General features: G+C 46.9%; 3 protein-coding genes across 3 annotated transcripts; 1 reads left to right on the plus strand and 2 right to left on the minus strand.

Moving 5' to 3' along the window:
- Positions 1-9,629: 9,629 nt before the first annotated feature.
- Positions 9,630-10,589, minus strand: Gpr31 (G protein-coupled receptor 31). Its single transcript, XM_036168626.1, has one exon. The coding sequence runs from the start codon at positions 10,587-10,589 to the stop codon at positions 9,630-9,632; it is 960 nt and encodes a 319-aa protein (XP_036024519.1).
- A 10,862-nt stretch (positions 10,590-21,451) lies between these two features.
- On the plus strand, positions 21,452-50,027 carry LOC118570706 (centromere protein J-like). Its single transcript, XM_036169364.1, has 10 exons — positions 21,452-21,622; positions 25,092-25,298; positions 28,666-28,815; positions 29,772-29,871; positions 31,754-31,857; positions 32,600-32,698; positions 34,141-34,281; positions 36,202-36,286; positions 48,408-48,525; positions 49,838-50,027. Exons 1-10 carry the CDS (start codon positions 21,518-21,520, stop codon positions 50,025-50,027), a joined length of 1,299 nt encoding a protein of 432 aa, XP_036025257.1. The 5' UTR covers positions 21,452-21,517.
- Positions 50,028-58,788: 8,761 nt separating this feature from the next.
- On the minus strand, positions 58,789-60,582 carry Ttll2 (tubulin tyrosine ligase like 2). The gene is made up of 2 exons (XM_036168664.1): positions 60,508-60,582; positions 58,789-60,342 (listed from the first exon to the last, which is right to left on the minus strand). Exons 1-2 carry the CDS (start codon positions 60,580-60,582, stop codon positions 58,789-58,791), a joined length of 1,629 nt encoding a protein of 542 aa, XP_036024557.1.
- Between the last annotated feature and the right edge of the window lie 10,571 nt (positions 60,583-71,153).

Below are 71,153 nucleotides of genomic sequence, written 5' to 3' on the forward strand. Positions count from 1 at the left end.
GCCCCAACTGTCCTGGAACTCACCTGGCTAATAATTTTTTTAAAAGAAAAAAGATTAAAGGAAAGAAAAAGAGACAAACAAATGAAAAACAGAAAGCATTAAAACTGAAAAACAGAAAGTCTCCAAATACAGCCATTAAATGCATCCCTAAAATCAAAGAGCAAATAATCAAAAAGTGGGGAGAGGCAGACACCACCACCAGCAGGCACTCCAGGATGGCATGATCCTAGGACAACCAAACCAAACCAAACATTAAAAGTAGTGATAAAAATCCAAACCAGACAGCACAAGTTTTACTCTCCCACTGGAGAGATCCCTGGGGCTCATTGGCCAGCCAGCCTAGCCTACCTGGTGAGCTCCAGGCCAATGAGTGACTCTGCTTCAAATAGAGTGGGCAGTGCATCTGACATGTGGCACCTGGGATTGAGTGCTGGCCTCAAGTGGAACACACATGTGCAGACAACCAACCCCACACTTACACACAGGTACACACCTATACATGTGGTCACATGTAATAGCAAATAAACATGTACATACTTGCACAGACACACCTATACACACTCATACATAAGGACGCACAAGTACACACACAAACTAAGCAACCAAACATAGAGAATCACCCACAACCTCACTAGATACAATAAAGTCTCACAGGGCACCACTCCACAGCTCTTCTCAATTCACCCAAAGAAGTCCAGGCCGGGCCACACCATAACATCTGCTGGCTGGAGCTGTCACAATCACTCCTTGTGAGGTCCTAGTGGGACCTGCACTAGCATGGCTGGGCAGGAAGCAAAGGTTCTTGCTCAGGTGGGCCATGGAGACCAGCATTAGACTTTTAGAAATCAAGGCCTGAAGGATGCTTTGATGACCTTAGGTTTCTGGTTTGAATGACTGTTGTGCCTCCTGCTTTACCGTCCTCACGTCTGTACTCACCATGGCACCTTTTTGGACTCTGACTGATGGGTCCAAGATGATGCTGTAGCTTAACATACTTAAAAAGTTCTGTTTATAAAATATAATACAGCAATTTATTACCAGACATGAGGCTGGTTCTCATAACTTTCCAGAAGGTAATTAGATTCTTATCAAAAACCTGGGATGCCAGAAGGAAATCAATCCATGTATTCAATGTTAAATGAAATAAATGTATACTCTGTCTTAGTGTTCTATTGCTATGAAGAGACACCATGGCCAAGGCAACTCTTACACACACACACACACACACACACACACACACACACACACACACACAGCATTTAATTGGGGGCCGGCTTATAGTTTCAGAGGTTTAGTTCATTGCCATCATGGCAGGCATCATGGCGGCACACGCACGCAGGCAGACATGGTGCTGGAGAAGGAGCTGAGAGTTCTACATCTGGATCCGAAGGCAGCAGGAGGAAAAAGTGACAGTGGGCCTGACTGGAGCTTTTGAAACCTCAAACCTCCCCTTGGTGACTAAGCATTTATATATAGGAACATATGGGGTCATTCTCATTAAACCACCCCAAACTCCTTGTCAAACACGACCCAAGTGTGTTCCATGTGCAAGGCTCATTTTGGTGAGCAAAGGTCCAAAGATGGAACAGCATGTGTGAGGACCAGCTGCTCTGTGCACACTGTGACCAGAAGGAACAGGGCAGCTGTGCTACACAGACGAAATAGACTGTGAACCACAGTCAGGTCACAGGACCTGGGGTGCTGTGTCCTTCCTGAACACCCAGTGCAGCTGGATGCTATCTGTTAAGTACTGACTGGATCAAGCCCTGGAAGAGCCTCTGCTTTTCAGAAGTGCTGTATGCAGTGTAGTGGCTACTGCTCTCCCTCTGAGGACTCTTTTCTGGGGTTTGAGTTGCTCTGTAGAGGAGCTACCTGTCTGCAGACACTAAACCTGGTAGGAAAGAGACTCATTCTTGGGGTTCATTGCCAGGTCTGAGAGCAGAAAAGCAAAGAAACAAAAGCCTGCCACCCCTGGCCATTGTGGCTCAGCCTCTGACTTTGCAGCTGAGCTCCAAGTGCCCTGGAGCCCACACCAGCCTGAGTTGGTGATCTCAAGTTCAAGGCCCTGTTTCCTGGTTTGTAGCATCAATCACAGGACAGTTTCAGGCCAGGGGAGTTGTGTACACCATCTAGGTCTTGCTGTCACCATTTGAAGGGGACAGTTGAGCCTCAGAGAAAGGAAGGGCTGCAAGGTCATGGACAGTAGTGACAAGCAGTGGAAGTCACCTCTCCTCAGATCTGCAGGGGACATGCAGCCTTAACCAACTCCCCTGATTCTCTGATCCTTCTATCCTTGCAGGTTCTGCAACATGTCCCTACCTCACCTCAGACAATTGCATCACTGAAAGTGAAGATAAAATGCATCTCATCAGCTCTTCAAAAGATGCCCTTTGAGATGCAAAGTAACATTGCAGAGTCTAGAACAGGAAGAGACCGACCTTCACAATCCTGGGATTCAGTCCATTCTCAGTCCCCAGTGTAGCTGCCTTTTACTTATTTCTGAGACAAGACTCACTGAGTGTTGAGAAAGTCCTGTGATGGGCTCTCTGGGCAGTGTGTGAGGGTAGGGGGTTAGGGGGTGGGGAGATTGCAGGTGTTGGGAGCTAGACCACCCAAAGCTTTCTTAGAGGCTCTGCTGAAAGGACAAAGGGAACACAGTTCTGTGTCCTTGCCCAGAGGCAGACTTGGCAAGGCCATTCTGGGGCTGGAGCTAGGGCCTCAAAGGAGATAAGGTTCCTGGGAACTTGGCTTTTCTCCCTGAGGAGACTGGAGTTAGCAGCCCCAAGGCGGGTGTGTGCTCAGTCTCTGACACCTTGAGATAGCTTGTGTTCCCTTTGTACAACATTGCTTGGTTAGCTTCCTGCTGATGGCTCCTCATTATGTGGTGGCTCTCCACCAACACTGTTCCCTTTATCCCCAGGAAACAGTATGTAAGATGCTGTACTTCTCAATAAGCCTGCTGGGCATAAAATAAGCTTATGCAAGATGTCAGGATTCCAAACTTTTCCAACTTATCTTCTAATCTCCTAGTCCTTCCACTTAGGACCCTATCACTGAAGAAGGACCTGCTGGTCCAGGTCATGCAAGGACAGGAAAATTCCCAAAGCTGTGTGTAATGCAAAATCATTGAACCTCTAAGGAAAGCTGTGAGGATCTATGTACTGACAATGGTAAGCAGGGCAGTGGCTGGGCACCTCCCTTTCACAGGGTTTGCTCTACCATTGCTATACTACACGGTCCCTTGGTCTGTGGTGTATACTGTTCACCCTACACTCCATTATTCTACTGGGGGAGGGAGATCTCAGTCTCAGAATCATGATGAGTCAAACAGGGTCCAATGTGTCATCTTCTGGGTGTCTTTGTTCTCTTCTGGGTGTTCTTGCTTGGTGGCACCTCAGACAGTGGAGAGTGGGGTCCAAGACAATTGCTCAGTGAGCTCACCCAAGGTCCCTGAGGACAAACCCTGACAACTATCATTGATTTCACGTGTAAGGGCTACAAAATCACTTTAAAAAGTTGTGGACAAAGGGTTTGTGGTATTGGGAACCATATCTAGAACCTGGCACATCCTAGGCCAGCACTTCCTTACTGAGCCATTCCCCAGCCCTCCTAGTGCTCTTGAGGACAGTGTGCACTCTCTCTAGGGAAGCCAAAGTGGAAGGCTGGCCTTTGGGTGCAGTTCAGAATACAGATTCCCAAGGACACATTGCTTCGGACCTTTAAGCCTCCTCAGTGGCTCTCAAAGGCTCACACAAAGATGTGGAACCTCAAAATATCCAGGAAGGATGTTTTCTACGGACTAAAAGGAAATGAAAAAAAAAAAAAAGAAAAAAGATCCACACTGGTAACAGACCAACCCACCAGCACTACACTAGATCCTCAGGTAGAGATGGCTGAACTCCTCCCTACCCCATCCCCTGGCCAGGCAGGTCCTGACTGAGAGAGGAGACTGTGAGAAATAAAGGAGAGGACAAGTCCTTTGGGTCCTAGCGGCTTGCTAGAATTTGCTATCATGCCTTAACACTGGTCGTAAAGGGCCTGTGAGTCCTAGCGGACCATCGAGTCCAGAATCACTCCTATCATAGAGCTAAATAGGACCCAAGCCACAGATACCCACGGTCTGTCCTCAAATGTCACCCTATGGGACGTTAGGGTGAGACCCAGATGGTGGTTGTAAATGGAGCCTCTAGTACTGTGAGAAAGGAGAGCATATAAGGAAGGAACCTGTTAACCAGCCCCAAGAGTTAAATGAGATCAGCGCCTGCTCTAGTTTTACTTCTAATGCTATGGAAAACACTCTGACAAAAAAGCTAGTTCAGGAAGAAAGGTTTGATTTGACTGACAAGTCCAGGTCATGACCCAGTTCAGTGGGGAAGTCGAGGCAGTGATTTAAAGCATTACCTCCACCGTCAAAAGCAAAGTATGCTGTGGGATGTCTTTCTGTATGCTGTGAATATGTGTTGTTCTGATTGGTTGATAAATAAAGCGGCATTGGCCTATGGCAGGGTAGGATGGAGCCAGGTGGGAAATCCAAGAGAGAGAGTGGGAGGAGAAAGGAGAGGAGGGAGACTCTGAGAGCCGCCACCAGGGGAAGCCAGATGTGAAAATACTGGTAAGCCATGGTTATAGATTAATGGAAATTGGTTCATTTGAGATACAAGAGCTAGCTAGCAAGAAGCTTGAGCCATAGGCCATCCGGTTTGTAAGTGATAGAAGCCTCTGTGTGTTTACTTGGGCCTGAGTGGATGCAGGACCGAGTGGGACACAGGAAAACTTCCAGCTACAAAAGTGAGAATAAATTCATGGATCTCACTTCCTTGCTAGCTCTCAGCTAGCTTTCTTTATTTTTATACCATTCAGGCCCTCCTGCCTAGGGAATGGTGCCGCCCACAGTGGGCTGGGCCTTCTTAACATCAATTAACTATCAAGATAATCCCCACAGGCATGTCCACAGGCCAACCTGATCCAGATAATTTTTTATTAAAAGTTTCTTCCCAGGTGATTCTAACTTGTATCAAGCTGGAAGTTAAAACTAACCAGGGCAATGTGTAACCAGACATTTCCTGTCCTGACTGCTTGTTCCCAAATACCTGACAGCCGCTTCCCAAACAATTGACTCAGAGACTTAATATTACTTATAAATGCTTGGCAGATAGCTCAGGCTTGTTACTAGCTAACTCTTACACTTAAATTAACCATATTTCTATTTATGCTTTGCCATGTGGCTCACGGCTTGTTGCCTCATTTCCTATATGTCCTGCTTGTCTGGCGGCTAGCTTATGTCTCTCCTGACTGTGCCCTTCTTCCGATCATTCCCCTAGTTTGGTTGTCCCGCCTATAATTCCTGCCTGCTACTGGCCAATCAGCATGTTATTAAACCAATTCAAGTGACAAATCTTTACAGTGTACAAGAGGATTATTCCACAGCAATAATACCCTTATACTCAAGGCTCATGGATGCTCCCAGGCTCCTCCAGCCACAAGAAAACACCGCTTCAAGTTGCCATCTCTAGAGCAGAGAGCAGCCTTCAGCAACCCTGGTCTGCCAGTGTCTCAATCTGGGTTTTCTCCAGAACTGAGCAATCAGGCTCTGCTTTGCTCTATCAGCCCAGACTGACTAAGACAACAGGAAGGGAACCCAAGTTAATGAGAAATTCACTGTTAACCATTAGTGCCAACAGCTGGCTCTGAGAGTTTCTGCTAAGACTTCATAGGAAGTATTTTCAGACTCCCAGGAAGAAAGCCCACCTCCTGTCTTCTACAACTGCTCTGAAATGGCTGGTGAGGGGGTGAGGAGTTGGAATCCCCTGTACAGCTTTGCTGGGAATGTAAAAGTGACACAGCTCCTGGGGCAACAGAACAGAGTCCTTGAGACATTCAAAAAGGAATCACCATGGGACACAGAAATCCCACTCCTATCTGTAAGCAGGGTGTACAAGGGCAGCTGCACACCTATGTTCATACAAAAATGCTCACAACAGCCAAAAGGGAGGAGGGGCCCAAGAGTCAATCAGTGGGTGCAGGAACAGACATGCAAAACATTATTTATTTTTGAAAAGGAAACTGATATATGCCACCTCACAGGTGAGCTCTGTGGATACCACACCAAGTAAAATGTTCCCTTCATGACACACTGTAGTTCTCCATTTGTGGGAAGCACCTAGAGAGCTGGATGAGGACACAGAGAGGAGAATGTGGTTTGGGGACCAGTAAGGAACAGTAGTCATGTGTGTTTACAGAGCATGAGTTTCTGTTTACAAGAGGAAAAGGCTCAGGGGAAGAAAGATGATGCTGTGCTCTACATTGACACAGTCATGGTGAAAATGTCATGTGATGACAGGAGCTTTAACAGATGAAGCCTCTGAGGGCCACATAATGTATCCACTGTCCTCATCCAAGCTCAAAGGCTCTACCATCCCTACATTTTGGTTCCTTAGTCTGCTCTGCACTGCTCATCATCATTTGGCTTTGAAATAAATTGACTCAACACTTTCAGCCCCCTTCCTAGGGGATAATGCTGCCCACAGTGGGCTGGATCTTCGACATCAATTATCAAGACAGTCCTCACAGACACACCTATAGGTCAGTGTTAATGAGATTACCGGCACAAATGAGCACGTGTGTTCAGAGGGAAGCTTTCTGCTAACAGCATTACGTCATTTTCATTTCTATGAACATCTTCCTAAAGGTGATCAGAGATCATTTTCAGTTTGCCTCTGGAGTCAGACTTTCAAGATATAATTGAAAACAAACAAAACCTAGTCTGCTAAGTAATTGAACTTCTTTGTTATAGGGCTAATCTGTTCACTGCTGCTTCTTTTTTCCTGTTCATGAAGTGGCCTCTGTGTGCTCTTAGCATTAGGGGTGAAGAATGAGTCAGATGCTCTGGCTGCAAGGGAAACATGTTGGGTAAGAGCAGAGTTGATGTGGGGGGTGGGACCCTACTGCACCCGTTAGTAGATGGAAATGTTGTCCAGGTGACTTTCCACAAAGGGAATGTCCCTGACTGAGGCCAGAGGATGGCAGGAACTGGGAATATTCTAAGAAGATGTCAAAATGTACAGGTCTGGCTGAAGTCCAGGGAATCAGAGACATGGCAAGATCAACAGAAGCCATACATAGCTCTGGTGCTAGCACTGTGCTCTTTCCCAGAAATTCAAGAATCCAGCAGAGTGGCGAGCTGCTCGCTCAAGGAGTGACTGTGGTCCTGCCCCTGAGACCAAAAGCAGGCACCGCCACTGTCACCAGCCACAGCTAAGGCCCTGAGACCTGTTGTTTATGACTGGCCCTGCTTTCCTCTTGGGTCATTCCTCACTCAGAAAGTTTGCAGGAAGGCTAGTCTGGAAGGTGCTAGCCTACCATAACAAACGCATCTGTGATCCAGCAGGATGTCCTCAGAGACAGCTGTCCCAACCCTGGACAGGATCATTATAGAGTATGATTATCTAGACAAAGGGACTGGAGATCCTTTGGTTTGAATGAACTTTATAAGGCTCCCATTACTGAATACCAATGCTGGATGAGGACACACAATTGAAAAACAACACACCCAAGGTCCACAAACTGGATGGGAAGTCATCAAGAAAAACAGAAGTAAGTGAAGATCAAATTCATGTCTGCAGAATGATTACGACATGACTAGCTCTGTATAATGAATTTTGAGTGTTGTTTAATCCCTGCAAGGACTCCTTGTAGATGCTATTTCCCTTATTTTGAAGATGGAGACGGACAAAAGCAGTTAGATATCTTGTCCCAGGCCACAGAGCTAAGAGATGGGGCAAGACAATGTCTCCAAGATCTCCCTGAGCTATCAAACCAGCCATTCTCAGCCTGGGCTACACGTGAATAGATTTAAGGCTTGCCAATGTTGGGCCCTGCCCCATCTGGTCCAGCTGAGCTGGAATGTCCTTAGTTGGGCTAAGGCACCATGTTTTCCTCCTATGTGGCTGCTGTGGGGGCAGAAAGTAGGACCCTGAGGGCAGGGATGCTGTATTGAGGATGTCCCAAAGACAGCCTAGCTTACTGATGGGCAAACCAGGCAGATGCAGTACCACTGGGGTGAGAGCAGAGCCCAAGACAGGAAGCTGGAAGTCTTGGGCTTCCAGGACTGGGAGGGCTAGGGTCCCGGACCTCCCCACAGCTGACCAGCAAAGCTGTGGGGATGGTCTGTTTTACGGCCCCTGCCACTGTGGATAACAGTAGTAACTGTTCAGAGGATGCCATCACATTTGGTGTGCCTGTCATAAGTGCAGGCACAGACGTGAAAGTCCAAGAGCAGGAGAGGACTGGGACTCTCTTACGCCAGCAATAACGACATTTCAAAGAAAATGCTTGTGTTAAATGGAGGGTTTTCAAAACATCCTTTAAACTGCTGATGCATGATGAGGGTGGGGAGGAGAGAGCTGGAGGTGCTTTCCTCCGTTGAGAGGGAGGAAAGTGGGCACAGCACCATATGTACCCATCCAGCAGACTTCAGCCTCATCCTGGTCAAGCCACGGTTCTGTCTCAGGCCTGTGACAGTCTGCATTCTTAGGAGGAAATGAATCCTGGAAAACAGAAGACTGCTGCACCGTCCTCATTCCCCAGGAACACTGAGTCTGGTAGGCCACCCTGGTCTTTTTTACCCTTTTGCACAATGTCTCAGGTGGGTCCTGACAAGGAATCTGCCAAGCAGGGAAAGAAACGTATGAGTGGACATGGTGTTGCCAATGCCACCAGCGCTGGCATCAAGGAGGGTACACTGTGGGACGCCTGTGTGAAGAGCCATGGCCGTTGCAAGAATATCCCAGGTAGGTGGCAGGTGCCCCCACAAGCATTGTGGGTATTCCTTTTTCTTAGCTGCCTTTCTAGATATGAGCATGGAAACAGAGATGAATCCTCCTGCTCACCAGCTGGCCCTGGCCTGTGTGTTCTAGGACTGAGGTGACACCAGCCCCATGCCATGGTCTGCCAGCCCTTAGGTTCCCCCCCTGGTGGGGGGGGGACTTCCTTCAAGCACCATTTTGAAAGCAAGCGCCTCTCCCCAGGACTAAGATAAATGCAGACATTTCAAGTTAAGCTAGCACTTCCAGGTCAGTGTTGAGGCAATTACCAGGTGTCTCCTGCAGTGAAGGAGCTGGCTTGCCGAGCTGTCTCCGATACTCAGCACAACCTATAAAAACAAAGGAGAATTTTATAAAAATGTAACGTGACCTGCAACCTCTTCAGAACCGCAGGGGTGGCTGGCTTCCAGTGTTCTGGGCTCCACACTGAGTGAGAAGAAAGCAGTTTTTCATACTGGAGAACAGAAGCATGGAAAGGGAGTATGACCCAAGAGACCAGATGGTGCTGAGTCTCCTCGAACCTGTTGGAATCTTGCCGTGTGGATGTGCAGAAGTGCTCCACCTCTCGGCTTGGCAACTCCATCAGGATGGTCACTGTGCAGAGGAGGCAGGATCTGTCTGGGTGATCTGCCACTCCGCAGTGTGACAGAAGCAGGGGGAAATCTGGGTGAACCAAGCGTGTCATGGCGTGGACTGTGTCTGAATCCTTGTAGCGCAGTTTCTGTCTTCTGACCCCGAGGTTATCAGGTTATTGTTCAGATTCAAGGCGATTCCAGAACAAAGGGGAGCTGAGGATTTCAGTAGTCATCAGGAATAGGAGTCCCTGAGGTTGGAGCTAGCCGGCTCTGCTGCCTTCCTCCAGCCTCGAAGGCTTCTGAGCACCTTCCGGTACGAGTGGGTGAAGGCCTGGTTGGAGAAGCAGTAAACGGCTGGGCTCAATGCACTGTGCAGGCAGGTGAGGCTGCCGGCGACATCGGAGGCTTGCACTACGGCTTGCTGGATGCTGCAGCTCTCAGATTCCTGAAAGACATGCACCAGGACTCTGGCCAGGACACTAGGCAGGAAGCACAGTCCAAACAACAACAGCACCATAGCAACCAGTGCCCTGGCCCTCCGGAGCCTGGGCTGCTTGTCAGACTCCCGGAGTCTCTCCTGGAGGGTCCTGATGAGCCTAGTGTTGCAGAAGAAGATGAGGCCGAAGGGAAGCAGGAGCTGTAGGAAGAAGAGGACCTCCTGCCAGATGGCGCCGGCCTCAGTTTCTCCTATGGGGTAGAAGCTGGGACACTTGGTGGAATTCTGGATAGCCTGGTGAATGAGCATGTTTTGGGGAGTGAGGGCAACCATGAGAAGCCACACTAGGCTAGAGATGCCCCAGGCTGCCCTTGGAGATAGCAAGTTGACTCGGAGCCGAGGATGGACCACACGCAGATATCGGTCCAGAGCCACTGTTGTCAGGAAGGCCACCCCCACACCACGGCTGAAGGCCAGCAGGAAGAGCAGGATTTGGCAGGGTACATGGCCGAGTCCCCAGGTCTTGCCCTTCAGATAGAAGACAGCGAGGAATGGCAGACAGGTGACCAATAGCAGGTCAGACACCACCAGGTTGAACAGGTAGACCGCATAAGGCTTCCACACTTTGAGACGGTAAAAGAAGGTCCAGAGGGCAACAGCATTGCCTGTAAGGCCCAGAGCACACTCCAGAGTCAGCATGGTGCCCACAGCTGTCTCCACCACAGTGCCGGCAGCTGAGCAGTTGAGGCGCGCCATGGACAGAGGCCACACTGAGCTGAAGCAGCTCAGGAAAAGAAATTCAAGGAGGCCTCCCTACGCTCTTTCCTCTGAGAGAAAGAGAAAATACCCTTTCTTGCCAGAAAGCAAACAATTTCTGCATTCGGCGAGAAAACAATACTGAAACAGTACCAGGATCTGGCCCAAGGAGACGCAAAATTTGTTTGGGGAAAGAGGATGGACAGAGACAGGGAAAACCCCCAAGTTTTGCCCTGTTTTGTTTGTTCCTGAGAAAGGGGAAATTGTGTTTCATTTCATGTCAGTGGCTCCAAAGACAGGGCTACAGTGTTCTGGGAACGTTGGTGAGCAGAGCTAGCGACCTAGTTCTGAAGAAGGAAGTAGCAACCATACATAACACAAAGACCTCTGTGCCTTTGGGCATTTAAAACAATGATTGAAACAGGCAGATGGTTCTGTAGTGTGACTGTTTTAAAAGGGAGGTTTATGGCTCTCTGTCTTAAATAATGACATTGGTAAAAAACCCCCTGAGTATGGCTAGATTTTATAGATGAGGTCAGATCTGGTTGCCACACTCATTTGAAAGTGTCTTTCAGATTTCCTGGCTATTGAAGTTTTTCGTTTATTCTTCCAATCAGTCTAAACTAAGTGTGTGTGTGTGTGTGTGTGTGTGTGTGTGTGTGTTGTGGGGAGTAACGAGTTTTCTGCTAAGACTCTTCCTTGACACTCACACTACCTGGGGGGCACCTAGAACCCTGGGGTTGGGCCTGCAAGTAAGGTAAAAGCCTCCCGTCCATTCAGTTTTCATTCTGTCCCTGGGCACAGCACTTGCTGAAGCCACGTTCCTTGGTCTGGAGCCGCGTGCTGGGGGTGGCCAGAGCTCATGAGCTGTGTGGATGCACCATGGTCAAGAGTGTTGGAGAGAGGAGGAGAGAGAGTGACAGAGAATGCCAGTCTGAACAGCTGGGCCACCGAGGGCTCTGGATGGGGGCAATTGTGGATATTTGAAGGATGCAAGACAGTATGGAGAGAGGGAGGTCTGTTGAGAGATGAAAGTAGACGACATGGGCTTCTCTGGGATTATGAGATTCCTCTATTTATTCTTTGGGGAGGATGAACAGCAGCATTTTTAAACATGATACACCAGTGTGAAAACTCCTGTCTAGAGGCCTGGTTTTAGAGGTCCTCATTACCACCATCCGGGAAGGACAATGACCATCCTCCCTCCCTCCTTTACTCTCAGGGACCTATGGGCCATCCAGGAAATTAGTGCCCTTTCAAATTCCCAAATGAACCCCGAGAGTCCCTGTTGTCACGTATGGTAACATTGTGGGAGCCGTTGTATTTCCTACCACGTTGGCATCTCCAAACACCATCTCTTTGTGATGTGAGAGCAGGAAAACCTTGACGTCTCATGGAACTTAGATCCTTTGTCTCCCAGAGGGCTGCTGCTGAGTGGAACGGATCAGGGGTCACCGGCAGAGCCGAGTCTGTGCTTTGGCTCTGTCTCGCACAGCTCATCAAAGAGAAGTATTATTCTGGATGCTGAAACTCACCATCTAGCTTTAGTATTTATTGTTACTTTTTTATTATGACACCAATATGCTCATTTACAGGAAATATGGAATGAAGTAAAGTGACAGGAAATTTCGTGTGTGTAGTCTATCTGGGAGTGCTGCTTGCTCAGTCTGGCTGTTTCTTCCCATGGTTTCATTACAACAAACACATGGGCGTTGCTGTACACGGTTTGCTCTACAGCTTTTTTCTCATTTGACCTGTAACCCCACAGATTTCTCATCATTGCGGTTTTATTAAGTACTGAGAGTACTGAAAAGCAGCATTCCCAGCACGTTGCAGTGAGTGTCCAGCAGGCTCGCTCTGTCTGTGATGATGCAGCAGGAAGAACTGCAGAAACTGCACATGTGTCAAAGGCTCTGGGGGCTTTGCCCACGTGTGCACAGAGTTAATGTTTGTTTTTATAGGCCTTATCTTTAAATAAGTGTAAAGTTGACAAAGATAACCATATATATATATTTTTTTCTTGGCAGGCTTACTAATCCAGGGAATTGAAGGAAACAAGAATTTGTCAAGGAACACATTAATGTGGATTCTTAGATCACTAGGCACTGGCCTTTCATCCGACCTTTCTGTGTGCCCCAGTCCAGGGAGTACTCAGGTTCCGATAAGGTGTGTCCACCACTTTGTTAGCGGCCTTGAGAGTTGAGACATGGCAGGGGTGTCTTTACGTCATTAATTTACCCTGTAGGAAGCCAGTCTCTCTCATACTCTGCCCACATGCTCTCCACCTCAAGGCCCTTATGTCAAGGGGCTCAGGGATCACTCCCATTTTCCTGCCTCTCGGGCTCGTGACCATGCATGCCCTGTGGGTACCCTGAGCTGCACTTCTGGGTAGTCAGTCCCATGTGGCTGAGGAGCCTGTTCCCGTGGCAGATAGGAGGAAATCAGGGGCTGGAGAAAGAGGGCAGTTTCCAGAGGGAACTGCATTTTATCAGCACAATATTAATCTCAATTTAATCCCTTTTAATCATGTGGAGACTGAAGCCAATCTAATTTAAGTCGTGTGTTTGGAGCCAGGAAGAGAGACACTCTGAGTGATGCTCAGGAGGGAGACGAGCCCACATTTCTCAATGTCTTCTGCACTTGGCATCTGTTCAAAAGCTGTAGAACCAGTGTGTCTGAGAGGGTAATCACCATCATCCTTGGTGTCTCCCATTCTCAGCACCCACCATTAGTAAGGCGTTCTTCTGTTCCATCTAGCTGGAATGTGACAGTCATCAGCCCATGGCTCCTTCACTGTCAGACACAGCTACCTCAGGACAAGGAGGAACACCCTCCTGTCTCTAGCTCTTCCTCCAGGCACACTGTAGTGGGTAGCCATCCCAGCCTTGGCCTGGAAGTTCCAACCCCCATTGAGGCTTTGGTAATGGTCACGCCCACAAGGCGGGGCTGAGGGAGGAAGCTGAAGACCCAGGGTCGAGAGGAGAGGCCTCTCTTGGTTATGGGACCCTGGACGATGGAGGTAGACCAAGCAGAGTTCTCCAGAGAATATCGCCAGACTGCGCCATACCTTTGCCAGACCCTACAACCTATCCCTTCATTTGTAAGTTACCCCACAAAATAAACCTCCCTTTTAACTACATGGAGTGGCCTTAATAATTTCACCAACATCTGGTGCTCACGTGGGGCAAATTCCAAAGGCCTGGGTGGCTCCCTCCTTCAGCCTCCTCCCTCGGCCCCGCCTTGTGGGCGTGGCCATTACTGAAGCCTCAATGGGGGTTGGAACTTCCAGGCCAAGGCTGGGATGGCTACCCACTACAGCACACTTTCCTGAAGTGCTGTCTGGTGCCAAGACTGCATATCTCAGAGTACTCATGAAAACCCTCAGTCTCCATCCAGAACCGTAAGGACTGGAAAGGCAGACTCAGAAAGCTCCTGCCACTGGACTCAGCGCTACTCTAGAGGAAGAGCCGGGAGGGTCCGGAATTCAAGGCCAGCCTTTGCAACAAACATAATGAGTTTGAGGCCAGCCTGAGCTCCGTGAATCCATTTCATCAAAGCAGAACAGAAAACAAAAGGAAAGGGAATGGGGAGAGGAGAAGGAGGGAACTGAGGAGGGAGGAAGGAGGGGAAAACGAGGAGGAAAAACAAGTTGCTATAATACAGGGGTTCCGGACAGCACACCCCTGCTCTGTAGGTCAGAGTGTGCCATGAGTGATACCTGCTGAGCCTGTGGGTCAGCAGGGCCCTTGTGCTTCTGAAGCCTCAGGGGCAAATCGCTCCTTTCCCTTCTCTAGAAGACACTTCTGTTCCTTGCATTGCGGTCCCTCCCCACTGTCCAGCAAGCGTGCTTGTTGGCTCCTTGTTCCCATCATTCCATCTTCTCTCTGACCCGAGCACACCAGTGACTGTTGGCTTTAATCTAAGCCTCCTCCATCATAAGATCCAGGGCTTGCCTGCACGGAAAGTCCTCTTTTCAAGGCTATATAGGTCAGGGATCAGGGGGTGGGCATCTCAGGAGACTACTATTCTTCCTACCACAAATGCTACTCATACACTACATAAAAACAGTGGCATGGAGCCAAGCACGGTGGGTGACCTGGGTAATGTTTGGGAGGTTGGAGCAGGAAAACAGCCACAAGTTTCAGTTGTGTGGTGAGTGTCAGGCCAGCCCAGAGTACAGTGTCCCTTTTATCTAAACAAAGAAGTACAAAACAGGCAAGAAAACCAACAGATGGTATCTGATACCTTCTTCTCCCATGACAGGCTGCTGACCTAATGGCCAGGCTTCCCGCCTTCCTCTTTCGTTGATTCAGACGCTTCTTCCAGAATCATCTTTCACAATCCACTGGTTTCATGATTATGAAATTGCGACAGGTCCCATTGCTTCCTCTGTCCAGTCTAAGATCAAGGATCTAAATGTAACAGGAGCTAGCATTTAAGGTCACTGTTGTGTGTGGTCTGGAGAATGAGCTACAACAGCTGAGCTTTTGAATGAGTTTGTTAAGTGTATATCAAGCAGGAGTAAAATAATAAATAGTGAGTAGCAGATAGAGAAAAGAGGTAGTAAAACATCATCAAAGCAGGTTGCTCACAACACCCAGCAAAAATGACTGGAGTAGCCTAACAGATAGAGCAATCGGAAGCTACCATCATCAAATTGGGTCTCACGACACCTGTCAGAAACCAAGTTAGGAAGTCGAAGGAGTCAGAAGTTTCTGATGGACTCCGTCTGAGCTGCCCATGGCTGAACTTCTGGCTTTCCCACTGCAGGCGTTTCATATCATGGGATAAACAACAGCAGCCACTGTTGGAAGTGGTTGCCTTCATCAGTGTTTCCAGGAACATTGTTCCCTTTCTACCCTGCTGTAGAGTTGACAGAAGCTGTCTCACCCCCAGACAAGAAGGTTTGGAGGACCCTTTAAGACAAAGATGCTCGGGTCTGAAATGGGGGTGGAGTGTGCAATCTCCATCCCAGGGTCCACTTTTAACAAGCCTATTCACATGCCATCAGATCAAATTGTCATCACACGATTTACCAATAAAGCCTGCATTATAACACCCTACAGTTTAGTCTTAGAATTCCTCTTCCTCAAGGGTGATATGCTAGGACAGCTGTTGATTACCCCCTGGTCTTTTTGCCTCTCTGTACGCCCTCAGTTCTCTGATATTGCAGATGCTTTCTTGCCCCAAGCCCTCCATGCTGATACATGCTTCTTTGCTTGAGTGTCTAGGCCTGAGCTCAGTGCAGCTCAGACTCTGCCCCTCTGGCGGCACCTCATGTTCCCTGAGGCCAGAACTGAGTCTCCCATGAAATTTTCTCCCACTGTGAGCTAAGCCAGTGACCAGTTTCTATTTCAAGAATTTTTTTTTTAAATGTCAAAAAGCAGAACAAAAGCCCACACCACCAAGTTCTTTCCATCCCAATGACTCATGGGACCATAATTTTGTGGAGTTTTGGGACTAATGTCAAAAACCTCATCTTTGAGTCTGTTTCTCACACAGAATAAGAACAGAGTTCACCTGCAGTTGGCTCATCATTGACCCTTTCTTTACATAAGTTTAAACCTACAGTGCTCTATGTCTGATATTTTGCATTAAGGAAAGAGACCAAATCTATTGCCAAGTGTTCAGGCCCATCACCCTTTGTGTATAACGTTCCCTTAGCCGCATCCTGGCCTTCAGCACATCCTGCTCCTCTCTGGCTCCTGGTTACGCTCCCCCTCCAGGCAATCTTGGTGCTATTGTGTGGTCGTTCTGCTCAGTGGACGCCTTCATCCTACATTGCTCACATGACCATGGGGATCTGAGGAAATACACTTTGGGAGATTTACCAACTTTCAGGTTTGATTAAATGGGTTATTTGTCAAATAACAACGTGCTTTTCGAACAGCCAGAGAAGCCAGGCAAAATGAAAATGTGTGCCAATCACTTGGCGCTGGAGTCCAGGGAACACGTCTACAGAAGAGCTGGAAGGGAACAGAGCCCCCATGTCTACGGTGTCACTCTGCTGTCAAGATCAAGTACGTTCACCTTGGTGTTTAGACTCTCGTCAGGAAGCTGTACACATCCGAGAGCCGACACTGTCTGGTATCTGGAGCCTTTCGCCGTTTGCCCTCTGTGGCCTTCCCAGCATTGAGGCCTGAGGTCAAGGTTGATTTGAAGTAACTCTCTGGGTCATATGGGAAAGAAATTGCCTATTGCCAAGTCTATGTAAGTCTGTGTCTCCTCTCTAGGACCCAACCCTATCCCCAAGTCACTTGGATCCTCTTGCAAAAACAAGCAGAGAATGATTCACCATGCCATCAGCTCTGGACAGCTCTCTGCTCAGAGAATAGTCACCATGAAAAGTTACCATGCACTCCCACCACTCAGCAGCCAGGGGCTTACCAGAGAAGGAGCAGACACAGAGCTGCAAACTGGTAGCTTCTCTAGTCCAGTGGCTCTCGACCTTCCTAACGCTTCAACCCTATAATATACTTCCTCATGTCATGGAGACCCCCAACCATAAGATTGCTTTTGTCTCTGGCACTTCATAACTGTAATTTTGCTACTGGTATGAGTCATAATGTGAAATCTGATCAGACGACCCCTGGAGGGGTCTCGACCCACAGGTTAAGGACTGCTGTTCTAAGCTGCCTTACCACTGAACTTAAGGACAAGGTTAAAACCTTTACACAGTTATAAGGATTCTGTGTTTAAAGCATGTATCATGATAATGATAGTCATACTCAAATGGAAAATCACAAAGACATAGGGAGAATTGTGTGAACTGAAATGTCCGCCCTCAGCCTCACAGTCACAGGGGTAGGAGGGACCCTGCGATGATTGATGGTTAGAGCCAGGGGTAGCCAGCTGCTTTTTTCCCAGGTGGATAGCAGAGGCTCTGGCCAAAAGCAGACGTGAGATTCCTGAGCAGTTGAGTGTAGGCTGAAAACTCCAGAAAACTGTTGTGTTATGCCCTTCTGACCCAAGAGTGCCTGCTTCCCTACAACAACTATGTCTGAAAAAAAAAAATGGTGCCACCAGCTTGGTTGGGAACCCTTTCAAGGGGTTTGTGCTTGCTGGGTTAACAGGCTTCCCCCTGATTGGTTCTTAGTCTTCACCTCATTAGCACATGCCCAGTCAATCAGCGTCTGCCTGGGTCTATATAACTAGGTGCATGGCCTCTGTATGGTTGTATTCATTAGACAACTCCTTGGGGAAGGAAACCAGACAACAACTCCTGCCTTTGAGACTCCCTAGACTCCTGCAGCTCCTGGCAGGGGAGCTCACTCCTGCCTCAGACTCTCAGGCCTCTTTCCTTCTACCACTCTCTTTGATGGTGTGTCTTCTGTGACGGCCATTCTTGTCAACTTGACTACATCTGGAACTAACAAAAATCCAAATGGCTGGGCACATCGGCGAGGGACTGTTCTTAATTCAATCTTTTGAAGTGGGAAGACCCGCTTCTAATCCTGATCTTTGAGGTGGGAAGCCCCACCTTTAATCTGGGCTGTACCTTCTGCTGGCAGCCTACATAAAGGACATGGAAGAAGGAAGCTTGCTCTCTCCTCTCCTTCTTGCCCTCACTCTTGCTAGCAAGTCCATTCCTTCACTGGCATTAGAGCCTACTTCTTCAGGACTTTAGTGTACACTAAAGACCAGCTGAGCCATCCAGCCTCATGGTCTGAAGAACTACTGGATTCTTGGAACTTCCATTGGTAGACAGCCATTGTTGAACTAGGTAGACCATAGCCTATAAGCCATTCTAATGAATCCCCTTCATAGTTCTGTCCCTCTAGAGAACCCTGGCTAACACACCTTCTGAAGACTTCTTCTTCAGAGGACTGCCCTCTTGACATCCTGAGAGCAGAGTTGTGACACTTCCCAGCAGCCTTTTGGTTGGAGCCCTAGTTCCAAGGTTCTCTTGGCCTGCTCAACTTGCTCCCACATGATGACCTTCTGTTTTCCCATTTGAATTATTAATACCATCTGAATAAAGCCCTCTTCGTTTCTTCAGCCTTAGCCATCTACCCACTTCATTCTCAGAGTGGGCAAGACAATTATTCAACAGAATTCATGAGGATTGACTGTCTCAACATGACAGATCATAAAGAGGAGGAGATTGGAACAGGCAAACACACTTATCTCGTGTGTTATCATCGGGAAGTGCATTTATTAAGAAGGTTTTGACCTCTGGGTCTGAGTTTTATTTAGGGCTTGTGTTCTTTCTTAGCCATAGATCACAGTTTTGCCCCAATTATTCTATGGTGGACTATCAGGACACCTGAGTCAGTCCCTGGAGTCTACTGTTATCTGAATTCACAGAGGAGTGTGAGTGTCAGAGTATATGCCTTAATATAAATCTCAAAGACACACAGTTAAGTATTCATACTCAGATGTCGTATATGGGCTGGACTACTAGGAGGTAAAAATCCCAAATCACCTTGCCAGTCTGCAAGGAATCACATGTAGAGACCTTTCAGTCTTTAGGACCTTCCTTCATATATTTCCTAGAGACTGTGTCTGCTGCCCCCTAACAGTCGAGTCTGGACTTCTGCTCTCAGGCAAACAAGAGCTAAGCCGTCACCTCCTCTGTGCATGTTAGGACACAATCACCCAGAGGATGAGTCTGGAATTCAGCACAGACCCTCACAGTGTTTCCTCACTCAAGATGTCTTTTCTACCATCCAACTGAACAGTGTCCCCCGGATGTTTGCCTGTCAGCATGGACAGAGGGCAATGCAGTGTGGCCCTTTCCACAGGTGTACTTGTGGACACCCTCCACCCAGCCTGCTCCCAAGTAAGGAGCAGCAGCAGCTGTGCGGCACCTGCTGGAAGTAGCTCTCCTCGGGGCTCTGAAGCTCTACTCTCTCTCCAGCTGAGGGGCCCGAGGGTTCTGCAGACACACTCACGAGGATCCATGTTAGGTTTTCCTTACCAGGCAGGAGCACCTCTGACCAGAGCCAGGCAGTGGACGTCTTACCATCCAATGGATACAACCAAAGTCCGGAGCACTTGGCCTCTCCTGCCTATCAAGGACTGGTCCTTGATCGTGGAAAGAGAAAGAGAAGCAATCTCTTCTTCTAAGGTCTCCCAGGAGTAGGACTGTCAACCCAACACAGTTAGAACTCTGTATGTCTCCAGGATCAGTGTGACTAAGGGTCCCCAGATAGGAAAGGACACATTCTTATAAAAAAAAAAATTGTTCCTTCTATTTGCCTTTAAATATTTAACCACTCCAAATACTGTGCTGTGGATAAGAAGCGAGGGCCAGGGCTTGAGGCTGTACATCAACTCTTTCACTGTTTCTCATCCTCGCCCTTAACCACAAAACCCAGAGGGACAAGAAGCATTGTGTGGAATGAGGAAATTTTGCCTTGTGTCTCCTGTTTAGCCTTGTAGAGATCATATTCTCTTTGTGAACATCTCTAAGCAGTTTGTTTTTATGTTAAAGAAGTTTTATCATTTTTCAAGAATGTGCACTGAGAGAGTTGAGTTTTTAACTCTGTTGTGTGTGGAAAACTTGCTATCCTCATTGTCAGGTGTAGACAATCTGGCTCCCATCATTTCTCTATGTGGATAAATATGAGCTTACTCAAGCCGAATCATGGGTATGCTGGTGGTTATTGTTTAACCTTATAAAATCCCAGGGCGTGGCCCTTTAAGACAGAGAGTCAGTTTAGAATGGACAGGTTTCCTGGAATTCTAAAGCTAGCTGTGTGGAGGACACAGAGAGCTGTTGGGATATGGCCTAGATGAGCAATGTCCTGGCAGAAGCCACCATCTTAGGCTAGGTGAAGTGACCCAGGATGCCCGGGGTGGGGAGGCACAGAGGGAGAGTACTCCCAGGAGAGAGGGGCTTAGGAGCCCATGTTGGGGAGTTTAGAGTCCCCCTTCTGAGAAGTCATGGATGCCAGTCCTCTGCAGAAAACCATGGGGCCTGGGGCAGCCAGGGCAAGGTGGGCTGTGACTAGTCCTGGTGTAGATGCCTTTGTCTGCCTCTCACTAGGAAACACCTTGTCTCCAGCCAGGTTCCCTGTCACTATGGCTCAGCTTCTCATTCTTGTTTATATACAGCCTATGTTTATAAACACAAGTATTTATGTGTAGAAACAGGAAATACGTGGTTATATTTGTGATTTTGGATCAAGACATTCCCAAAGGCTCTGCCTTGAGAAGCCTTGCCACTCACCAGTCCTCAATTTCTTTCTGAAACCTGCCAGTGGCCACCGTTCCCTACACCAGAAAGGGGGTGGGAATTAGCTATAATGGGACTTCGTGGCAGGGTGAGAGGGGAGTTGATTTGGTTGCTGGTGCCTGTGTTAGGGCCTCTGCTATCCTATGAAAGGCTGCTCCTTGCTTTTCCTCTCCAGTCAGCTGTCTCCTGCTGGACTCTTCCCCCAAGGCTCCAAGTCTTAGGTTCCATAAACCCCTGCTTCTCTGTCATCGTTTTAGGTTATGGAGCTGGAGGTTGGGGACAAGGGATTTGTCCTGAAGAGAGGCAGTCAAAGGCATTCCCAGCAGAGGTCTGATGAAGGACTAAGATGTCCCAGGTCCCCTCTCAAGGTCCTGCTCACCTCCAGGCAATGCTGGCAATGATCACTCAGGTGATCAGGCACCATGCTGACTCCCTGAATCCAAGCATTTTCTACCCACCTTTGGGGACACACCACTTGTAAGTGGCCAGGTCCTTTCCACTCTGTGGTTTCCAGACATGGAAATTTTTTCCTGGTCAGCTCCAGGTGGAGACTCTCCAGCAGTAGGGTGGGGAATTCAGTAAAGCATGGCTGGGCATTCTCTGTTCTAAGTGGGAGGATTGGAAGACTATCAGCTGATAATTGGAGGGGCAGAGGTGGGATGCATCAAGAAGCCCCCATGACCCTTCTCCTTTACAACTAGAATGCTTACTGGTCATCTCGAGGCTAAGGAGTCAGTGGAGGCAAACCATGTTGGAGGACCCGAGTCAAGGAGCAGGGGCCAACCGTAAGAAGAATATGGAGGCTACAGCCCTGGTCCTTGGAGAGGACAGCAGCAAGCCTGACGATATCATGGTAAGCCAGGCCAAGAAGCAGTGTGTCCTTTGAATGGGGAATGGACTGGGGAGAACTCTACCTCTTGTCTTGAGATCTGCCATTTCATTCTACAACTCTGGTTGCCCATTGGGGCCATCTCAGTGTGCGCTTGCTCTGAGCTGGTGTGCTACGGTATCTTGTGACAAACTCCAGCTCAGTCTCTATGATGACTCTGAGCAGCAGGTGCAGAGCTTCTCAGATTGTAGAGCATGTTGGCTCCCTTCTACTCCAGAAGACTCCAGGTTTTTGAAAAGGCGTCAAACTTTTCAGGACATTCACATTCCTTAAATCATGCCAGCAAACTCACTGATCCTTACAAACACACACACACACACACACACACACACACACACACACACAGAGAGAGAGAGAGAGAGAGAGAGAGAGAGAGAGAGAGAGAGAGAGAGAGAGAGAGAGGCTGTAGCCTCCCTTAGGATCTGACCCCCTTTATTCTGAGAACAAGGCTGCAGCTTCCCCTGGGTCAACTGAAGAGGTCCACAGAAAACTTGGAATGTGAAGTTTGAACCTCTCTGGCTTCCAGTACCTGTTAGAGAACTAGGAATACACACATCACAGTGTGTCCGAGGGTTCACTGTGGATATTGACAGTGTTTATTTGGCACTAGGTCCTTGCCTAAACAAGGTTTTATGCAAGTGGGGTGTTCTTAGGTTCCTTACTTTATAGAGGGTGGCCTGCTAATGTCACAGAGCCTATACTTAGTGGCTACAGCAGGAAATGTGGGGCCTTTTGACTGAATATGTGAGGATCCCCTTGCAGTAAGGGGGTCAGAGACCATATGGGAAGTCACCAAGTAGCCAACAGCAGCCCGAGCATGCAGAGGTGGGGGCATGGTGCACGGCCCTCACGGAGCACATGATTCTTCAATGCTTCTTTTCATAGGAGATTAATGTTCTAGCTCTCTTCTCAGAAAGAAAAGATGTGGAGGGGTTCAAGGATGGAGTTGGGGTTTACATCCACAAGCATAAGAGGCTGAAGTGTATAGAGGTGGCCTGGGGGCTCCTCGGGAACAGCATCCCACTACTGGATGCCTCACACTGTGTTAGGTTTCTAATGTATGAGGAGGACAGGATGTGAGCCCCTGGTCACAGAGATCACATAGCAGCACTGCTGAGGAGAGGCAGAGGGATATGGGCATCACAAGGACAAAGTATCCCTGAGAGGACACCACAGGGCCACAGGGCTGCTATGTTGTGTCATGAGGAAATGTTAAGAAAATGGTGTTTTTTACCACATGGAAGGAGAAACGGGAGTCCCGAGTTTTCAGGCATCCCTGAATCTTGTTTTTCTAAGGAATTTGACCCCTAGTCACTGACATGCTGTCCATCCTTCTTCCAGGGTGGATGGCTTGTTGGTGCCAGGGTTTACTAGGTTCTGAGGACTACTGTGAGTTGGAGTCAGTTTGCATCTCAGATGTTCCCTCCAAAGATCACATGTGTAACACTGATGTCCACCTGGTGCTGCCATTGGTAGGTGGTGGAGACTAAGGTGAAGACAAGTTAGGTCTCTAGATATATGCCTTTGAAGGAGCTAGTGAAGTCCCAGGCCCTCTGCATTCTCTCTCTCTCTCTCTCTCTCTCTCTCTCTCTCCCTCCCTCTTCCCCTCCCCTTTTCCCCTTCCCTCTCTGCTTCCTGGTTGTCATAAAGTGAGCAGTTTTACCATAGGCCCAAAGTGTTGGAGCCCAGCAATGGTGAACAGAAAGCTTTGAAACCAGAAACCTAAACAAACTTTCTTCCTTCTAAGTCGGGTCTCTTGGGTATTTTCTGACAGGAACAGGGAGCTGACTACCACAGTTGATCCCCTGCTAAGAGTTTCTTACAGTACATACATTCTGGATCTGGAAGCTTAACACTGTCCTCCACTGGAGAGTCAAGTGCCCCCCTTGGAAGCCCCGCCTCCTCCAGGAAAATCTGAGTTGTAGGTTGCATTTGTGACGCTTTGTGTGCTGGAGGAATATCACCGTAACCCCTCATCAAAATGTGCGACTAACATACGCTAATAAAAACCAACACATTTGAAGAACTATCCTATGTGGGAAAAGTGTCCAGGGATTTGGTTGGCAGAGATGCGCTTCTGGCTCCTGGGTGCATTGCCACCGTAGTTCCCTGCACCAAATCCTCCAAATTTTGTCTTAGTAGCAAAGTTTCTAGAAAGGGAGAAGAATGTTAAAGCTCAAATGCAATCACTTCCCCCATCGTCTCCAGAGCTGGGAGAACCAAGTGTCAGAAATGTCTTCTCTAACGTCTTCCATTCTCTCTTTAACATTCGGTCTTACTCTTAGAAATAATCCCTCTGGAAGGAAGGAGAAGTCTGCCCCTCACCATTAGAGGAGAAAAATAACAGGCCTCTGAACACAGCTGTCACACACACACACACACACACACACACACACACACACACACACACGCACACACGCACACATGCTCACCCCTCAGGGCCAATGTTTCCCACAAAGTTGGACAGAGCTGTGCTGGGATACCGTCTTCAACACCAAGCAAGAGATTCCTGGCAAAGTGACAGGACAAAGGCCAAGCCTTAGAGGGTCCAGGGCCGCGACTGATGGGAAAGCAATGGCTGTGGAGCAGGTGTTCCTAGGCCAGGCCTTGTCCGCCCCAGTAGCATCTCCCGGGGTTGTTCTGTGATGGAGGCAGGTGCCTCTGCCTCCCTGGGTCTGACCTCTGGGCAAAGAGAGGCAGAAGAGTGCTTCCCTCCCCCTCCTCTTCTCATCGGCCCATTTGCCATCAGCTCCTCAATCCTCCAACCCAGAAGCATGGTGTCTCACGGCACCTACTGGGTCTGTCCATTAATATGAACAGATACATGACATGAAAATTGGCATCATGTAATCAAGTACCCACCCCCTCACAAGTCAGCAGACACAGCACCTAGTGTCATTTTCTAAGCAAAGCCCTCCAGGCTAGACAGTTTCCCCTCTTAGATAATAATCCAAGGCCATTTGGTTTCAACTCTCCTGTGAGGGAAGAAGCAGGCCCGGAGAGATTAGATGGCCTCTCTCTGAGGTCGCCCAGCAAGGAATTAGTGAAGCAGGAGTAGAGGCTGGGTCTCAATCATTCTCGGACGCATGGTGGCAGCTCCTTTCCAACAGCCTCCAAGGAGAAGGCTGCAGAAGAGACGTGAATGTCTTTCACAGCAATGTTCTGGCAATGACTAACCCTCACCAGCCGTTAGATCTAGTTGGAGTGTGTGGACTAAATCCCAGTGAAAACACTTGGTAATGACGGCTGTGGACATCTGACTTCCTCTTTGGAGGTGAAAGACATCCCAGAACTCCACAATCTCTTTTCGGCAGGACTCTGGTTTTTTGTTTGTTTGTTTGTTTGTTTGTTTGTTTGTTTGGGGGGGGAGGGGGCGGAGTTGGTAATTCCCCAGAGTGCCTGAGAAGTGCCTGTCATTCTCTTTCCACCTCAGGGACTGCAGAAGCAGATCTGTGAACTTGCCTCAGAGCTCACAAGACAGGCATCTTGGTGGTGTGCAGCTCACAAAGACCTCCAAAACCAGATCAATGTTCTGATGAAGGAGAACCAGGAGCTCCGGAAGGAACTGAAGGCTTTGAAGCGGCAGGGTGTGGAGGCCGCAATAGCCTCACCACCCCTGGCAAGAGCGACCAACACTATGGTACAACAGATTTCCTGCATTACATACACGTGAAGGCATGTCCCCTCCCTTGCAGCCCTGCTGTCTCCACTGGGCACTCTGTGAGGGTCTACTGCCTTTCCCTCACTCATAAATCACTCAGAGGGGACAGCAGGTCCCAGCCATGCCTTCCTGGGAGTTCTGGGAACAGAGCCTGTCCTTACTCTGTCTCCAGGATTCTCACAGGCTCTCCTGGAACAGCTGGACGCCAGGCCATGACACCTTAGGATTCCAGGTTCCTACTTTACCTTAAGTGATGTACTGGATCCTGTCATTAAGTCCACCAAGGCACAGGGGGAGGTAGGACTTAGCTATAGCTCTGTAATTTAGTGACTGAGAGCTGACTGCTGTCACTGCTAGAAGCTGAGAGGGATCCTATGGGAGATTTTTGGGGTATTTGGTTGGTTGGTTGGTTGGTTTGGTTTGGTTTGGTTTTGGTTTCTCTGTGTAGACATGGCAGTCCTGGAACTTGCTCTATAGACCAGGTTGGCCTCGAATTCACAGAGATCCACCTGGCTCTGTCTCCCGAGTGCTGGGATTACAGGTGTGTGCCACCACTGCCTGGCCCTATGGGAGATTTTATATAGCCTTTGCTACCATGTTGCCTCATTACCCCTTGCTCATGATGTGTGGGTAAGAAGTATCCATGAGTCAGCAGGGTATCACTCCATCTGCATCAGATGCCAGTCTCTCCTCACTATGAGATAGCTCTCAAATGGTCACTGACTGTGTACAATTCTGCTCCTCATGTGACTGTGGAGAAGAATAGCATCTGCCCCGCAAACACTCACCTTTGAACAACAACAAAGAACAAGGCTGTGAATGCCACACTTTTAAATTTGCCCAGGGATATCTGTTTTCAAACACAATTCTAGGGATGACGTCAAAAGGTCTGCCACATGTACACACGTATGTGAAGTGCACAGCTGTAAGTTAGCACTGGAGAGATGGTGTTGAAGGTTCACACTGCCCCTTCTTCCTCAGAGGAGGGTGTGCAACTTAAAATACCAAGCCCACACTTGTAGACAGCCTTCAGAGAAGGAAGACCTGTATCTCAGGTCTCTGGCCAGCTATGTGAGTATTGTGTAACTAAAGACCTTCTGAAAAGTCATATGGGATCCCATTGCTGCAGAAGCTTCCAATATACATATACATATACATATACATATACATATACATATATATACATATACACACATAACACATACACATATACGTGTGTGTGTGTGTGTGTGTGTGTGTGTGTGTGTGTGTGTGTGAAAGGAATTTAAATGGAGTCAACATATAATAGGGAAGACAATACCCCAACTAGACATCTTATCCCACCAAATAAATCCTCCAGTGCCAGGAATGGATTACATCTTGTTGAGTCATTGGCCAAAGGGGTCCCATGGAACTCCCCAAGCATAATAGGCCATTGCTAAGGCTGTTGGTTGTTTTCCACAAACTGGTTGTGTGGCTCTATTGCTGAAGACACAACTTGCTCACTGAAATGGAGAAATCAAGCTGGTACCCAGCTAGAAGCTTCACCCCTACTGACTAGTTAGTATTCATGGTTGTAAGGTACTCTGCATGCTGCCAGAGGAGAAAGGTAATCATCACTGTCACCCACTACAAACATGTTACCTAAACCAGAGACCTGCCTGCAAGATACTTAGTGCAATCATGGCACAAATGTTATGGGAGAAACCAGCCACTTCTTTATTGAATTTAAGGCCCAACCCATGAGATGGAACCCATACCTGGCACAGCTAAACTGGCCAAGGAACTGAGACTGGGTAGATCATAGACCTAGTAAAAAACCAAATACAATTATTCTGCTAAAGGGACAGATCAATAAAACGAGTCCTGATAACACATTGCTATACCCATAGATCACTGCCTAGCTTAACGATCACCAGAGACATTTCTTCTTGCAGTAGATGGTACTTAACACAGACAAGCCACAAATGGACAATGTGCAGAGAGAGACTTTGGGGCACTTGGACCTAAATGGGCTGTCTCCATCAAAACTGTCCCCTCTTGGCCCAGGGATCTATGTGGAAGAGGAGGCGGGAAGATTGTAAAAGCCAGAGGTGATGGATGATGCCACAGAAGGAGCATCATCCAGACAGAAAAGGACTGATGCACTATGAACTCAGAGACTGTGACAGCACACTGAGACCTGCACAGGCTTAAACCATTCAAAATCCCAGCACTCAGAGGGGGAAGGGGACATAAGGTCCCACCCTTGACCAAGAAGCTATTTAAAAATGATACCTGCTGGGAAAGGGAAAATTAGTGTTCTCCAATGGAGTGTATATCAACCACATCCCAAGGCAGGCCTATGCCCAGGAGTAACTGGCCAACACAACACAGAGTCTGTGGTTTTGGTTGTGGTGTGTGCTTGGTTGTTTTTGTGTGTCTGTATTTTGTTTCTTACTGTCCTACTGGGTTTTTTCCTAGTTTGTTTTGATTTCATTTGTTCATTTGGGGTTTTTGTTAGAGAGAGACAAAGAGACAGAACATGAACTTGGCTAGGTAAGGAGGTGAGAAGGATCTAGGAAGAGTTGAGGCAGAAAATATTGTTAATACTTGTTTATAAATAGTGTTACATATTTCCTACTTCCCTACACGCTCAGCAGAAGTTACATAATGCAAGGGTTGGAGTTGTTTAGTCTTTGGACCCCAACCCTTGTTGGTTTGGAGCTGGTGTCAGCAAGAAGCAGGTCACAGGTTTCGCTGAGTAGCAGTCTGGTCTCTCCAACATGTGGGGAATTCAGTCCAAGTCTCCTGGCCCAAACCATTATTAAGACATTCGATATCAGTGAGCCGATTCGAATGTGCTTTGCCCCCACTGTGCCTTGGGTGGCCTTGCCTGTCTGTGGTGGTTTGCAGTGGCTGCTTTTCTGTGTGAGGCTCCTGAGTGCAGCCATTTTGCTGCTAATTTGGAGCCACAGCAGAAGAGATGAAGTGTAATCAGTTATCTGAATGTAGTAAGACTTCTTAGCAGACGTGTGTGTGAAGGGAAGCAATAACTGGGCGAACAGCTAAGCCACACTTCAAAACCATTGATTTCTAAAATAACACAAAGGCTAGAAGCTCATTTTAGATTAAACTTGTTAAATTTGGATTTATGCACATCATTCACCGCGACATCAAACCCTTTCTAGACTATGGAGTGTGGTGGTTCTGGACTAAGACTGTGGAGGAAGGTGTGCAGAGAGCAGCCCCCCTGCTGGTCCCCTGGGGAACTGAAAACACAGGGTTGTCAGAGTCCAGGCTGTGGGGTCACAAATACCTTGCATTGATTGGTACTTTGGGACAGTATTGTTTGATGCTGATACGAACACTCCTCATTTGTGTCTAGCCAGTGTACATAAAGATAGAGGGAATGGATTCAGAGAAAACGACGTCAGACGACACTGCTTCCAGGAGTCCTCAAAACGGAAGTACGATGGCCACTGGAAGAACAGATTCCTTAGACGAAAAACTGTCTTACATGTCTCTTGATGAAAAGGTGACCTTGGGGACGTGTACCGCTCGTGTACAGTCTCTCCCTCCCTCCCTCTCCCCTCTCCTTTCCTCCCTCTCATTCCTCTCTCTCTCCTCTCTCCCCCTCCTCTGTTTGTGATTGTGTGTTGTCTTCCTGCATCTGCCTCCACATCATTTTTTAAAATGATTTTTACATGCGGGTGCACATGTGCCATCTGTGTGCCCATGGAAGCCAGAAGAGGGTGTGCTAGATCCCTTGAGGCAGAGTTGTAGGTGACTGTGAGCCAAACAGCGGGAATGCTGGGAGCCAAACTGGGGTCCTCTGGAATAGCAGCAAAGCTCTCAACCGTTGGGCCATCCTCAGGCCCTCCACCTCATTTTGTGAGACGTGTTCTCTAACTGAGCCAGGACTACACTGGTTGACTCCACTCTCTGGCTAGCACGCTTCAGGGACCCTTGGGTCTCTGCTTTCTGGGTGCTGGGATTAGAGGCATGCGGCCTTACCAGGCCTTTTGTGGGTTCTCCCTAGAACTTCGGCCTCATGCGTGAACAGAATGCACTTTGCCAAGCTTCCTTCTCCCTACCTCCTCACCTCCTCACCTTCCCACCTCCTCACCTCCTCAACCCCAGGAGCACATCCTGCTTCATCCCAGTCACATGAAGTCCAACAAGAGCACTCACTTTGTTACTCAAAATGGACTCAGGAATTTGTGAAACATAACTATGCTTCTATAAATCAGAAAGTTGAGTGTCTTCATACACACCTTCAGTACTAAAACAAGAAGCTAAACAGAACTGAAGTGATTGTATGGGAGGGAATTTTCTATATCAGGTCAATTGCCTGAGTTCAGGGAACAGGGCTGGATGCTCTTGGTAGAGTCTGAAAAGTGTCGGAGGCATCTGAAAGCTGACCCAGCTGTGCACAGCATCCGGTCACTGGCCTGCTGGCATCGCTGTTTTTGTGACTCTCTCTGTACCCAGGTTATGCACCTGTCTTCCAAGTTTATGCAAAGACACTTTGGCAGGGCGTCACCAGAACCCCTGTCGGACACAACATTCCTGGACACAGAGTCGGCACCCGGTGAGAGAACAAGGTGGCAGGGGACAAGTCCCTGCAGAATGCTGGGGGAGGGATGTGGCGTGCGGGTAAGGTCCCTAGAGCTCCCAGGGTTCTGGCCACGTTCTGATTCCTCCTTGAGCTCCTTTGTCTATCTTGGTAACCTCTCCCAACACTGTTGCAGAGCCCCGGGGCCAGCTTTCCCAGGCCATCCTTACCCCTTCCCTTTCTGTTTGCTGGCTGCTGATACCACCTGCCTGTTATATCTGTTCCTGCACAACACTTGCTTGACCTCACTCTGAGTTCAAGCTGTCCATCCAGGTACACAGCCTCTCCTGTCCCTGCAGGTCCCACCTGCAGGTTCCCACGAGGGCAGGAAGAATGCCCTGTTCCAGCTGCTGTTAGTGGTGACCTTCACACTCTGTAGGCCCCTTGGGCTTGCCTGCGGGTATGCAGGAGTTCTGCTGTGGAGCCTCTGCACAGTGCCGCAGCTGCCAGGCTCAGTTGCATCCCTGGTGGGCAGAGAGAGGACTCTCATCCACCTGCAGCCTGGCTCTTAACCACCCTCTTTGCTGTCCATGGGAGTTCCCTTTGACATATCGAACCCTGGACCCTTGTGCCTGGGTAAGCAGAGCACTGTCTCTCCCTGAGTCCAAGGGACATTTCTGGACCTCTGTGTCTCAGCTACTTTTCTGTTGCTATGGTAAAAGCACCAAGACCACGGCAGCTTCTAGAAGGAAGAATCTATTTGGGCTTACGGTTCAAAAGGGCTAGTTCATAATGGCAGGTACTGTAAGCACAAAACAGAGCAAACTGAAAATGGGCCCAAGTACCGTACTTCCTCTATCAAGGTCATACCAATCAAACCTCCTTCAACAGCTCCACCAAATGGAGACCAAGGGTTCCAATGTCCAAGCCTACCATATTCTGTGTGCTGGTTAGTTTTGACTGTCAACTTGACACAAGCTAGAATTGCCTTGGCAGAGAGTCATAATGAGGAATTACTTAGATGGGGTTGGCCTGTGGGCATGTCTGTGAAGCACTGTCTTGATTGTGAATTGATATAGGAAGACTCAGCCCCTTGTAGGCCACATTATTCCCTAGTTAAGGGATCCTGAATGATACGAGAAAGCTAGGGGAGAGCAAGCAAGCAAGTATCCACACATCATTCTCTCTGCTCTTGGCTGTGGGTAAGCTGTTCTCAGTTCCTCAGTGGTGGTGGTGGCCTTTCAACCTGCTCCCACCTGCCCTGAATGCACAGTGCTCCTTCCCCGCTACCTCTGTTTCCCTCCACAGGTCTAGTGGGCAGCGGTCACTGGGTTTGTAATTTTTCTCTTCCTATGTCTGCCCCCTCCTGGGGCAAAGGCAGCTTCAGGACAGACACCACCCTCTGCTAGCTTAGTCTTCTGTACAACAACATATAGTGGCCACACAATCAGTAGACAAGGTGTTGGGAAAAGAGGAAGTTAAGAGATTCTGTCTCGTATCAGAAGAGCCGCCTGGTGTGGGGCAGAAGAACACCAATAAAAAGGGACCAGCATTGTCAAGATACTACTCCTTCCCTGCTACCTGTTTTGCCTCCATCCAAAACCACGAGGTAGTGAAGAGAGTGAGGGTGAGCATGGGTGCATCCCAGGTCTCAAGGGTCCCCCAGTGGCCACACCCCAGGGGCATATACCTCAAGGTCACAGGCAGGTGTGACAGCTACCTCCCTAGGGGTGGTGTTTCAGGGCATGGCTCAACACTTCAGGATTTGCACACAGTCAGTCCATGGCATTTGCACAGTGACCTCAGGAAAGGAGAGAATGTGCTGGAAAGGTAACTTGGACTTAGAACTCACCCTGGGTATACAGCACTCTCACTATATGTACGAAGTCTCTTGGAAAGCACTTCTCTGCTGTTTCAGATATGTGGTCCTCCAATCCAGAGAGTTCTGAAGGTGAGCTTCTCATTCATGCTCAGGAAAACAGGCACCACCCTAGTTTTCTCCAGAATGCACAGTGGATGCAGGTAGGTAGCGTTTCACCTGGTAGGGAGGCTGGGTAGGAAGACCTGGAGGTGGCAGCAGAAACTGCTCTTCCATCCCCTTTTCACAAGCACAGAAAGCTATGATGGCTGCAGATACCCCCCAGTCTCGGAGCACATTCAGCCTTTCAAATCAGAGAAACATGGCATTCCTTCAGTCATCGGAGGGCGGTATTAGACCAGTGGCCAAAGGCAGGTCAAGCTTCTGTGACCTTATGGATATAGAAACCAAAGTTTTACTCTGTTCTTTTTGTTTGCAGTTCTTAGTGGAAATGAATGGAATAGAAAAAAAAAAACAAATGTAGCAGAAATACCCTAGCTCCGTAGCCAGGGTCACTTCATAGTCACACAATGTCTGATAAAAATGGCAACAGAATTAAGCCATTTTCTCCACAGGAGGGAATGTGGGCTGTAAAGTTTTTCACCATGTAAAGGTGGGCATTGGGGGGGGGGGTTGTTCCCCTAAAAGCAGTCAGTAACCCTTCCCAACATTATCAGTAATGTGAGCTGGGTTTAGTTATCTATTAAACTCCTGCTATTGATTTATCTCAAGGCCTCAGTGATGTGCACTCAGAATCAGAACTTGGTGACTGTCACCCAGCTCACCCTGGTATGGGTCGAGTATGCTAAGAGAGGGGAACAAACACAAACTTGGTCCCAAACTACAGGATGGCCCCGTAGTTCTCATAGGGGGCCATAGGAGGCAATGGTTATAATCTCTCTACAGGAACTTCTGGCAGAGTCGGGACCTCCTAGAGAAGAACCGCCCCCCATGGACACCGAGAAGGACAATGAGACGCAGGAAAAGCGACACCCGAATGGCAAGGTAGGTGTCTGCAGTACACAGTCTTTCTCTGCCACGTTCCCTGTGCTGCATTAAGTGATTTCACCATTGTGTGACCATTGTAGCAACTCACACAAACCTAGATATCCTCAGTCACTCAACATAGCCTTTTGATACAAGCAAGAGACATGGGAAGTGTGATGAGCAAGGCTGCATTGGCTTAGCAGTACACACTACTGTGTAGGACGTTCTTCACACAGTGAGGAAGGCACTGAAATAAGATAAAATGTCTGGAAGAGTAAATGCACAAAGCCACTGTCACAGTTGTCTATCGTCAGTTTCTGATGTAGACTGGACAGTGGTATGCTGCATACCACACGCGGGTGCACTGACCCAGCATCACCACAAATGGTTAGGGATGCTCAGTGCTACATGGCGTGAGGTGACAGGAAGCTAGCGGCTCCATTACTGCCTTCCTTCTATAAAGGCCATTGTCTATGCAGTGGTTATCTGCTGGAGCACCACTCTGGAATTGGTACATGTAACTGTGGTTGACTTTATGACTTCCCGGTGTGCAGCATTTTAAGAACACGTGTGCTGTGTTGTTTTGAGAGCCAGCTGATCATTGAAGCCTCTTTGGAGCTTTTCTGGCTGGCTCAGGACACTAACTCATCTTCTGGTTCTGACCTGCACACAACTTGTGCATTCACCTGGTGGATTTGTGAGCAAGGGCGTGAGTGTGTAGACTTCGTTCAAACCTCTTTTTATGCTGGCTGTCAGCTGGGTTTGGTTGGCTAGCTCTCTGATTCCTTCAGAAGTATTAGTTTTTGACTCTGACGAGTCAGCTCCTACATTTCCAGCTATATTAACAGTAGTTATAGTATGTGGTATAATTAGTAAATGCTACATGGAGTTTTTAAAATACACGTATATTAACTCCCCAAGTTAAGGTTATTTCTGCCAATGTCTTCTTTACACTAATCTTCACAGGGTAATGTCTCTTACCGAGAGCCTAGCAGTATACATTTGAAGACACTCGTTTGCCGTTTGCTGCTTATTAATCAAAGCCATTAATGTAGTGTCTGAGTCGAAAGGATAAGATAGGAAAGACAAAAAGTGCACAAAAGTTAATTTTTACCTAGCAATCATGCAATTTCATCTGTCCGAGGATTCCAGGTTTATCAGTCCTATGACCGCAGATCACACAGACCTAACAGCAAATGCAAAGCATCAACACAAAGGAAGGCAGATGTCGAGGAACAAATCTTAACACTGTTGATAACCAAATGCAGGGTGGGGATTGGGAGCTCATCAGTGTAGGGCGTGCATGTGCGTGTGCGTGTCTGTGTCTGTGTCTGCAGCAGTTAGTATCCACCATGCCAGGCAGACAGTGGGCAGTGATTTTGAGCACAAGGGAAAACAGTGGAGCAGTGGTAATCATGCTTGTCACAGCTCTTCACGGGGGCTTTCGTGTGTCCATCAAGGTGGAGCAGGTACTCAGTGATGGACGAACTATCATCACCTTCCCCAACGGAACCAGGAAGGAGATCAGTGCGGACAAGAAGACGACCCTCATCAAGTTCTTCAATGGTGACATGAAGAAGGTCAAGCCTGATCAGAGAGTGGTGCGTGCAATGGGCATACTTGTATTATTTTAGACTCGGAGCCACACAGGCGCTAGCAAACCCTTCACAGATGCGTGTCCTTTTGTTCTCCTGGTGTCAGGAGATGGGAGAAGGCGGAAGGTCAGAACCTTCCTGTTAATGAAGATTTTTGTCCTTGACATATGATGCAAGATTCTTCATGGTCTCAGCCCACAGATTTGCACAATGGTGTCCCACCAGCACCCCACCCTCCACAATGCTCTTCCACTGGCCTGAGCTAACCTCCATGCCCAGGAGAATGGACCAGGAAACCCTGGGAGACCTATTTAAATGGTGACTTTGAGGAAGTTGCAGCAGGGCGGGGTAAAGAGATGTGTTGCCTCATCTTGGGGGTCACAAACATGTTTCTTAGGCAGACACGGTAGGAAGGGTGGACAGACGCAGAGAGTGACAGATGGTAAGCAACAAAGGGGAGTTAGGAGAGAGAACAGGGCTCAGTGCAGGCTGGGAGGGAGATTTTCCTGCTTTGACTTTGACTCAGTGCTAATGAGAGCAAGACACACACACAGAGGCAGGTGAGCACACCCCTCTCCAGGGCTCTGTCCAGGAGCTGCTGTCTTCTTCCTGTGTCTCCTGATCTGCTGAGGGGAAACATGGTATTTACGTGATGATGGAGACAGGAGCACTCCCTACATCCACCTGGCTTTGGGACACGTTGCTAATATAAAGAGGATGCTTTAAAACCACAGAGCACAGAGCTCTCTTTCCTTGTTGACTTTCTATTGCCGTAATAAACACCATGACCAAAAACATGGGGAGGAAAGGGTTTATTTGGCTTACATGTCCCCATCACAATCACTCACTGAGGGAAGTCACCACAGGAAACTGAAAGCAGGAATTTAAGCGACCATGGAGGAACACTAATTACTGGCTTGCTTCCTGTGGCTTGCTCAGCTCAATCTAGAACTACCTGCTTAGGTGTGGCATCACCTACACAGTGGTTTAGATCCTTCCACATTAATTGCTAATCAAGAAAATGCCCCCACAGACTTGCCTACAGGGCAATCTGATGGAGGAATCTTTTCAACTGATGTTCCCTCTTCCAAATGACTCTAACATATGCCAAGTTGACAAGAAGCTACCCAAAACACATCCCAATCTCAGAGTCATAGACTTCCCAATAATATGACTCCAATGAAAGACAGACAGTCCCCTTCTTCTTTGGTGGATGGAGATACATGACTCCATCTCAGGGGACTCACGTGGTGTGACCAGCCAGGAGTTTGAATTAGGAGGAGAGCAGTGTCTTCCTTATGCATTCTTACTTTTCAAACAAGTACCCCGTCCAATCCCGTTCTGCCTGTAGCCGTGGTTTTTAAATGTGACTGGGCCTCAGTATCAGGAGCACCTGTCCCCAAACCCACTACCTTCCCCCTTTGTAAATGTTCGCACTCCCTCTCTCTTCCTCCTTGGAAACCAAGGGAGACATGAGTATTAGAAACGCCCAAGTCAATGGCAACTCATGAGACAGATGTCCAAGGCATCTGTGAGATCTACTCTCTCAAGCTGCACCTGACCATTAGTCTGAAAACTGTGGGGTTCAGGGGACACGGGGGCTCATGGCCCATGTCCACCTCTCAGACCTCACCAGCTGCAGGCCCCATGAGGCATGAAGGCCCAGAAAGTCATACATTAGAGGATGCTCAGGAACAAAACTGAGGACTAAGCTGCATCCCACAATTTCCCAATAACCAAGTCTGTCATTTCTGGGGTGTCAGCAACTAGTTCCACTTCTGTGTTTCTCAATGGTGGAAGTTCCCATGGAATTCACCTGCTGAGCCCATACCTTTAGCCACCTGTGGGAAGTAGCTAATCAGATTCAACTGAGGCTAATGTAACAACATTGCCTGCCTCCCAACATGGGTTCCCTGGTCTTCACAGATTTATTATTATGCAGATGCTCAGACTACACACACAACCTACCCGGATGGTGTTGAAGTCGTGCAGTTTCCGAACAAGTGGACTGGTGAGTGGCGTCACCCTGTACCTGCTGGCTCAGTGCCTTGTGTACCTGTGTTGGGGATGGTGGGGTGTATGAGCATCATGGGAAGGGGCTACAGATATCCAGACTTTAGATTCACCAAAGGAAACAGCATACCCAGCTAGACTTTAATGTTTTTTTTATTATTATTATTAGAAATCATTCCATGAAGGACATTGGGTAAAATTATACCCAAAGAGTCACTTTTAGTTTTCCTGAAATTCATTGAACTGGGTGTGTAGTGGGTAGCCATTCCAGCCTTGTCCTGGAAGTTCCAAGCCCCATTGAGGCTTCGGTAATGGTCACGCCTACAAGGCGGGGCTGAGAGAGGATGCTGAAGACCCAGGATCAAGAGGAGAGGCCTCTCTTGGTTCCAGGGTCTTCAGCGTCCTCTCTCAGCCCCGCCTTGTAGGCGTGACCATTACCAAAGCCTCAATGGGGCTTGGAACTTCCAGGACAAGGCTGGAATGGCTACCCACTACATCTCCCCCTTTTGTCTAAATAAGAAGGTTCTAACCTAATACAGGACTATATACAAAGAAATTGTTATCAAATATTGTCCAGGAGTAATGAGGGATAATGACCTAGATAAGTTGGAATTACAAGCAATGCAAACAATATCAAGCAAAAAACACATACTAAAATCCAGGGAAGTCTAGAGCATGGGTAGGTGGCATGTTATAAAGATCATTCCAAAAGGTGTCCTATCCTAAAGAACCTGAGTCTAATACTTAATATATTCTAAGATTATATATATATATAGTTGTAACTATAACTGCTAGTCTTCAACCTCATCAAAGACCTGAGAAGGAATATAATAATACCTGAGAAATGGGAGAAGGACACAAGCAACTTTTGGGAGTCTTGCAAGAGTAGTCAGAGACAGCTGGCAGCCTGGACAGTCACTTAATGTTTTTCAGCATCATTGGTGCATTCAAATTGGCTACAGGCCTAGAGTATCTGACAGACCATTTTCAGAAGCAGGAATTCTGAAAGACCATCTTACCCTGTCTTGGCAAAGTACAGTGGTTGCTTTCCTTGTGTCCCGCTTGTCCAGAAAGAACAGCATTTGTACTGTCAGCAGTTGAGGCAAAGGCAGTTCTTTGCCCAGTAGGCCATTTTGTGCCAAGAAGATAAACTTCCAAATGGAAATGTCTTAGAAGCCCAACATTCTCTCAAGATCAAATTGGTGCTGCCAGGAGCAATTGTGTCTCACGTCAACAGAATTCTAAGTTATTTAAATGCCATATTCTCTAGGTCCATGAAGTGTTTGAAGATTACCTGTCCATCCGACCTATGTATTGATAAATCTGGATAACCTAACATAATTACAGAGATGACAAGCATAGATGACATCATACTACACTTCTTGCCAGAATTTCAGACAATCTTACCCATTACTCTGAGAGTAAACATCCTAAGGACTAAGGCTTCATGTAAACAAGGCAAACAGTCTGTAAGCAAATGTACAGTAAAAGGACAATGACTTTAAAATTGTGACAACACACAAAATATCTTTAACAGAGGAAGGAATATATAGTGCAATGCAATATGATAATAATCCTAAATATATATCAGTATACAGAATATCCTAAACAGAAGGAGAACATACATACAGTATGACAGATATAAATTTACATTTGTATCAATATACAAATATTTCAAATAAGAGTAAAAATATGTGTACATTATAACAAACATAGTTCTGTATTTGTATCAATATACAAATTGTCTTAAATAGGAATATAAAAAGTTTATATTTGTATCAACATATACGAATTCATAACAGTGCAAATTATCTAAGGCTGCTATTTTACTAAATTTGTTTACTAATGTATATGATAGTCTACCATAACATCTTATACCTATCCATTCCATTTCTTCTTTTCCCTTTTTTTGAGACATATTTTCTTTCCTTAAGGAGAGTACTGAGTTTAACAGTTTCTTCCAGCCCCAACCCTAGAACCATCATCCATAACCCTGAGAAATATGAAACCTTAGGGAGAAGGGGCGTCGTTTTCTTAGAATTGCTTCCTGCTGTTTAGGTGGTGATGGTATCTCTGTTGAGTATTGTGAGAAAGCTCAGATAGTTAAATCTCAGTTAGACTAACTGTAGATTCTGCAGCAACTCTCAGAGTAATGGGTAAGATTATCTAAAATTCTGGCAAGAAGTGTAGTATGATGATGCTTACCATGGCATCATTCTGGATTAGGTAGAGTTGTTGTTGGGGCCCCATCTTCCTTCTGGAGACTTCAGAGATTGCTATAGGAAAAACTTATTTTTCATCAGAATGGAAGGTTTGGATTTAAAGATGACATGACATGTAAGAAAGGATTCCGAGAAATCAAGAGTGAGCATGGAGAGAATTAGAATCTTGAAGACAATGGTCCCTTATAATTGGTTTCCTTCTGTCTCACATCAGAGGGCTCTTTTGATATGGGACTGAAGAATCTCTCAACCTTTTCTTTTATCAGTATGCTTGGGTTTAGAGAAGGAGTGAGCCTATTCCATCTCCAAAGCCAGCTTGGTTTATAATTGAATTAGAACCACAACTATTCTAGATTGATAGAGATATAGATGTTAGACAGTGATATTTTACCCTGTGTAGATTGGTACCAATAAATTCTTTCTTTCTGCTGTAAACATCCATATATCCAAGGCCTTATGATTTCTGGAAGATGGGTATTTCCATTATCCTAGAAAGACAAAAACAGAACCCTACCCCAACCTTTGATTGTTAAATTTTTCTTACAACTTGAAGAGATGTCACATTGGTAGATGATCTTTTACTTCTCATCAAGGGGTTTCTCCTGTTCAAATCAAATTTTTATTAATTTTGTTGGTATCCATAGCTTTTCTTCCCCTGTGGAAACAAAAGCAAACACCCTTCCCCAATGTAGGACATATCCAGGTTTCCATTCTGAAGTCAACACATCTTTGAAATAAACCGGTTGGTTTAGCTCAGGACTTTTGTCTGTCAGCCAATGTCTCTCCGCAGCTGTTGTTCCTTTCTCATCAGCATTGAGAAAATTCAATGTTAATAAAGCACTATGCAACCTATTTCTAGGAGTCATTGTTACCTGTTGCTGTTTATTTAGCATATCCTTTAAAGTTCGATTGGATCTTTCTATGACTGCTTGGCCTGTGGGATTGTGTGGTATACCTGTAACATGCTTTATATTGTAATAAGCAAAGAACTGTCTCATTTTATTGAAGACATATGCTGGGGCATTGTCTGTCTTAATTTGTACAGGTATTCCCATGATGGCCATAACTTCTAATAGGTATGTAATTACAGAATCAGCCTTTTCAGAACTCATAGGAGTTGCCCACTGAAATCTTGAATAGGTGTCAATGGTATGATATACATACTTTAATCTTCCAAATTCTGCAAAATGAAACACATCCATCTGCCAAATTTCATTTCTTTGTATACCTTCTGGATTGCTCCCTGAAGGTGGAGTTTGGTTATAGAAAGAACAAGTAGGTCATTTTTTCACAGTATGTAGTTGGAATCTTAAAGATTCTTATTAATGAAATCAAATCTGAGGCCAGTTATTGGGGTGAATGCTGGAAGATCAGACACACAGAACAAGCCACAGCTATCTCATCTTGCTAGTTCCTCAGGTGATCCTGTTTCCTCAGGCTGGAAGCTTCTGAGTCCTCCTCCACATGAATCTAAGCTGAACTGTGCTGCTCCAAAGCTTGGATGCTAAACCAGCCAAATGCTTAACTAACTAAATGCTTAACTAACCTTGGTGCCTGGTTTTCACACCTTATATATCTTTCTACTTTCTGCATCACTCCCTGGGATTAAAGGCTGGGTTTGGGGGATTAAAGGCATGTGTCACCATGCCTAGCTGTTTCTAAAGTGGCCTTGAACTCAGAGATCCAGCTATCTCTGCCTCCCAAATGCTGGGATTAAAGGCATGCACCACCACCGCCCAACTTCTGTTATGGCTTGCTCTGACCCATTTTCTAGCCACCATTTTTTGGCTTTGTTCTAGTGGCTGTCTGCTCTCTGACCCCAGATAAATTTATTAGGGTGCACAATATTGTGGGGAACACAATACCACAACAATATTCTTAGCTTGTTGCCAAGTAATGGAGAAATGCTTCTTCAAACCTTTGCTATTTACATGGTGTTTCTTATAAAATTCTGAGGCTTCTAGCACATTACCTATTATTAACTGGTCAATCTCATCATTACCTTGTGCTAGAGGTCCTGGCAGACCTGTATGGGATCTGATATGTATTATATATATAGGATGTTCCCTTTTTGTGATGATTTTCTGCAATTGTATGGATAATGAAGTTAATTCTGTATTATCAGGAATAAATTCAGCAGTTTCAATGTGTAAAACAACTCTCTCTGCATATTGAGAGTCAGTGACTATATTGAGGGGTTCTGTGAAGTCCATCAGTACCATAAGAATGACATACAGTTCTGCCTTTTGTACAGAGCTGTATAGACTTTGTACCACTTTATTTAAGTCTCCTGATTTATATCCTGCTTTCCCTGATTTATTTGCATCAGTATAGAATGTGAGGACTCCAGAACTTGGCTTGTGTCATACAATGTGAGGAAGGACCCATTCAGTGTTCTTTATGAATTTTATCCTCTTGCTTTTGGGATAATGGTTGTTAATCTCTCCCAAAATGTTACTGCATGCTCTCTGCCAGTATTCATTATCTTTCCATAGTGATGAAATTTCCTCATTGGTTAAAGATACTACAATTTCTGCTGGGTACATTCCTGTCAACTGACGAAGTCTTAACTTACCTTTTTGAATCAAATCAGAGATCTTTTCTATATAAGTCTTTAATTTCTTATTTGGTTTACGTGGTAGGAATATCCATTCCATTATAATATCTTCCCTCTGCATCAAAATACCTGTGGGGGAATGTCTGGAAGGGAATATGACAAGAATGCATTTAAGTTCTGGATCCACATGATCCACATGTGCTTCTCGAATTGTCTTTTCTACAGAGCCAATTCCTTCTCAGCTTTGGCTGATAATTCTCTTGGACTATTTAATTCTTTGTCCCCTTCTAGAATATTAGCCAAATTTTGTAGTCCTTCTTTGGGTATTCCCATGATACCCAATAAGTTGGAAATGCTTCCTAAGAACTTTTGAAAATCATTAAGAGTCTTCAATCAATCTCTCCTCAGTTGTACCTTTTGGGGTCTAATTTTTTGTAACTCTATCTTATATCCTAAGTAATTAATAGAATCTCCTCTTTGTATTTTTTCAGGAGCAATTTGCAGTCCCCAGCTAGGCAAAACTTTTTTTACTTCTTCAAACATGCTTTCTAATGTGTCTAACTTTGGATCAGCTAATAGGATATCATCCATATAGTGATTAAATTATGGATTGTGGAAACTTTACACGAATTATCTCCAATGGTTTTTGCACAAAGTATTGGCATAAGGTAGGGCTGTTTAACATTCCCTGTGGGAGGACCTTCCATTGATATCTCTTGACTGGCTGAGAATTGTTATAATTAGGAACTGTGAAGGCAAATTTATCTCTATCATTTTCTTGTAAGAGTATGGTAAAGAAACAGTCTTTTAAGTCAATTAATATTTTAGGCCATTCTTTGGGTAGCAGAGAGGGCAAGGGCATCCCAGTCTGTAGGGAGCCCATTGGCTGAATTACTTGATTAATAGCTCTCAGATCTGTCAGCATTCTCCAATTACCAGACTTTTTTAAATAACAAATACAGGAGAATTCCAAGGTCTGATAGATTCTTCAATGTTTTGAGCATTTAACTGCTCTTGAACCAGCTGTTCTAAAGCTTGTAGCTTCTCTTTTGTCAAAGGCCACTGTCCAACCCAGACAGGTTTATTAGTTAGCCATTTTAAAGGTAAGGCAGTTGGTACTTCTGAGAGTTCAACAGCAGTTGTGCTCTGTTTGTGTACAGCCTGAATGGTTGGTGACTGGTTTTTTTTTTTTTATTTTTATATAGCATATTATGATATTATTCCTAGAAACATGCATTGGCCTGTATTCCTTTTCTGAGAGTTAGGATTTTTAATCTGGGTGTTCCACTGTTGTAACAGATCTCGGCCCCATAGATTTACTGCTACATTTGCTACATATGGCTTCAGCCTTCCTCTCTGTCCTTCTGGCCCTTTGCATTCAACCCATCTCAAACTCTGTTTTATCTGAAATAGGGTACCAATTCCTAAAAGTTGGACATCTACCTCTTGAAGAGGCCAATTCAGATGCTGTGATTTTGGTGTAATTATAGTCACAGCCTCATCTGTGTCTACCTGGCCCTCCAGAACCAAGCCATTAATTCGAATTCTAAGCTTTGGTCTTTGTTCATTTATGGAAGTCTGCCAAAATATTTGTTTTATTGTGTTCTTTGTAAACTGTGACTCATCTATTAGAGCTATGTTATCATCCATTGCAGTATTGGTTTTTACATTAGGCATTGGTTTATTCAGTTGTCCTGGAGAGGAATTTCTTCCACAGTGGCTGGGGCCTGCAAGAGGCCCTCTGAGGTGTTTCCCACCAGCAAAGGGTTGCCTCGTATATCTATTTTTGATCTGTACTCACTGGTCCAATGTCGGCCTTTGCCATATCTTCTACATAATCCAGGAGGTGGTTGGGGTCTCCTGTTTAGGCTATTCCTAGAAGGAGTGTTACTTCTAGGATTACCCCATGTACAGTTTTTACTTATATGACCTGGTGTACCACATTTAAAACATTTGGTACCACGGGGCCTTCTTTCACCTCTGGGATTTGTCTCTCCTATCCAAGCCTCATTACTGTAGTTAAGAGATTCAACACCATTAGTATACTGAATCCATTCTTCCAAAGGAGCTGATCTCATCTTTAATGGTGTAAGTATTCTTTTGCATTCTGCATTAGCATTGTTGAACACCAAGGACCCAGTTAATACTTTTCTTAATTCTTTATCTGATACAGCTTTTGTTATAGCTGTGTTCAGCCTTCGTAAAAAATCAGTGAAGGCTTCATGTGGTCCCTGAAATATCTTTGTGTATATCTCAGTTGGTTTTCCAGGTTCTGGAATCTTTTCCCAAGCATTTAGAGCTGCTGTACGGCATAGGGATATTGTATGCTCATCATAAGTGGCTTGTACATTCCTGTCAGCAAAACATCCTTCACCAAGTATTTGATCTTGGGAGATCACAAAACCTGTGAGTTTACCTTGTTGTTCTAAATTTCTTTCCTCTTCTCTCAACCAGCTTTTCCATTGTAACTGCTGGCTATATTCTAGAATAGCTGAAATTAACTGATGCCAGTCATCTGGAATGATTCTATGTGAGGTAGACCACGAACTTAACATCTGTTTTACATATGTGGAGTGTATCCCATATGTAACTACTGCTTCCTTTATATTTTTAAAGTCCCTTGTTGAAATTGGTTGTAATGTATATGTCGTATATGGCTTGGGGTATGTGTCATCTGTTGGCTTCTCATGGATGATAACAGGATAAGCCATTGTATGAGAGCCATTTGGAGATGTTACAACCTGTATGGTCTTGCCCTTCTGCTTATTAGGTCCCTTGCCCTGTTTATTGAGAGTTTCCTCCAGGGCTTGTAAAGGAGCACCTAGGGTCTGTTCCAGGGAGTAAACCTCCTCTCTTGTAAGGGATTCCAGATTTCTCATGGAATCATGGAAGTTTTTATGTTCTTCTGAAACACATTGAAATCCATGGACCTTATCTTATTAATTAATGATAATTTTTCTACCTTATATAGTGTCTGAGTAGCTACAACTTCACTCTGGAGAGCTGGTGTTCTATCCATTAAATATTCATATTTATTATCAATAAAATCAAGTTTGGGTACAAGCCTATTTTGTAAATTCTGGTTAGCAGATTCCAGAGAGAGAATATTTTTATGTAAGTCCTGGTCAGCAGATTCCAGAGACAGAATCTTTTTCTGTAAGCCTTCATTGCTATCTTTTAAAGCCTGTAAATCCTGGTTAGCAGATTCCAGAAAGAGAATCTTTTTCTGTAAGCCTTCATTGCTATCTTTTAAAGCCTGTATCAGTCCCAATAATGACTCATCTTTGTTCTTATTATTAAACCAGTGTTTGAACACTGAATTATTACAATGAATGCCAAAATGGTACAGGCCAGATATGCCTTAGGGAGGTCGTATATTTCCAGGAAAATGTCATTCATCATACAGGCAAAAAGGTTTTCAAATTTTTGTGAGGTAATGTCAGCCATATTACAAGAATTACTCAAAATCTGTTAGTCAGTTTTAAGGTATAAAATTATCAAGTATTTTTACTTGAAATAAGCTTACCTTTCTGTGGTTTTGGGGGGTGTAGTAGCACTTTTCAGCCAGCAGGAGGCGTTGGTATAGCTCCAAAGCAGGGCCTGCTGGTGACCTTGACTGGTGGCAGCTGAAGGAGCCAAGATGGTGGGGAACCGGCACTCGGAGGAGTGGGAAGGCCTCACTTACAGTGGGTTTTTGCTGGTCTAGGGGCTAAGCTAACTTTGCAGGTGGGATTAGGTACCCGCCAGCCAGGAGGAGGCTGAGGGAGGGAGCCGCCTGGGCCTTTGGAATTTGCCCTACGTGAGCACCAGATATTGGTGAAATTATTAAAGCCACTCCACGTAGTTAAAAGGGCGGCTTATTTTGTGGGGTAACTTACAAATGACGGGATAGGTTGCAGGGTTTGGGAAAGGTATGGAGCAATCTGGCCGTGTTCTCTGGAGAACTCTGCTCAGTCTACCTCCAGCGTCCAGGGTCCCTGAACCAAGAGAAGCCTCTCCTCTTGATCCTGGGTCTTCAGCTTCCTCCCTCAGCCCCGCCTTGTGGGCGTGACCATTACTGAAGCCTCAGTGGGAGTTGGAACTTCCAGGCCAAGGCTGGAATGGCTACCCACTACAGGGTGTCCTGGATTTTGTCTGGCACTTTTGTATTATTAAATTCAAAGATGTCCTCACTTATTTCTGCAAACATTGCCTGACTTCCATCCCTTGTCTTCCTAACCCTCCAATCACAGGCATAACATGCCACCAATGGCCCTCTTATCTCTGAACATGTTGTGTTTCCTTTTATACTCATTACATTCAGATAAATTTGTGGTGGTATTGTGTTCCCTGAAATATTGTGCACCCTAATAAACTTATCTGGGGTCAGAGACAGAACAGCCACAATATTAAACATAGAGGATAGGCAGTGGTAGCACATGCCTTTAATCCTAGAATTCCAGAAGCAGAAATCCATCTGTTTAAAGATACAGCCAAGAACAGTGACTCACACCTTTAATCCCAGAAAGCAAGCCTTTAATCCCAGGGAGTGATGGCAGAATGCAGAAAGATATATAAGGCGTGAGGACCAGAACCTAGAAGCTTTTGGCTGGTTAAGCTTTCAAGCTGTTAGCAGCAGCTCAGCTGAGATCCATTCTGGATGAGGACTCAGAGGCTTCCAGTCTGAGGAAACAGGATCAGCTGAAGAACTGGCAAGGTGAGGTAGCTGTGGCTTGTTCTGCTTCTCTGATCTTCCAGCATTCACCCCAATACCTGGCCTCTGGTTTGGTTTTATTAACAAGACTCTTTAAGATTCATGCTACATAAATTCTTTAGAACTGCCCTCTTGTTCACCATTTTCCTCTTTAACTAAATCTCACGTGTTCTTTATTGTCCTTCTTTGTTTGATGATGCTCTTCATGTCCTTCTGGTCCTTCTCAGGTCTATCTAGTGTGCAGGCTAATACCACCCTTCTCTCATTTTCTTCTCCTTCCCCCTGAATTCTCAAGTTACTTTACATACATTTGCCTCACCATCTTGTTCTGGTGACAGCCTGACCCAGACATGGAACTCAGTGTGGGGCTAGTCATGGCTAAGCCCTAGTGGTGCTATGTCCCCTCGCTTTTCCAGTTTGTCCTGTGGGGACAGATTTGGTGGCATTCCCAGGGAGCCCATGCTGGAGCTGCCCTTCCAGAAAGTCTGCTCATTTCTGCCAGGTGCCCAGGCACCACAGCCTGAGATCACTTCATGGCAGTTTCTTAGACAGAGTATCCCAGATGCGGCAGGTAGCTGGACTACACATGCTGCGCCTACTTCAGGGCTGTAGCTGCCCTTCTCTCGAGGGAACTCAGAGAAGGTAGGAACGTTCCTTGGTGATCAGCACTTGACACCAGGTAGCTTGCTTTTGTTGTTGTTTGGGGGTTTTGTTTTTTGTTTCTGGTTCAGTCTTCTTTGAGATTGTCACTTTGAACCTAGACTTGGGCCCAATTTCTTTACACAGACTTTGTGTGCTGTATCAATATAGCTACAAAGCCAAGCCTCTGGGGCACAATGATCAACAAACACCAGAGCATCAGAAGCATCCGTTCTGATCTGGTGTTCAGTGACTTCTGAGATCTGGGTCCCTTCCCATGCTACTGGGTATTGATCTGAAACAGGTTTTTTGTTATCTTAGTTTTGCATTAGTGGGAAGGTTCATAAACCATGATTTAGGACAATGCCAGGACAGAGTGAATCCATTGTTGATATGGCTGCTGTCACAGCTGTGTGGAGCCTGGGCCTGCCACGGTACCACTGAGTCTGGCTGACACGTCTTTCTTTGTCTTAATATTTCAGCCAATGCTATTGTAGTCTTGGCACCATCACTGAGGTGTTTACAGGCTGGTGGGCACAGAAGTGGGCAGGAGAGCAATACACTTAGCATTGAAAAATCACACTTGCTTGTACACAAATGCTCTATGGGGTGGTTGGTGGATGTTAGCCAGGTCTGGTGAAAAAAAAAAAAGGATTTGATAGACATATCTGTTCTTTGAATCTTGGCTGCTCTGTATGGAATGTCTCTAACATATCACATAACTGTATAGCAGGGGTTCTGAGTTCCGTCACTGCCCTTACCTATGGTTCCTGTCTCTAGAACATCCTCCTGTGACAATTCAAAAACAAGGTGAAATGAACACCACAGTCTCCCCTCTTGCCATTTTTCAGGTGAACCCATGTGTCTATGTGTTTGAGGAAGTTCAGCAAAGACCATTTTGCACTGATTCTGCACCAGCCAGCCAGGGGATTCTGAGATTCTCAAGCTATTGAGTCAAAGAGAATCCCTCCTTCCCCCGGGCATTGTACCAGCACTTCACTTAGCGTGTTCGATTTTTATGCTAACAAGTATTTGCTGCACTGAGTTCTTTGGGTGTCAGATTCCACACCACAGTCTTTTTCCTAAGTATACTTCATGTCCCCTTTTCATCTGCCAGCAACTGCCAGCCATTGACCAACACATGTGCCTGAAGCACAGGGACATGAGAAGAACACATGGAAACCAATCAATGACATTTTCACTTGTGAGCTTTTCTGTTTTCCACAAACGCACACGGAAAAGCACAACTCTACACCGTGCTCAGGCACGGTTGCCAGCCCCGGCTTGTGTACCAGCTCAGGTGCAGTAGCACTCCAGCATGCTGCACAGTGGGGAACGGTCTCTGCATGAGGCTGACGTCATTGTGATTGCTGATGGTCTAGTTGCCTTTGGAAGTCGGTATGGGACAGCAAAAGCATTTCTAAGAGTGTCTTGGCTACTATTTCACTGCTGCAGCCAGATAGCTGACCAAAAGCAACGAGGGGCAGGGAGAACTTATTTTGGTTCATAGTTCAGAGAAATAGAGTCTAATGTATTGGGAAAGGTGTGACGGTAGAGTGTGAGGTGGCTGGTCACCTTACAGCCTGGAAGAGAAATGTGCTTCTAGAACCTCCTTTTTCCCTTTTTAATTCTGTCTGGGACTGCAGTGCATGGTGCTGCCTGGCACCAACCAGTGAAGGATTTCACCACAAATTCACAGCCAGAAAAATTTCAGACTTTGAAACTTGAATTCAATTTCTATCAAAGGTGAATACTTTTTCATCATGACCAAGTCAGAAAATCCACCAACTGTTATGCACTAAAGACTGTCTACACGATGGCCAAACCTTCCTTACCTAAAATTGGATCAACAGGGCCATCAGGTGCTATGTCTGCCAATCCTGACCACAAACTCCTCTGATGAGAAAATGATCTTTCTCGTTAGTATTTTAATATAGATCACTTAGAAACAACACAGTTTCCAAATGCATTCAGTATAACCCATCCTTTAAACAAATGTATTCTGCAGAAAAGTTCTACCCAGATGGCTCCAAGGAAACCGTGTTTCCTGATGGGACCGTGAAGCAGCTTAAGGATGGATGTGAGCAAACTGTGTTTCCTGATGGGACATACGTGACAGTGAAAAGGTCAGTACCCCACCACACTGTGTGAACAAGACTCCAGCCCTGGGCTTTGTGTTCTGTCATGTATCTGTAGTCATTTACATGTTTGCAAAAGTTCAAGCATTCATTGAAATGTAACAACAGTGGCCTGATAGATGGCTCAGTTAAGACCTGGCTGCTCTTGGAAAGGACATAGGGTCAGTTCCCAGCACCCACATGACAGCTCACAGATACCTGTAACTCCAGTTCCAGGGGACCTGATGGCCTCCCATGACTCCCATAGGCACTAGGTACTCATGTAGTTTGCAGATATACATTCAGACAAACACTTATACGTATACAAATAAATACTTAAAAAAAAAACAAAACTATGACATCAGAAAATATTGTCATTGGGCCTACAAGAAATTTTGTGCACTCAGAATCTCTTTATAGAAAATATGAGCTTAGACATAGAATTTTGGGGGCAGTCTTGTGTCCCCAAATTATGCTTAGTGATTGCCTTCAGGCACAAAGGTGGCCCCACAGTTTACGTCATCAACTAATGTCATAGTTACCTAGGTTGGCGTCACAATAATCTCTCTCTGTACTTCTCTGGATGTGCCACTGCTGCTAGCTAACACATGTCTCAGGATGTCTCACTGCTGTTAGGTGACACATGTCGATGTTCAGGTGACTGAAGCTGGCCCACCTTGAGTGTAGTCTTTAGCCTCCTCCTCTTGAAAGCCATGTTGTGTCGAAGTGTGAATCTATCGCAGCATGTGTAAGCATCTCTGATGCAACAAGAATGTGCCACGTCACTGTCTCAGGGCTGGTGTGTGCAGACAGTGAGGTCCACAGGGGTCACATCTGTCCAACAAGAGTTCAATAAACTCACCTTAGACGTGACTGACTATGGTATGGCCTTGGCATGTTTCCTCCGTGACCTCAACCTCCTCGGGTCCTCCAGTGTGCCCCAGTCTTCCCCTATCTAGAGCTTCTAGGACTCTCCTGGTGGTGTCAGCACAGGGCGTAGCACCCAGAATGCTTTCTCTTGCATTCGTCATGGCGTGAGTGTCCTGCTGCCTCCACTCACCACAGCTCAGATTGTGAGCTCGGGTCTCTGGGTCCATATCTTCTACTCCCACTCCCTCACCCTCCACCTTCCCGAGCTCAGGCAGCCCAGGCCTCCTCTGTCTCTTAAACCTCAAACGCCTTCTCTCCTCTTTCCTCGGGAAGCCTCGACTCCCTCCCCTCAGGACAGACCGGGCCAGGGGCGGGCATGGATATCTAGGTGGTGTTGTGGTATCCCTCATTCCCAGTTCCTGCACACGCATATCGTGTTTCTGTTCTACAGGAATGGAGACAAAATCATCATGTTCAGCAATGGACAGAAAGAGATCCACACAGCCAGGTTCAAGCGGAGGGAGTTCCCGGACGGCAGCACGAAGACTGTGTACTGCAATGGCTGCCAGGAGACCAAGTATGCCTCAGGGAGGGTCAGGGTCAAAGACGAGATGGGAACTGTCATCCTGGACTGGAAGTAGAGCATCCACCAGACTCAGTGTCGGGCACTAGGCTCCAGTGACAGTTCTGAGCAAAACAGACAAAGCAACTCACAATGGTAGAGCCCCCGACAGTCCTAGAGATCGCCCATCCACCCATCAGGAGAAGAGAGGCACCTAAAAATTATAATGAAGGAGACCATCTAGCCACCATCTGGGGAAAGAGGTCAGAGAAGCAGTAGCCAGGAACGAGGCTTCCAGACTGTGTCTTCTGACAGCCTGGGCCTGGAGCAGAAGATAAAAGGGAAGCAGTCTGCGTACTGCCTTCTAACTCCTAAGAGCAGCCATTAACAACAGCCAGCCAATGGCTACCTGCTGTCTACTTCTAGCCCTCTTCAGACTCCTCATAAGTGGGATCCTGGGGGGTGTATTTTCACTGGCGCTTGGTGTATTAATAGACATGATTTAACCACCTTAAAGTGTCTAGACAGAGCCTCATGTAGCATTCTATCCCATAAATCTGAATAATTATGATCTGTCAATCAACAAGGACATGAGTAAAAACACAGAAACATACCTGGACCACGCCTCCTCCTTGTTCCTATGAGTCTGCCTGCTGTCCCCTCATTTTGTGGGAGCACTCTGCTGTGCCCTAGGCAAGAGGGGTTTCTCCCTAGCTGGTAGGTGGCTACTGAGTCTCAATAGACCACCCCTTCCAACCCTTGCACGGGTCTGGGCTTGAGGCTGCATACCCACTGTAGAGGGCCTTCTCTTCTGATGAGGGGTTCTAAGAATGTGGGTTTTTTCTGTGTCTGCGACATTGCTGCAGGGTGAGTAAATGAAGAAAGCACTTGCTGCACACTAGCAGACTGTGCCCCGTGGGTGTCTTGGGAAGCAGGGAGAGGAATGACCGGCAGCAGCACTTCCATCCCCCCACCCCCACCCCCGCTTGCCCTAGCTTACCTTTTGAAGTCAACGATAAGAAGGTCCAAAGGGCAGGTGCACTTGCCTTCTTGGTGGCAGAGAATCTGCAAGGTAGAAGAAAGATCTCTTCATACAGCCATCCCACAGTTGTACCAGGCTTTGGAATAGACAATAAGACACAATTGTTTCCTTCAATGTCCTGTGCACTAGCGTCTTACATGCCTTGTTCAGGGTCTTTGCAGCTAGGGTCCGCCTCACCACAGTGAGCTGTTAAATCCTCATTGCCTGTATAAGCCCGGATGCTCTGTAATGTCTCGTCCTGTTGGCCTCTGCATAGGATTCAGTTAGTAAGCAGCTGATGATACCCCTTAAATTCTTTTGAAGATTGATAAGGCATGCAAGAAACAGAGCTCAGAGAAGCATGACTTCCACAGCCCTGTCCAGACTGTGTCTTCTGCTTTCACAAAGCTGCATGTGCCTATAGCAAGAGGCCACAGTGTGAGTCAGGCTGCCGGAACTTTCATGCTCAGCTTGGGTCAAGTCTAGGCAAAATAAGGGAATGGAGCTGCAGAGGACAGAACAGAAATTTAGAGTTCTGGACATGTGGGCTGAAGTTTCAGGTGATTTGATTTACCTCCTCTCCAGGTACCCTCCCATTGACCCCTTGTGAACTTGACACACAGACATCATTCTTTAAGCCATAACCTTTCCTTTCTGGTCCATCCCCCAAGACCACACATGAACATCAACATCACAATATAAAAACTTTATTAATCTTAAAAGTTCCAAATTGAGGGGCTGGAGAGATGGCTCAGAGGTTAAGAGCGCTGGCTGCTCTTCCCGAGGTCCTGAGTTCAATTCCCAGCAACCACATGGTGGCTCACAACCATCTGTAATAAGATCTGGTGCCCTCTTCTGGTCATACATGCTGTATACATAATAAATACATAAATCTTTTTAAAAAAGTCCCAAATTGAAACACTTTAAAATTCAATCTCTTTTAAAAATTCAAAGATTTGTAAGTATTTTAAACCCTAAAATCTTTTTTAAAACCAGCCTCTCAACTGTGAGATCTTGTAAAAATCAAAAATAAGTTAAGTATTCCCTAACTTCAAGAGGGAAGAGCCAAGGCACAGTCACAATCTGAACTAAACAAAACCAAACTCGAACAGTGTAAATAACTAGCTCAATGTCCAATGTGTAGGATCCACTCACAATCTTCTGGGCTCCTCCAAAGGGCTTGGGTCACTTCTCTGGCCCTGCCTCCTGCAGCACACACATCTGTCTTCTAGGCTCCAGCTGGCTCCACTCCACTGCTGCTGCTGTTCTTGGTGGTCACCCCATGGTACTGGCATCTCCAAAACGCTGGGGTCTCTGATGCAACTGGGATGTGCTTTCACCAATAACCTCCCAAAGGCTCTCTTCATGGTGCCACACCTCAACTCTTTTCCATGACCCCTTCACGCCTTCAAAACCAAGTACCACCTGGGCGACTCTTACATTACAAAGTTCAGATGCCAGCTCAAGGTACAACCTCGGCCACTTCTGGAACAGAGCCTTGTGTGCTGACTCTCAGGAAAAAGTTCCCAGAATATTTTACCTCGCTGATGCTGGTCTATTCTCAATCACTGCTAATTTTTCAGCTTTAGATGACCAGCGTCAAGTATCCCAGCAAAGCAAAAGCTTCCTTTTAGTAGTTCTGGTATCTTGTTAACAGCTGACTGTAGTTCTGGTCCAGAACTACAGAACCTTAATTCAAAATAACAAACGGCCCTGAGAGAGTCTTTAAACTCCCTCTGAAACTTCACCAGCCAGGCCTCCGTTGCATTGCTCTCCATTCTTACCTCCCAAGGTCCTACAGAGCAGCTCACCAAGCTCTCAGTGCTGAATGGCGTTTCTAGTCCAAAGTTCCAAACTCATTCCACACTCTTCTCCAAAACACGATCAGGTCTGTCACAGCAATACCTCCTGGTGCCAACTTGTCTTAGTCAGGATTCTATGGCTGTGATGAAACACCATGACCAAAAAGCAAGTTGGGAGGAAAGAGTTTATTTGGCTTATACTTCTGCATCTGTTCATCATCAAAGGAAGTCAGGACAGGAACTCAAACAAGGCAGGAACCTGGAGGCAGGAGCTGATGCAGAGGCCATGGAGGGGTGCTGGCTTGCTCCCCAGGGTTTGCTCAGCCTGCTTTCTTACAGAACCCAGGACCACAAGCCCAGGGATGCCCTCACCCACAATGGGCTGGGCCTTCCCCATCAATCACTAATCAAGAAAATGCCTTACAGACAGATCTTACGGAGGTATTTCCTCAGTTGACGTCTCCTCCTTCCAGATAACTCTAGCTTGCGTCAAGTTGACATCAAACTCTCCAGGACACCAGCTTAGTGCCCTGTCGGGGCAGTAGGCAGGCCTTGGAGCCAGGGTCTTGGATATTGATTCAGAGAGCCTGTAGCTAGGAGGAGATAGCTGTGGGGGCCACCACTCAGAGTGCATTGGTAGCACACCTGGATGTGCACTGTTTCAGCCATGGGAGAGCATCTTGTTTCCAAGGCTACAACTGGAGGGTGGACCAGTGTGCTGTCTGCCAGCGTGTGTGCTGTCAGCTAGTTGGGACTTGCCCCCACTCCACCAGTTATTGACAGGATGAGGAGAGAACACTGGCTGACAAAGAGTTGAAGAACATTCTGGAGAAAAAAATACTTAAGAGATACTGGAGACTTCTCAAGCTGCTTGCTACCTTGTCCCCCAACCCCACGGTACCTGGACCCAAATACAGCTCTTAGAACAATGTCTGAATCCCCACCCCTGGGAACTGCCAATTTACCATCCTGCCTTGATCTCACCATGCAGTCAGTATTCAGGGCCCAGGAATATAGAACTATTTCTAATGTCAGTGTGGCCATGCTTTATGGACAGTATCTCCTGAACTCAAGTTTTTCATTTGGGCCAAAGTGTAGTTCCATCGTAGCCACCTTAATCTACCAGCAATGCCTGCTAACTGCCACCACCTCTCTTCAAGCCCGAAACCTGGAGACAGCTGGGACTGTAAAAGAGCCTGAGCCCAGAATGGGTTCAGGACAGAAGCCACAGAAAGTAAAAAGGTTCCCCTGCTGGGTAAATGGAGAGAGAGAAAGAGAGGGGGGTAATAAAAGAAAGAAGGAAAGAAAGAGAGAGAGAGAGAGAGAGAGAGAGAGAGAGAGAGAGAGAGAGAGAGAGAAAGAAAGAAAAGATAATTGTGGCATGGCTTTGGCTGTTTTAATCCCTCAGTTCCTAAATTCATGGATAAGAACTGAGTGGTTGCCATGCCAGCTTTTCAGTACTAGAGTAGTCTGAATCTGAGCAAATGTTACCTTCATATACTATGTTAGTGTTTAGTATTCTTTCTACTCAAAGTGCTCCCCTGCCGTCTCCTCTGCCACATCTAGCTGTGTTAAAGCCCTCAGCTTTCCCTTGCCTGGAATGTTCATTTCCCCTTCTGAAGGATGGCTTTGCTGAGGACAGAAATCTTGCTGCATTGATCTTTTAGCTCTTTGAACATGGCTCTTCCCAGTCTTCTAAGCATCCTACTGGGAGCACCCTGGGAGCTCCCCTATCTGCAATACGTGCTTTCTTGCTGCTTTTACGACTCTGTCTTTTTATTTCTACCATTTGATTATCTTGTATCTCGGAGCATTCTCCCATTATTGATATTGTGGGCCACAGCAAATCCTCCCTCCCTTCCACTGCTTCTGTGACACGTAAGTCAAGCATGGGGTGCCCCACCCCCAAAGCTAATGCATTCCCACACAGGCATCGCTTCTCTTTTTGGTGCTACTGTAAGCCAAACATTCCTGTTTGATGATGTCACAGGGATCCCCGCTTCGCCCACTGCTTCTCAGTCTTTTTTCATTTTATTTCTCTAACTGGAAATTCCAGTGGCCCTATCTTAGGACTTACTGGTCTTTCTCCTGCATAATCATATATACTACTGAATTTTCATGTAGATGCATTCCTTGGCTTCAGGACTTATGTCTGGTTCTTTGCAATGGTTCATATTATAATATTTAACTTCTAATTTATCTACTACTTTCTTAATCCCATCTGTTGACTATGGTTTCTTGTTATCTGCTATAGCTCGTTAGACTATTGAGTTTGAAGGAGTTAACTTCTCCCTTCAGTTCTCACACACTGGTGTTAGGCATTTGGTCTCAGGTTAAATCTAGGTAGATGGAATTGTTTCCAGGTGCAGGGTTATGTGCATATGGTTAGGTCTGGGTCACATGGCTGCTGTTGGGTCTATAGTAGAGACTGCTGTTTGCAGACTTGTTATGAAGAGCTCTGGTGACTCTGAGTTCTGTTTGGCCACAGGATAGATTGAACTATCTTTGGGACCATGGTCTATGGGGCTGTCACTAAAATAAGGACCATTCTATGACACCAAGATGGTGAGTGACGGACAGGCAAACGTTCAAGTGGCTCCTGGGCTGACATGCCTGCTTTCAGCTAGTTGAGAAGGGCTGAAGCCAATTTATAAAAACATTCTAAGACTCCCAGGATAATAAAGTGAGAAGTTAAAAAGAGGAGGCACAGCTGCTCCTCGGCTTGAAAGGGAAGCTGGGACTGGAATCTTGGGCTGTTAACAGAGCTTTGAAACAGAGATTGACAAGCCTGTCCAGGGACTCAAGATGGTGTGTCTCCTGACAAACCCCTGGGTAGCCAGCGGGAATTAGAACTAAGGCTCCACGGTCCATGTCAGCAAACCCAACCTGGGGCCCCTGGGTGATGAGAGTCTGTACTGTTCTTTGTGTAGGACTGTCCCTAGGACACCACAGAGGGGCTGGAGTGGAGCTGCAGGGCTCCTTCAGAGTCTGTGGGGGGATGGAGCCTGCAGACCTGTCCCAGAAGCACAGAGATTCATCTCTCGTCAGTTGTCTGTGCTGTCAGAATTGTTCCCAAGACAGGCTGCATCCAACACAGCCAAGCCAGGGCCCCTTCAACACCTGCTGTGAGGCGGAGTTTTACAGGCCTGTTGGTTACGTGGGTCTTCTCCGGGTCCTCCTGTGAGCTGGTCTGCCTTCAGAAGCACCAGTGGGCACGATCCTTGTAGACTCCAGGTAGTGGTGATGGCAGCAGGCTCGTGTCCAGACAGAGCTACAGATTTTGTGAAATGGGGCTTTTGGGGGGCCTGGAGTGAGCTACAGTCAGTAGGTCTGTCTTCTGAGTATGGGGTCTTTGCTGTCACAGCAGTCCTCCTGAGTCTTGGGTCTGACAATGTCTTACAAGCTCCCATGTGAATGCCAGGGTCCCTCAAAAGTAATTTTGTCCACAGATGTTTGAAGAATTTTTGTTGGGGGGGGGGGTTATAAGCAGGGACCTCTTTATTCTGTTACCCTAATACATATAACATAAGCACTACCCTTGGCACATTCACAAAGCCATGTGGTTATCACAGCTGGAGTGTTTCCATCACCCAAAAGGAACACCACCACCCCACTGCCCCTTGGCCCTGGGAACTCACTGTCTGTGTGATGATTAACGTTGTGTCAACTTGAAAGAGTCAAGGAAACATCCCTCTGGGTAGCATTTTGCACACGGTCTGATTTAGGATTCAGGATCTATAAACAATTGGGTTTTCTGTAATTCACTGCACTCTAAATGACTTTATGCTGATGACGTGTGTGTGTGTGTGTGTGTGTGTGTGTGTGTGTGTGTGTGTGTGTGTGCGTGTACATACACTTAAACATGTGTGTAGAGGTCAGAGATCAACCTCAAAGTGTTGTTCCTCAGGAAGTGACCACCTTAAACCCTGTTTTTTGAGACAGGCTCTCTTGAACTGAGACCTGGAGCTCACTGACTCTGCTTGGCTGGCTGGCCAGGGACCCCTGTGTCTGCCTGCATAAGCCTCCCCAGCACTGGAATTACAAGCATGTGCCACTACATCTGGCTTCTTGAGTGGGTGCTGGGGATTAGATGTAGGTTCTCAGTGAGCCATCTTTCCAGCTCCCCAAAAATAATTTTGACAAACAATGGCTGATTAAAAATAAAACATGATTCCTGGCATTTTTATACTATTTTAGCTAGGAAATCCCTTTACATGTTATAATATTCCTCACATTTTCTTCCTGTTACAAAGAATAGGCAGTTTGATTATGATACTGGGTAGCGTGTCTCTGAATTAAGAGGTGGCCACTGATATACCGCCAAGAGATCTGAGAAACCTAACACATGACAGAGTAATGTGGTCAGGGTTTGATGGGGCCATCCTGGTGGGGCCTCTATGTGTCTGTTCACACATCTGTGCCCAGTAACAATGCTGTGTGCTAAAGGCACAAACGATATTGGGGCTTTTGGGAGAGCCTGCTCCAAGACTGCCTCCAGGGTATGCAAAAAATAAAATAAAAAATCCACAAATGCAGTAAGGCTAGACTTTTCTGAGGGGTAAATAAGGCAACACACACTTTCTGATGATAACTTTCTGTTTTACTTCATCTTAAAAAATCTTTCTGAAAATCTCTGTCTCCACACAGCTACATTCTTAGCATGCATATACATATTTCTCTTTACATACATACATCTCTCTCCTGCACATCTCTACACACAGTTACATCTCTCTTCTATACAACTTCATCTACCTTGTCTCCACACAGGTACATCTCTCTCCACACAGCCGCATCTCTTCCTTCACACCTCTCTCTCCCTCTCTCATGGCTACTTCTCTTTCTTCACACTTCTTCCTCTACAGCAAAGACTCTGGACAGATTTGAGTCACATGGCATTTCTTGAGTAAACAAGCCATTCCCATCACACAGTTTCTCTTAGGCTAGGGATGTCACACTGACTGGCCAGTAATACTTGGCCATGCGCATAGCCTGAGAGACATCCCAGAGAGTGACATTGGAACCCAGGACCTAAGCAATAAACAGTTAGTTGACTGAACCTTGAGTGGCTAGGAGTATGTGCAGAAAGCCAATTGCTGCAGGGAGTTTATGTCTTAATGTTATCAGCCTGACTTTGGTTCAACAAACAGACATCTGGGAACTTGTCCTTGTCAATTATCTCCAGGGGCAACTAAGTCTATTTTGGATTTACTCCAAGGTCTTAGCTAAATGTGTGAAAAGATGTCTTTGTAGCTGAGAATACAGTTATTTTCCTATGTCAGAGTATGAAAAATATCCTGGCATTATTTCTATTCATCAGAATTACACAGATTAAGCAGAAATCATCTTCCTGACCATCCACAACTATATGTGTGCCCAGTAGATGGAATATATACATGAGATAAACACACAAGCAGTGGGAGAATACCCATAGCTGTTTTTAGGGAAGAAATGTAGTGACACATGGGAAAAATTACAGACAGAAGCAACTGGTTTTCAGAGTCTATGGTCCTGTAGGTCTTGCTTGATAGGGTTACTCCATCAGAGAGTCATTCATCTAATGGGTTGACACCTGAACTATCAATTGCCATCTACTGTATATTTCCATGGCCTCTGGCAGCACATAAAAAGAGCTTGGCCTATATCATCTCCTCTGGGGTAGAAATCCTTAGGTTTCAGCTGTGTAGTGGTGGCACATGACTTTAATCCCAGGACTCAGGAAGCAGAGGCAGGTGGATGTCAGAGTTCATAGGATAATCTGGTCTACAGAGTGAGTTCCAGGACATCCAGGGCTACACAAAGAAACTCTGTCTCCAAATAAAAGGAAGGAAGGAAGGAAGGAAGGAAGGAAGGAAGGAAGGAAGGAAGGGAGTGAGGAATAAAAGAAAGAAGGAAGGAAGGAAAGAAGGAAGGAAAGAAAGAAAGAAAGAAAGAAAGAAAGAAAGAAAGAAAAGAAAAGAAACCCTCAGTTTTCAAAAGTTTCACCTCACTTCTTGATTTTAGTTTTTACCACTTGAGAATTATTTATTCATTAGTTTCTGGAGCTCTTGAATTATTCTTTTGACATTTAATCCATTCCTGGAGGCTCCAAAAGTAGCCTCATTGAATGGAAAAATGAGAACAAAGTTGCCTGCATGGTCATCTGGTACATAGCCGGTTTCTGGAAGGATGCCCACGGGCCCCTTCATCCTGTGGGGCTGTGACTGAGCTACAGGTGTATAAGGAGAGAGCGCCTTGCGCGTCGTATGGCAAGCCTTCAGCTTTGGCTTGCTTTGGGCGCCTTCTCTTGTTAGAAGCATGCGCTGCTTGTTCATCATTTCTCTCAGCTGGGAGGTGCGTGTGTGCTTGGGATACACGTTGACGACTCTCTGCACAACAGGGTTGGTTTTACTGCACATCCTGCTTGTAAACCGTATGAGAGACACATAGGGAGGGGAAGCAGGGGCTGTGTAGAGCTCAAGCTGTTTGCCCTTGGGGTTCCCTGGAGAAGCTCTGCTGCACTTTTTCTCCTCCCTTCTTAGGCCGTTTAAGTGAATCAGTTCAATAACATCATGGACAAGACTTCTCTTCACAGAGACATCTGTGGAACAGTCCAGGGACAAAGCAGGGCTGTAGTTGACTTCTAGGAGCCATGGTTTCAGGTTTTCATCAATAAGGATGTCGAACCCGAAAAGCTCAAAGCAGTTGTAGGCAACAGGGACTGACGGAGCCACGGCCAGGACGGTGAGGATCACCATGTGTTTGATCTTCTGCCACAACAGCAGGTCATCCACATCCCCATTCCGAAGGTAAGAGAAGAACCGGCTGAGGGTCCACTTGCAGCCTTGACCCACCACCTCTTTGATCTTCTTATACGAGGCCCCAGATTTGTTAATGCTACTGTTGGTCAGATGGGCGTAAGAGTCTTGCAAATTATGGAGGTCAAACTTTTCAGTGGCAAACCGCACTAACCCTTCCTTGTACACATAAATAGTCAAAGGCTTGAAGCCAGTGATGCAGACGTAGATGCGGAGGTCACACTTGTATCTACCCACAAGTAAAGGGTTGCAGATGTATTTCTGCACGACGTACGTGCCGTTGAAGTTGAGATCTCGAATGTCACTGAAAATGATTATCCCCCTCCCACGTGACAGCTCTGCTGGCTTGCAGATCCAGTAGGTAGGTTTGGTACCCAGCACCTGCTTCTCCTTGAAGTACTCAGCTACAAACTTGGTGTAGTCATTGGGAATGATGAATGTCCGGGGTGTGAACTCATAGAGGGACTCACCATAGAGCCTTCTCATGTATGCCAGGTGCTTGGCCAGGCAGTCCTTCCTAGTGAGTGTGGTTGTCCCTGGGTGGTGGTTCAGTCTCTGCCAGGGCTTGACATTGACGTGCTCTACCATCCGGAAGGAGGATGCCCTCCAGTACAGATTCCAGTCCTCCACATCCTGTTGCTGCTCGTCAAATTGGTCCCACCCACGCTCCAGAAGGACACTCTGTACAACTCTGGGTGTAGTTTCATCCACTCGGAACACCAGCGGCTTCAAGGCGGCCCCAAGGGCTTCCTCTTCCTTCCCCAAAGGCTGTCTTTTCTAAACATTGATGATGCAGGTGGGGTTAAACAACAGCTTCAGATGAGAGATGGCATGGTTCCCTCTGTCCCTCCCTCTAGGCTCCTGCTTCTGTACCCAGGGGCCCTTCCTGCCACCTCTGCAGACAAACCCAGCTCCTCCCAGGTCTGCTATTTCTCTCCTTACCTGTATATTATGTCCCTCTAGTGACAGGTTAAAAATGTTCTCAGTTACACCACCCAAACGCTTGTGAGCATTCATTGTGGCCCTCCCTGTGATCGGCACTGTTGGCATAAAGAGTGACAGCAATCAATAATAATAAATATGAATTTTTATAGATAAGTGAATTTAAACACATTTTTAAAGTTGAGAGATTGAGTCAGTAAAGTGCTTGTCACATAGGCATGAGGGGCTGAGTTTGGATTCTTGACACCCACATAAAAAGCCAAGTACTGGAGTGGAGATTGCTGGCCAGTCAACTTAGTTCTAGGTCTGTGAGAGACACTGTCTCCAACAACAAGGTAGGGACTGATAGAGGAAGACATCCAATATCAGCCTCTGGTGTCCTCACACCCATGAGGGTATGCTCACCTGCACAGCCTGAATGCACACAAACACCCACTCACACACACAGAAGGTTGAAACAATGCTGTGTGATTTCCAAGAGTTTCCTCAGCCTGGACGTTCAAGGGCAGTAGGCCAGCTACCCAACAGTTCTCCATGTACCCGCCTTAGCACAGGTGGTCACCTGGCATGCTCAGGGGCCAGTCACATAAGTGGTAATTTTTAGGAAACCTACCCCAAACAAAGCAATGATAATGAGATAGGCACTTAGGCAAGGAGGCAGAGGCAAGTTCCAGGCCAGCCTGGTCTACATACTGAGTTTCCAGGCTTGCCAGGGTTGACAATCCCAGGGGAATCAAGGTCATTTTTGAGAAAGTTATACCTGACAGTGAAGGCCTGGTGTCTCTATGACCTAGAGAGAAAGAGACAAATGGCAAAGCCTCCTGGGGGGAGATTAACATTTTAAATGCCTGAACAGGCTCTTCAAAATATCCTACTAGTTACGGCCATTTTCGTGTGTTTTTGGTTGTTTGGGGACAATGTTAGCATCATCTGTGTCTAGTTTATCACAAAATGACATAGTTAAGTTACTGGATGGAAATTCTGTGGTGTTGAAGAGCTTGTGATCCTTGAAAAAAAGAGAATTTTGACAGATGACAGGAAATAGTAGAGGGCAGAAAGGAGGAAAAGGAGAAGGAAGTGAGGAGGGTGAATGATGGGGTACCTGGCGTGCTCACCCCCCTTCTCTCCCAACTCAGAAACTGGGAGTTGTCCTCAATGGAATAGGGGCCATGCATTTCCATCTTCACAAATGTGAGGCCCGCTGTCACAGGTAGCCTGTCACCGAATTGTGCTGAGGGCACTGGGCGCGGCTCAACAGAGCAGCGTGCATTCCAGGGGTGCTCTAGCCTGACAGGGACAGAATAAGAGATCCACGTGCCTGTTACAGCAGTTAATCCAGTTCATTGTGCCATTTCAGGCTAAGTTTAATAGTGTCAATAAGCATTTCAAGTTCTCTGTGTGTGTATGGTGTGTGTGTGTGTGTCAGTGTGTATACAGTGTGTGTGTGTGTGGTGTTTGTGTGTGTGTAGTGTATGTGTGTCGGTGTGTATATGGTGTATGTGTGTGGGGGTATGGTATGTGTGGTGTGTATGTGTGTATTGTATGAGTGCCTGTGTGTATATGGTGTATGTGTGTGTGGTGTGTATGTGTATGTATGATATGTGAGTGTGTGGTATTTATATATGGTGTGTGTGTATGGTGTTTGTGTATATGGGGTATGTGTGTATATATGTGTGTGTGTTGTAAATTGTGGTGTGCATATACAGAGGAACCACAGTCATAATGGTGAGTGACACATTAAAGTTAAAAATACTTTCCTTTGGCAGAAGTGTAGGTCAGGGGTAGAACATGTCCTTAGAATGGGCAAGCCCTGGGTTTGGAATTACTGTGGAGCCTGAGTTATGATTTCATAAGCCGATATGGGTGAGGAAAACAGATTCAGAAAAATCAAACTAGATCTTGCCCACATTTTGCCATCCCCATCTCCTCCCCACCCTTGTGCAGAACTCAGCTGAGGCTCTAAAAGAGCACAGTGTTGAGTGTGGCTCTGTCCCACCTTGAGATCTGCTGTTAGGGCCAGGCTGCCTTTCTAGGCTGTGCAATCTGCAAACTCATGCTCCCTTATTCCACAGAAGCAAGACTTTGGGTTGGTGTTCCTCATAAAAGATTACTGAGCAGCCCAGCATGCATATGGATCTACTTACAGGAGCTATTGTATGGGCCATGGTGTGGACTGTGGTGTGGACTATGGTGTAAAGTATGATATGGGCCACAATGTGGGGCCATGGCAGGGACTATGATGTAGAGCATAGTGTGGGTTCTGGCTGTATTGTGGTCACAATCCACAGTCCACAAGTCCACTGTGATGTGGACTTGGTCTTGTCTGGACTAGGGGTTCCACAGGGGAGCACAGGAGCTAGTAACAGCAACCTCTGGCCTCTTGGGAAGGTACCATTTCATTCAGAGAAACCATGGGACCTGATGAAAAAGGCCCAGGGCCCACAGATAGTTGTGCATCTTTCTCCCTGATCAGAATGGCCCACTCTTAGCATGTATTCTCTTATTAGTAATAATTTGCTTTTGTTTTTATCAGCTTCCCAAGAAGCTGGGCATGGGATTTGCAGCTGTGATTGCTGCCAATGTCTCAAAGTGTATCCTGGTCTCTTCAGGGCTTGCCAGGATGAGCAAGCTGATCTTATCAGTCACAGAGCTGTTGGACTAGAAGTAACACTGCCGGGCACATCCCTTGCTAGTGTGCAGAGGGATCTGAGGATACACTGTTTCTTATGGTGTGGCAATATCTCACACCCTCTGTTGTGAGAAAATCGGGCTGCACTGCAGGGCTCACATAGCTGTTGCTGGCTTGCTTTAGGGCCCCCTCCAGTGCATGGTTTCTCTGCTGGAAGGATTGAGACAGGGCTGCAGAGTGTCCCTCCGGATGTCTGGGTACCTCTGCATGGTCCCTCACTGTCCTCTTCAGGTCTAGGGGCTTAGGAAAGGTCATTTGGCTGCCTAACCCACGAGGCCAGTTTGCTCTGTTCCTGTATCAGGTGCCCTGCCCATGATGGAGCAAATGAGAGGTCAGCAAGCCAAGGAAAGAGGAACAGTCCATGTGACTTACCAGAGTAAGACATTTTGTGCATATGTGCATATGTGTGTGCGTGCGCACGCGCGCGCGCGCGCGCGTATGTAGTCCTGAAGTGAATGCCATGTCTTCCTCAACTGCTCTTCACCTTAGATTCTGAAGCTGCCTCTCTCACTGAGCTGATGAGACTAGTTTCAGCTAGTCTGGCTAGCCTACTTGCTCCTGGGGTTCTCTGGTTCTCTTCCTATGCGCTGGGTTACAGGTGGGGTCTGACATCTACTCAGCTTTTCCATGGCTTCTGGGGGTCCAAACCTTGGTCCTCACGCTTGTGTGGCAGCACCTTCTTACATACTGAGCCGTCTCCGCATCCCTGCACATTTCCCCATATCAACCTCATGAGGAAGCACTCCTGGGCACAAGTCACCCATGGGACTCTCACTCACTGCTCATGCCTACTGCAGCTCCTCTGCTTTCTCACAGCACCCATGTCACCTAAGTCAGAAGCCGGGAATCTGGCACCACAGTTAACCCCTAAACCCAAAGTTCAGAAGAAAATTCCATTCCAAGACAAAGAGATGTCACAGACCTTAATATTTGCAGAATATGTCTCAGACTTTCACCTCCCTCTTCAGTCATTAACAATGTGTTGGGGGAGGCTTGTATCTGTGTGAGTGTGGTTGTTACAATGTGTGTGTGTGGTATCTGTGTGAGTGTGGTTGTTACAATGTGTGTGTGTGGTATCTGTGTGAGTGTGGTTGTTACAATGTGTGTGGGGGGTATCTGTGTGAGTGTGGTTGTTACAATGTGGAGGGGTATCTGTGTGAGTATGGTTGTTACAATGTGTGTGGGGGGTATCTGTGTGAGTGTGGTTGTTACAATGTGTGTGTGGGGTATCTGTGTGAGTGTGGTTGTTACAATGTGTGTGTGGGGTATCTGTGTGAGTATGGTTGTTACAATGTGTGTGGGGGGTATCTGTGTGAGTGTGGTTGTTACAATGTGTGTGTGGGGTATCTGTGTGAGTGTGGTTGTTACAATGTGTGTGTGGGGTATCTGTGTGAGTGTGGTTGTTACAATGTGTGTGTGGTATCTGTGTGAGTGTGGTTGTTACAATGTGTGTGTGGGGTATCTGTGTGAGTGTGGTTGTTACAATGTGTGTGTGTGGTATCTGTGTGAGTGTGGTTGTTACAATGTGGAGGGGTATCTGTGTGAGTATGGTTGTTACAATGTGTGTGGGGTATCTGTGTGAGTATGGTTGTTACAATGTGTGTGTGGGGTATCTGTGTGAGTGTGGTTGTTACAATGTGTGTGTGGGGTATCTGTGTGAGTGTGGTTGTTACAATGTGTGTGGTGTGGTATCTGTGTGAGTGTGGTTGTTACAATGTGTGTGGTGTGGTATCTGTGTGAGTGTGGTTGTTACAGTGTGTGGGGGGGGAGGGTATCTGTGTGAGTGTGAGTGTGCAATGCGTGTGGTCTTGGTGTCCTGTCTATGCCTCACACTTCTGCCACCATGCTACCCTGCCATGCCTTCCCAACCTGGTGGACTGAAATCCCTCTCAAACTGTGAGCTACAGTAAGCTTTCCTCCCGAAGGGGTTTCTGTCAGGTGTGTTTGGTCACAGGGATGCCACTCAACATTGTTTCAACACTTAGCAAAAGTTTATTTGGGGTCCCAGTTTTCAGCTTGCTTGGGAACTCCACTGACTCCCAATGTAGTTTTCCCACAATTCTGATAAACGGCCAGAGCTGAACACAGAAGCGCAATGCCTTTCTCTCCACCACCTTGCCATTCCCAACTTGCATTTCTAGCAGCTTCCTCTTGGGGGGCCAGTTATCAGGTCTAACAGGTGTGTGACTGCAAGAGTCTTGGCCTCATGGCCAGCACACACTGCCAAGAGTTCGCTTGGCACCGAAGCTTCATATGCCCCTGTATGGACATCCCCAGAGACCAAGTCCAGACCACTATACAAAAACTGCATAAGGGAATCTAGCTATCTGCTAATGACAAGACCCAGGAAGAGAAGGGGCCCAGAGCCACCATGGTGTTTTGCTGGGGAGTGCCCAGACAGGAACCTTTACTAAACCTTGAAGGCCCAACTCAGAGCAGGATGATGTCAACCCAGATCTTGGAGACTAACCAGTCACCTACTACTGCCTGCAGGAGGGGTAATGTGGGTGCATTCCATTGTGTGACCAGGGTTCAGGTACCATGAAAGACCAGCCATGGGAAATTAGGAAGGTCCCAGTTCTCGTGTCAAGGAACATGCCAACCACCACTTAACTGCATGGCAATGAGAACCAGTAAAGGCACTGCAACCCTTAAGCATGCTGCTGACAGACAGACGGTTTAAAATATGCAAAGCTTGCTCATTCCTTGCCTTCAACCACACTGATGTCACCAGAGCACAGACGTCCCTAATGAACGTCAACCCCTGATTCAGGCTCATTACTAGATCATTGTAATTAAAATTACAGGTTTTATGAGCTTTAGCAGCCCTGGCTATAAGCATTCCAGGCTTAGGAAGGGGAAGGGCTCCTCTTTCCCAGACTTCCATGTAATCCAGGGCAGATGGAGTCCTGTGGAAAGAAACTGTGAAAAACAGGGCTTCCTGTCTCTTGGCGGGGGTGTGGGGGGGGGGGGGGAGATCTGCAGACCAGGGTGTGTGTGTGAGTGTGTGTGTGTGTCAGGGCCTAACACCCAGAGGCCAGAGATGCCCATAACAGCAACAGGCTCTCAGTCTTTTTTCCTCCCAAATCGGGTTCTCCAATCAGAACTAGTCCTCTGCTTGCATTCCATCTCCTTGGCCCATTCTCTGCTTAAAAGACGGGGGGGCCGTGTGGCTTTCCACTTGCCCCAGATCAAGCCCCAGTGCAAGGCCATGTGACCAAACACTGTGAACTTCAGTCATGTAGGAACTGAGAGGGAGATAGTTGGCAGGTAAGCAGAGGTGCCCTTTCAGGGGACCCTGTCACTAGACCCACAAAAACAGCTTCCACCTCTACAGACTCTGTTTCCCCAGGGGACATCAGAGACTGAGTATGTGCAAAATACAAACCAGAAAGCCCACACCTTTGAGTTTTGTTGTTGTTGTGTGTGTTTGTGTTTGTTTTTTGAGACGAGGTTTTTCTACGTAGCCCTGGCTGGATGTCCTAGAACTCACTATGTAGACCAGTCTGGCCTCAAACTCACAGAGATCCGCCTGCCTCAGACTCCCAAGTGTCAGGATTAAAGGCATGTACCTTTTTCTACCTAAAAGGTTGATTTGCATTTTAGGTATTTTTTAAATTGAATTAGCTGCCTTTTCTGGGATCCCGGGATCTATTCTCAGTGATCTACATGTCGTATGCCTCTTGGTTGGGCGCGATCCTTATCTTCTAGTAAGAGCCTCCGCCGTGTCTGCTCTGGGGTCTGCTGGTCTTGAGAACCCCGGGAACGCAATGACTACTTCACACAGCTTAGCTCAGTGAGCTTTTGCCATGTAGACATCTGGAATGTTCACCTTTGTCAAGCAGGGAGAGACTGTGGCTACAGGCCTCCAGCATCCTTTGTTAGCCCCATGACAAACACTTGGAAGACACTGTTGGAAGGAGGGAGGTTTATGTTAACCGCTGGTTTCTGATGCTTCTATCCATGGCCGGCTGGATCGCTTGTGTTAAAGGTGAGGCAGACTGTCATAGCAGGGGGAGTGTAGCAGAACCGCTCACTCCATGGTGGCCAGGAAGCATGAAGAGGCAGACAAAAGGACAGGGCAAGCTGTGTCTTTCAAAGATGTACACACACACACACACACACACACACACACACACACACACACTGACCCACTTCCTCCAACTAACTAAGCTCTGCCCTCCTAAGTCTCAGTTTCTCAAAATTCTGTTCAAACTTTGAATCCATCAGGAGATGGATGAGAGCATCAACAAGGACAGTCCTAAGCCTCCCCCTTCCACTCAGGAGTACCTCCTTTTCCCTAGGACCCATGGCACTTCTCATGTATCTAATGGTAATGGCCAGATGCCCCAGTAGGCCATCTTACTCAGTCACACACCCAGCATCAAGACTCATCTTGAAAACCCTGGCTGTCCGAAGGGTTTGAGTTGAACTCAGTTGACTCTCCTCTCCCCACGAGATACCATGTAAAGGAGTGCTCCTCCTTGGCCCCCTTTATCACAGACATGAATCCTAATACCATTTGCTCTGTATGACCAGCACCCAGGGCATCCTGGAAATGCATATTTGGGCTTGAAACATGTCTGTAGGTTTGTAGCCTGGGTGGCTCAGTCTACCTCTCCTCCTAAGCCCCCTTACTCGGGTCCTGCGGTGTTGTGCAGGCCAGTGCATACTCACTGACTAGCCTCTGCCCTCTCCAGAAGGTTCTGAACTCTAGGAGTCACTTCTGCTGATAAGTCCCCACACTCAGCCTAAAATACAGGAATGGCCTCTCGTTGGGTACAGATGCCAAGAGTGAATGTTTGTCACCTGTGCAGCTAGGTGGATGGGCAAGAGGACAGAAATGCTTGTTGCTTAGCAACACAGAGTCTGCTGTCCTCACAAAGGGAGGGCCTTCCCTACCTCAGAGAAGACTGGCGGCCAGGACACCAGTAGGTGAGCAGTGAGCGTCAGAGGGTCACTGCCTGGGTGCTCTGAGACCTGTCATGAGGAAGGCTACAGCTTTTCCTGGGATCTCCCAGTGCTGTGGGCTGGGAAACCGTGAAAGGATTTGTTCACAAAAGCAGATGGCCATACCCCTCCCTCAGCTAAGGTTGTTATTACGACTTCCGGCGTCCACGACAGGGGCCTGAGCACTGCCTAGGTGGTGAATCTCAATGGGAAATATTTCTTTCTGGGCCAAGAAACCTTCTGATCAGCCTGCTGAGTTGCCAGCCTTGCCGACCGTTGATTAACTGTTCATGTATTTCAGGTACAGTAAGTCATACCCAAGATGCTGGCTGAACTCTACCAGGCAAATGCTGTGGGATGTTCTGTATGCTGTGAAATGTGTTATTATGACTGATTGAGAAATAAAATGCTGATTGGCCAGTAGCCAGGCAAGAAGAATAGGATAAGCAGAGAGGAGAATTCTGGCAACAGGAAGGCTGAGGCAGGAGATGCTGCCAGCCGCCGCCATGGGGAAGCATGATGTAAGATACCAGTAAGCCATTTAGATAGCAAGAAGCCTGCCACGGCCATACAGTTTATAAGTAATATAAGTCTCTAATATAAGTGTGTTTGCTTGGGTCTGAGCAGCTGCGGGACTGGTGGGTAAGAGAGATTTGTCCTGACCTTGGGCCAGGCAGGACCAAGAAAACTTCAGCTTCAGGCAAAACGTTAAGCCAGGGCTGGTGGTATGCAACCCACAAGGCATTTTTCTTTCTTGATTTTGAGTTATCTTCCAGCTCTAGGTGCTGGTAAATTCTGTAAAAAAAAAAAATGGAGTTTAATGAAGTTTGTGCTCTTTATGAACTTAAACGGGAGGCTGGGTTTGACATGTATTCTGTTTGGATAGTGTATCCAGTCCAGGAGGTAGCAGAGGAAGGCAGTTTCTGGGCCTGGATTAGCTATTTTAGGGACTTGGAAATCCTAAATTTATTCAGCAGTTTTTAATTTTCCCCTCCATTTGAGAAGATAAGCTTCTAAAATCTGGGTTCACTCTGTGCTTGAACAATCCAGGCTGAAGGAGAGGGGCCACCCAGGCTAGCGGCCATTGCCAAGAGCGTTTGAACACAGACACATCTTCTGAGCATTGCATTTTCTCAGTCACCGGACTGCCTGGCTGGGAGCTGGGTGTCTCTAGACTCCTGCTGAGTTTCCTTCTGGCTCAGTTCTCTCCTGGGCTGAGTGCCCACGTGACCTCATGGAAAGGCTTGAGAGAATATGGTACCCCAGTAACAGCCACACTGAGTCTGGACTTGTGGCTACTGAGCAGCCCCATAAAAGCATTGGCTTGTCCCATGGCAGGTCCAGGGTCACCTCTGCCTAGGCTGCATGGGAAGGAGGCAGTATAACGGTGGTGTGCCCATCGCTGTGGCCCAAATCCACCCCTAGTATGTATGGTCTTCTGAACTTTTATAGCTAAGTTATCCTGTCCAAGAGACAGAATTCCAGCCGGGCATTGGTGGCGCACACCTTTAATCCCAGCACTGGGGAGGCAGAGGCAGGCAGATCTCTGTGAGTTCGAGGCCAGCCTGGTCTACAGAGTGAGTTCCAGGAAAGGCACAAAGCTACACAGAGAAACCCTGTCTCGAAAACCAAAAAACAAAAAACAGGAAAAAAAGAAAAAAAAAGAAAAGAAAGGAAAAGAAAAAAAGAAACAGAATTCCCAGCCCCACCAGGGCTCCAAGGACCCCTCCCCACCATCTCCCCAAAGATAAGAACTCCTTGGACCCTTAGGCCTGTTCTATGTTAATTACACATGTCTCTCTCTCCCTTGATTAACTATGATAAAATGATCATGTTTGTTTTAAGTCCTTCAACAGCCCTGAAGTCCCGAGGACAATACACCAAAGTCCGTTCTCTACTGTCTCCATCATCCCCAAGCTGCAGGTGCTGTGTCTATAGTGAGGGCTTTGTTACCTGGTTGGGGAGACTTTTGGGGGCAACGATGCTTTCATGTCTCATACAGCACAATAGACAGTGAATGCTCTCCGTTCCATCATCCACACACAGCAGTCTTGTGCTTATACAGGCTATCGGCCTCCTCCAACCACACACAGAGGCACGAGAACCGCCCTGAGCAGTCCTGGTCAGAGCTCGGTCAGGAACTGGGTCCTGATTTCTTTCTCTCCCTGATCTGTTTCCCTAGTTCCTCTCATTCCTCCTGACCCTCCTGAACCCTGCAAGGACTGAGGCTGCAGACCCCAGAGTTCTGCTTTCCTCCACTCCACCATGCAGAGCTGGGCTCTTTCTGTGTGTGATCTGTCACCTCTGTGATGGGAACATCCAACATCCTCATCTCTCCTGTGAATTCCAGCCTCACTCTCTATTGATAATGTCCATGCCAAAAAAAAAAAAAAAAAATTGAGTGTCAGCAACATATCAGAATTAACATGTCCAGTGCCAGGACGTTGGTATTTTACCTGAGTCAGAGGCTCTCCAGGTAAGGAAGGGACAGCTCTATTCTTTGTTAGGTCAACCTTCTGGGAATCTTGGCTCTCTTTCTCATATCACATCCTGCATACTATCACTAGAGTGTGCACCCCAGAACTGACCACTTCTTACCTTCATCCCATAGGGTAGGCACTGCACTCATTAATGCTCCCACGGGGCCTTCCAGACCTTCCTTCCCTTACCCTGGTGCTGACCCTCTTGTTGTCTTTCCTGTATTATTGCTTAGTGACACCAGTTGCCCACGGACTCATTTCACACTGTGGAAAAGAGCAGTTTCTCCAGAGTGGAATATTATTGCTTTGCCCAGCCTTGCTGGTTGTGTCTAAGACAATGCTAATTAAACACATATCAGGTGAAGGAATGAAGCTCCTAATCTGTTCATGTGGTGCAGTCCTGTGTGACATGTGAGCCTGTTTTGCATTCTCTGCTTTAAGGATGAACTAGGAGCAAACAAGGCTTATGTCTCAGAAGAGAGGCCCAGACGGTTCCTAAGCAAGAACAGCAGTGGGCGATGGGGTTC

This window comes from Onychomys torridus, chromosome 19 (genome assembly GCF_903995425.1).
Source record: "Onychomys torridus chromosome 19, mOncTor1.1, whole genome shotgun sequence".
Taxonomy (NCBI): domain Eukaryota; kingdom Metazoa; phylum Chordata; class Mammalia; order Rodentia; family Cricetidae; genus Onychomys; species Onychomys torridus.

What these genes read in the sequence shown, in the direction of transcription:
- Gpr31 (XM_036168626.1), bottom strand. Translation starts at nt 10,589, where the DNA reads ATGGCGCGCCTCAACTGCTCAGCTGCCGGCACTGTGGTGGAGACAGCT.
- LOC118570706 (XM_036169364.1), top strand. Translation starts at nt 21,518, where the DNA reads ATGTTGGAGGACCCGAGTCAAGGAGCAGGGGCCAACCGTAAGAAGAAT. An exon ending in TCAAGCCTGATCAGAGAGTG is followed by an intron (nt 34,282 to 36,201) that starts GTGCGTGCAATG and finishes TGGTCTTCACAG; the next exon opens with ATTTATTATTATGCAGATGC. An exon ending in ACATACGTGACAGTGAAAAG is followed by an intron (nt 48,526 to 49,837) that starts GTCAGTACCCCA and finishes TCTGTTCTACAG; the next exon opens with GAATGGAGACAAAATCATCA.
- Ttll2 (XM_036168664.1), bottom strand. Translation starts at nt 60,582, where the DNA reads ATGAATGCTCACAAGCGTTTGGGTGGTGTAACTGAGAACATTTTTAAC. An exon ending in TAGAGGGACATAATATACAG is followed by an intron (nt 60,343 to 60,507) that starts GTAAGGAGAGAA and finishes ATCAATGTTTAG; the next exon opens with AAAAGACAGCCTTTGGGGAA.